The sequence below is a fragment of the Leuresthes tenuis genome, unplaced genomic scaffold (genome assembly GCF_036924035.1).
Source record: "Leuresthes tenuis unplaced genomic scaffold, fLeuTen1.0.hap1 SCAF_5, whole genome shotgun sequence".
NCBI lineage: Eukaryota > Metazoa > Chordata > Actinopteri > Atheriniformes > Atherinopsidae > Leuresthes > Leuresthes tenuis.
Genome location: NW_027325359.1, coordinates 23,976,420 through 24,047,073, shown reverse-complemented (window position 1 = coordinate 24,047,073; position 70,654 = coordinate 23,976,420). Strand labels below are relative to the sequence as shown.

The 70,654-nt window shown below is 45.7% G+C and overlaps 13 non-coding genes across 13 annotated transcripts in view; all 13 read right to left on the bottom strand.

Moving 5' to 3' along the window:
* LOC140307815 (U5 spliceosomal RNA) overlaps window positions 1–60 on the bottom strand; it is a 114-nt gene extending 54 nt beyond the window's left edge. Inside the window, exon 1 of the small nuclear RNA XR_011915845.1 lies at window positions 1–60. This exon is cut by the window's left edge and continues 54 nt beyond it. This is a non-coding gene — a small nuclear RNA (U5 spliceosomal RNA).
* A 411-nt stretch (window positions 61–471) lies between these two features.
* On the bottom strand, window positions 472–662 carry LOC140308252 (U2 spliceosomal RNA). The gene has a single exon (XR_011916216.1). It is a non-coding gene; the product is annotated as a U2 spliceosomal RNA (small nuclear RNA).
* Window positions 663–947: 285 nt separating this feature from the next.
* Window positions 948–1,061, bottom strand: LOC140308130 (U5 spliceosomal RNA). The gene has a single exon (XR_011916104.1). It is a non-coding gene; the product is annotated as a U5 spliceosomal RNA (small nuclear RNA).
* Window positions 1,062–25,588: 24,527 nt separating this feature from the next.
* On the bottom strand, window positions 25,589–25,702 carry LOC140308275 (U5 spliceosomal RNA). The gene has a single exon (XR_011916237.1). It is a non-coding gene; the product is annotated as a U5 spliceosomal RNA (small nuclear RNA).
* Window positions 25,703–26,113: 411 nt separating this feature from the next.
* LOC140307898 (U2 spliceosomal RNA) lies at window positions 26,114–26,304 on the bottom strand. The gene has a single exon (XR_011915921.1). It is a non-coding gene; the product is annotated as a U2 spliceosomal RNA (small nuclear RNA).
* A 285-nt stretch (window positions 26,305–26,589) lies between these two features.
* LOC140308379 (U5 spliceosomal RNA) lies at window positions 26,590–26,703 on the bottom strand. Its single transcript, XR_011916331.1, has one exon. It is a non-coding gene; the product is annotated as a U5 spliceosomal RNA (small nuclear RNA).
* A 411-nt stretch (window positions 26,704–27,114) lies between these two features.
* Window positions 27,115–27,305, bottom strand: LOC140308240 (U2 spliceosomal RNA). Its single transcript, XR_011916205.1, has one exon. It is a non-coding gene; the product is annotated as a U2 spliceosomal RNA (small nuclear RNA).
* Window positions 27,306–27,590: 285 nt separating this feature from the next.
* On the bottom strand, window positions 27,591–27,704 carry LOC140308128 (U5 spliceosomal RNA). The gene has a single exon (XR_011916102.1). It is a non-coding gene; the product is annotated as a U5 spliceosomal RNA (small nuclear RNA).
* A 25,896-nt stretch (window positions 27,705–53,600) lies between these two features.
* LOC140308274 (U5 spliceosomal RNA) lies at window positions 53,601–53,714 on the bottom strand. The gene has a single exon (XR_011916236.1). It is a non-coding gene; the product is annotated as a U5 spliceosomal RNA (small nuclear RNA).
* Window positions 53,715–54,125: 411 nt separating this feature from the next.
* Window positions 54,126–54,316, bottom strand: LOC140307897 (U2 spliceosomal RNA). Its single transcript, XR_011915920.1, has one exon. It is a non-coding gene; the product is annotated as a U2 spliceosomal RNA (small nuclear RNA).
* Window positions 54,317–54,624: 308 nt separating this feature from the next.
* Window positions 54,625–54,738, bottom strand: LOC140308127 (U5 spliceosomal RNA). The gene has a single exon (XR_011916101.1). It is a non-coding gene; the product is annotated as a U5 spliceosomal RNA (small nuclear RNA).
* A 388-nt stretch (window positions 54,739–55,126) lies between these two features.
* LOC140308228 (U2 spliceosomal RNA) lies at window positions 55,127–55,317 on the bottom strand. The gene has a single exon (XR_011916194.1). It is a non-coding gene; the product is annotated as a U2 spliceosomal RNA (small nuclear RNA).
* A 285-nt stretch (window positions 55,318–55,602) lies between these two features.
* LOC140308126 (U5 spliceosomal RNA) lies at window positions 55,603–55,716 on the bottom strand. The gene has a single exon (XR_011916100.1). It is a non-coding gene; the product is annotated as a U5 spliceosomal RNA (small nuclear RNA).
* Between the last annotated feature and the right edge of the window lie 14,938 nt (window positions 55,717–70,654).

Sequence of the window (70,654 nt, the reverse complement as noted above, 5' to 3'; positions counted from 1 at the left end):
CCACGGAAGTCTTTAGTAAAAGTCGAAAGACTTGTACGTTATGAAGAGAAACCAGAGTACGATTATCCGTCACTGCGGGAGCAGGGCATCAGGCTAGTTGGCATAGCCACCTTCCCCATGGTGAGCTTTGCTTGGTTGAGACGCTTGCTCCCCCTCCATGATCCTCGACTGACCAAGTAGGAAAAATCGGGCCCTATTCGATGGCTGCCTTGTCTTTTACTCTGTGCAAAAGACAAGGCAGCCACAAACACCACGGGAACACTGTATTGAGGCTTTGTTCTGACCGCTCATTCAGTGTCGCGTTTCTTTCAAGTAATTCTCCCGGTTAGCCCGCACTCGGCTTGCCCCCAGAGCTGTGTTAAAGTCTACTTCGCATTCACTCTCTTTTCTCAGCAGACTAAAAGAAAGTTTCATCTTGGGCTCCCTGAAACTTCCATCCTGCACCACTGTTTGCTTTTTCACAAGAGCAGAGAAGAGCGCACCGTTCCCAGCGGCACTGCAGTACCGGGTCGATGCTTGGAGTGAACGGAGCAAGCTCCTTTTTCAACTCCTATTGCTAAAAATCAATTTAATATGTAGTCCTCGTACAAAGGCCATATCAGATATTAAACTGATAAGAACAGGTACTACACTTGATCTTAGCCAAAAGGCCGAGAAGTGATATCTGTCCACTGGTTCACGTCCAAGGGCCCTTCCTGGCACAATGCGCACTTGTAGCGGTGTTCTTTTTATGGCCATAGGTGGCCAGAGTGTCACTTTGCACCTCCGCCCACCCGCTGCACTGAGCACTCTTCAGCCCTTTTAAATGGTATAACTTTGCACTCCCGCACGCTCCAGCAAGCACCATCCAAGCAACATCGGCACAGTTGCAACAAGTAAGGCGACTCTACTCAGAGAAGTCACTCTGCACAGTAACAAGATTTCTTTTGCACAGACGGAAAGGGCTTCACCCGCAAAGGTAAAGCCTGCCAAAAATAGAAACAACTCATTAGTGCTGCTTTCCACGGAAGTCTTTAGTAAAAGGCGAAAGACTTGTACGTTATGAAGAGAAACCAGAGTACGATTATCCATCACTGCGGGAGCAGGGCATCAGGCTAGTTGGCATAGCCACCTTCCCCATGGTGAGCTTTGCTTGGTTGAGACGCTTGCTCCCCCCCTTGCTCCTCGGCTGACCAAGTAGGAACAATCGGGCCCTATTCGATGGCTGCCTTGTCTTTTACTCTGTGCAAAAGACAAGGCAGCAACAAAAACACCACGGGAAAACCGTATTGAGGCTTTGTTCTGACCGCTCATTCGGTGTCGCGTTTCTTTCAAGCAATTCTCCCGGTTAGCCCACACTCGGCTCGCTCCTAGAGCCGTGTTAAAGTCTACTTCGCATTCATTCTTGTTTCTCAGCAGACTCTTGGGATTTTATCTATAAAATGAATTCCTTCACTCAAACTATGTTAAAACTGCTTTGTCCTTCATATTTACCATGTCTAGAAAGATTTAAACAAAAAAAACAACGTTGTACTTTGCAGTAAAAGACAGAGCAAATCTAAAGTTTCATGAATCCGAGAATAAGCTTACTTTCATGAGTTCTTCACGATTTGGGATTTTGCTATAAAATGAATTCCTTCACTCAAACTAAATCGCTAATCTGTTACATGTAAGGCAGATGTCAAATTCACCGAAATAGGATCTAAGGGTATTCGGCCAATCGAGCTGTAGCAGCTTCGGTAAAAGAGTATAAGTTGAAGAGTTTGTGAATAAAGGTGTGCGCACACATAGTGAGCTGTAGGAAAATAGGCAGGGAGCAATGCCGGCTGGGGTATATGTTCTTGTATGTTGTCTGACTGTTTGATTTGAATGTGTTGTGTAAGTGTCCCGTTGAATGTTACATGTTTGGGCTTTGACACGCTTCACTGTGGTTGTTAACTGTGTGGTGTGTCCTGAAATGTTATATGTTTGGGCTGTGTGACATGCTTAATGCTTGTCAGTAGCTACCCACTTATTCATATATAGCAACTGACAACATAAGAAGTCCGGACATACTTTGATAGTAGTTGTAGAAGTATCCTTATTGATAATAGATAAACTAATTCATAGTGATAGAACAGTAGATGAACAGGTGCCTGCACATGTCTCACGAAAATAAAATGGGTGTATGATTGCTGACGGCAGAGCAATACTGCCAAACTTATGAGTTCTTGTGGCAAACTTGATTCAGTGTCTTGACGTGTATACGCTGTTTCGCTGACTTGATTGTCACAAGAAACAAAGTGTGTTTGATAAGATCCGACCATTTTATTACGGGAGGATCAGTATCAGTATTCGGCTGCAAGTAGGTGTGAATGTCCAACCATAATTTGTAAAAAGCGGGTAAGAAAAGGTTCTCATGCCCGACTATACATTAACAAAAGCGGGAGGAGAGGTCTTCGGATGAGAGTGGGTGAGAATTTCCAACCATAATCTATAAAATGCGGTGAAGAAAAAGGTGTGAATGCTACATAGAACACTCAAAAGTGGAGCGGAAGTGTTCGGCTGCAAGAAGGTGTGAATGTCCGACTATATTTGGTGAAAAGTAGGTGAAGCAAGGTCTGAATGCCCAACCTTACATCATCAAAAGCGAGATCAGGTGTTTGGCTGCAAGAAGGCCATAGTTTGCCAAAAGCGGGTAAGGTGCGAATGACCGACTAAATATCAACAAAAGTGGGGGCGGAGGTCTTCGGATGCAAGTGGGTGTGAATATCCCACCATACAAGTATGGTGGAGAGGAAGCTGTGAATGGCCGACCATAGTAAAAAGCGGGTGAGAAAAGGTGCGAATGTCCACCATTATACACCATCAAAACAGGGAGCGGAGGTGTTTGGCTGCGACAAGGTGTGAATGTCCACCCATAATTAATGAAAAGCGGGCAACAAGTAGGTTTGAATGCCCAACCATACATCATCAAAATAAGGAGCGGAGGTGTTCCGTTGTAAGAAGTTATGAATGTCCGACCATAGTTGGTAAAAAGCGGGTAAGAAAAGGTTAAAATACCCGACTGTACACAATCAATAGCGGGAGCGGAGTTGTTCGGCTACTAAAAGGTGTGAAAGTCCGACCAAGTTTTGTAAAAAGCGGGTAAGAAAAGGTTCGAATGCCCGACAATTTATGATCAAAAGAGGGAGCGGAGTTGTTCAGCTGCAAGAAGGTCTGAATGTCCATCAATAATTGCTAGAAAAAATTAAAGTAAAAATTTTGAAAATCAAACCGCACATGATCATAAGTGGGAGAGGAGGTGTTCAGCTGCAAGAAGGTGTGAATGTCCACCCATAATTACTGAAAAATGGGTAAAAAAAAGGTGCGAATACCCAACCATACATCATCAAAAGCAGCTGTGGATGTGTTCGGCTACAAGAGGGTTTGAACGTCCAACCAAAGTTTGTAAAAAGCAGTTAAGAAAAGTTTCGAATATCCAACCAAACATAATCAAAAGCGGGAGCAGAACTGTTCGACTGCAAGTAAGTGTGAATGTCAGATCATAATTTGCAAAACAACAACTATACACCATCAAATGCGGGAGCGGAGTTGTTCGTCTGTTAGTAGGTGTGAATCTCCGACCATAATTGCTGAAAAATGTGTTAGAAAAGGTAAGAATGCCGGTCCATACATCATCAAAAGCGAGAGAGGTGGTGTTCTGCTGAAAGTAGGTGTGAATGTCCAGCCATAATTACTCACAAACAGGTAAGAAAATGTAGTATTGCCAGATCATACATGATCAAAACAGGGAGCGGAGGTGGTTCAGCTGCAAGAAGGTGTGAATGTCCGACTAAAGTTCAAATATATTCACAAAAGCGGGAGGAGAGGTCTTCGGATGAGAGTGGTTGAGAATTTCCAACCATAATCCATAAAATGCGGTGAAAAAAAGGTGTGATAGAACACTAAAAGGTGGAGCAGACGTGTTCCGCTGTAAGAAGGTGTGAATGTCCGACCATAGTTTGTAAAAAGCGGGTAAGAAAAGGTTAAAATACCCGACTGTACACCACCAATAGCGGGAGCAGGGTTGTTCGGGTACAAGAAGGTGTGAAAGTCCACCCATGGTTTGTAAAAAGCGGGTAACAAAAGGTTCGAATGCCCGAATATATACTATCAAAAGCGGAAGCGGAGGTGTTCGGCTGCAAGAAGGTGTGAACGTCCGACCAAAGTTTGTAAAAAGCAGTTAAGAAAAGGTTCGAATATCCAACCAAACAAAATCAAAAGCGGGAGCAGAGCTGTTCGACTGCAAGTAGGTGTGAATGTCCAGCCATAATTTGCAAAAAGCTGATGAGAAAGGGTGAGAATGCCCGACTATACACCATCAAATGCGGTAGCGGAGTTGTTCGGCTTTGAGTAGGTGTGAATGTCCAGCCAAAATTACTCACAAACGGGTAAGAAAAGGTAGTATTGCCAGACCATACATGATCAAAACAGGGAGCGGAGGTGGTTCAGCTGCAAGAAGGTCTGAATGTCCGACTAAAGTTTGTAAAAAGCGCGTAAGACAAGGTGCGAATGCCAGACAATGTATGATCAAAAGAGGGAGCGGAGGTGTTAGGTTGCAAGAAGGTCTGAATGTCCAACCATAATTTGTAAAAACCGGGAAGAAAAGGCTCGAAAGCCCTACTATACACCATCAAAAGCGCGAGCAGAGGGGTTCAGCTGCAAGAAGGTCTGAATGTCCATCAATAATTTCTTTAAAACATGAAAGAAAATTTTCGAATATCAAACCGCACATGATCATAAGCGGGAGAGGATGTTTTCAGCTGCAAGACGGTGTGAATGTCCACCCATAATTCCTGAAAAATGGGTAAAAAAAGGTGCGAATGCCCAACCATACATTATCAAAAGCAGCTGTGAATATCAGATCATAATTTGCAAAAAGCTGATGAGAAAGAGTGAGAATGCCCGACTATACACCATCAAATGCGGGAACGGAGGTGTTCGGCTCTGAGTAGGTGGGAATGTCCGACCATAATTGCTGAAAAATGTGTTAGAAAAGGTAAGAATGCCGGTCCATACATCATCAAAAGCGAGAGAGGTGGTGTTCTGCTGAAAGTAGGTGTGAATGTCCAGCCATAATTACTCACAAACGGGTAAGAAAAGGTAGTATTGCCAGACCATACATAATCAAAACAGGGAGCGGAGGTGATTCAGCTGCAAGAAGGTCTGAATGTCCGAGCATAGTTTGTAAAAAGCGGGTAAGAAAAGGTTTGAATGACCGAAAATACACCATCAAAAGAGGGAGCGGACGTGTTCCGCTGTAAGAAGGTGTGAATGTCCGACCAGAGCTGGTAAAAAGCGGGTAAGAAAAGGTTAAAAAACCCAACTGTACACAATCGATAGCGGGAGCAGATGTGTTCGGCTACAAGAAGTTGTGACAGTCCGACCATGGTTTTATAAAAAGCGGGTAAGAAAGGGTGCGAATGCCCGACAATGTATGATCAAAAGAGGCAGCGGAGGCTTTCGGCTACAAGAAGGTTTGAATGTCCGACCATAGTTTGTAAAAAGCGGGTAAGAAAAGGTTCGCATGCCCGACTATACACCATCAAAAGCGGAAGCGGAGGTGTTCCGCTGTAAGACGGTGTGAATGTCCGACCATAGTTGGTAAAAAGCGGGTTAGAAAAGGTTAAACTACCCGACTGTACACAATAAATAGCGGGAGTGGAGTTGTTCGGCTGCAAGAAGGTGTGAACGTCCGACCAAAGTTTGTAAAAAGCAGTTAAGAAAAGGTTCGAATATCCAACCAAACAAAATCAAAAGCGGGAGCAGAGCTGTTCGACTGCAAGTAGGTGTGAATGTCCAGCCATAATTACTCACAACCGGGTAAGAAAAGGTAGTATTGCCAGACCATACATAATCAAAACAGGGAGCAGAGGTGGTTCAGCTGCAACGTGTGAATGTCTGACTATAGTTTGTAAAAAGCGGGTAAGACAAGGTGCGAATAACCGACAATGTATGATCAAAAGAGGGAGCGGAGGTGTTCGGCTGCGAGGTCTGAATGTCCAACCATAATTTCTAAAAACCAGGTAAGAAAAGGCTCGAAAGCCCGACTATACACCATCAAAAGCGGAAGCGGAGGTGTTCGGCTTCAAGAAGACGTGTACCTCCGAACAAAGTTTGTAAAAAGCAGTGAAGAAAAGGTTCGAATATCCAACCAAACATAATCAAAAGCGGGAGCAGAGCTGTTCGACTGCAAGTAGGTGTGAATGTCAGATCATAATTTGCAAAAAGCTGATGAGAAAGGGTGAGAATGCCCGACTATACACCATCAAATGCGGTAGCGGAGTTGTTCGGCTTTGAGTAGGTGTGAATGTCCAGCCAAAATTACTCACAAACGGGTAAGAAAAGGTAGTATTGCCAGACCATACATGATCAAAACAGGGAGCGGAGGTGGTTCAGCTGCAAGAAGGTCTGAATGTCCGACTAAAGTTTGTAAAAAGCGCGTAAGACAAGGTGCGAATGCCAGACAATGTATGATCAAAAGAGGGAGCGGAGGTGTTAGGTTGCAAGAAGGTCTGAATGTCCAACCATAATTTGTAAAAACCGGGAAGAAAAGGCTCGAAAGCCCTACTATACACCATCAAAAGCGCGAGCAGAGGGGTTCAGCTGCAAGAAGGTCTGAATGTCCATCAATAATTTCTTTAAAACATGAAAGAAAATTTTCGAATATCAAACCGCACATGATCATAAGCGGGAGAGGATGTTTTCAGCTGCAAGACGGTGTGAATGTCCACCCATAATTCCTGAAAAATGGGTAAAAAAAGGTGCGAATGCCCAACCATACATTATCAAAAGCAGCTGTGAATATCAGATCATAATTTGCAAAAAGCTGATGAGAAAGAGTGAGAATGCCCGACTATACACCATCAAATGCGGGAGCGGAGGTGTTCGGCTCTGAGTAGGTGGGAATGTCCGACCATAATTGCTGAAAAATGTGTTAGAAAAGGTAAGAATGCCGGTCCATACATCATCAAAAGCGAGAGAGGTGGTGTTCTGCTGAAAGTAGGTGTGAATGTCCAGCCATAATTACTCACAAACGGGTAAGAAAAGGTAGTATTGCCAGACCATACATGATCAAAACAGGGAGCGGAGGTGGTTCAGCTGCAAGAAGGTGTGAATGTCCGACTAAAGTTCAAATATATTAACAAAAGCGGGAGGAGAGGTCTTCGGATGACAATGGTTGAGAATTTCCAACCATAATCTATAAAATGCGGTGAAAAAAAGGTGTGATAGAACACTAAAAGGTGGAGCGGAAGTGTTCGGCTGCAAGAAGGTGTGAATGTCCGACTATATTTGGTGAAAAGCAGGGGAAGCAAGGTCTGAATGCCCAACCTTACATCATCAAAAGCGAGATCAGAGGTGTTTGGCTGCAAGAAGGCCATAGTTTGCCAAAAGCGGGTAAGGTGCGAATGACCGACTAAATATCAACAAAAGTGGGGGCGGAGGTCTTCGGATGCAAGTGGGTGTGAATCTTCCACCATACAAGTATGGTGGAGAGGAAGCTGTGAATCGCTGACCATAGTTTGCAAAAAGCGGTTGAGAAAAGGTGCGAATGTCCAACCATACATGATCAAAACAGGGAGCGGAGGTGTTTGGCTGCGACAAGGTGTGAATGTCCACCCATAATTAATGAAAAGCGGGCAAGAAGTAGGTTCGAATGCCCAACCACACATCATCAAAAGCAGGAGTGGATGTGTTCGGCTACAAGAAGGTTTGAATGTCCGAGCATAGTTTGTAAAAAGCGGGTAAGAAAAGGTTCGAATGCCCAAACATACACCATCAAAAGAGGGAGCGGACGTGTTCCGCTTTAAGAAGGTGTGAATGTCCGACCAGAGTTGGTAAGAAGCGGGTAAGAAAACGTTAAAAAACCTGACTGTACACAATCAATAGTGGGAGCGGATGTGTTCAGCTACAAGAAGGTGTGACAGTCCGACCATGGTTTGTAAAAAGCGGGTAAGAAAAGTTGCAAATGCCCGACAATGTATGATCAAAAGAGGGAGCGGAGCTTTTCGGCTACAAGAAGGATTGAATGTCCGACCATAGTTTGTAAAAAGCGGGTAAGAAAATGTTCGAATGCCCGACTATACACCATCAAAAGCGGAAGCGGAGGTGTTCCGCTGTAAGACGGTGTGAATGTCCAACCATAGTTGGTAAAAAGCGGGTAAGAAAAGGTTAAACTACCCGACTGTACACAATCAATAGCGTGAGTGGAGTTGTTCGGCTACAAGAAGGTGTGAAAGTCCGACCATGGTTTGTAAAAAGCGGGTAAGAAAAGGTTCGAATTCCCGAATATATACCATCAAAAGCGGAAGCGGAGGTGTTCGGTTGCAAGAAGGTTTGAACGTCCGACCAAAGTTTGTAAAAAGCAGTTAAGAAAAGCGTCGAATATCCAACCAAACAAAATCAAAAGCGGGAGCAGAGCTGTTCGACTGCAAGTAGGTGTGAATGTCCAGCCATAATTACTCACAAACGGGTAAGAAAAGCTAGTATTGCCAGACCATACATGATCAAAACAGGGAGCGGAGGTGGTTCAGCTGCAACGTGTGAATGTCTGACTATAGTTTGTAACAAGCGGGTAAGACAAGGTGCGAATGCCCAACAATGTATGATCAAAAGAGGGAGCGGAGGTGTTCGGCTACAAGAAGGTGTGAAAGTCCGACCATGGTTTGTAAAAAGCAGGTAAGAAAAGGTTCGAATGCTCGAACATACACCATCAAAAGAGGGAGCGGACGTGTTCCGCTGTAAGAAGGTGTGAATGTCCGACCATAGTTGGTAAAAAGCGGGTAAGAAAAGGTTAAAATACCCGACTGTACACAATCAATAGCGGGAGCAGAGTTGTTCGGCTACAAGAAGGTGTGAAAGTCCACCCATGGTATGTAAAAAGCGGGTAAGAAAAGGTTCGAATGCCCGAATATATACTATCAAAAGCGGAAGCGGAGGTGTTCGACTGCAAGTAGGTGTGAATATCAGATCATATGCAAAAAGTTGATGAGAAAGGGTGAGAATGCCTGACTAAACACCATCAAATGCGGGAGCGGAAGTGTTTGGCTGTGAGTAGGTGTGAATGTCCGACCATAATTACTGAAAAATGTGTTAGAAAAGGTAAGAATGCTGGACCATACATCATCAAAAGCGGGAGAGGTGGTGTTCGGCTGCAAGAAGGTGTGAAAGTCCGACCATGGTTTGTAAAAAGCGGGTAAGAAAAGGTTTGAATGCCCGAATATACACCATCAAAAGTGGAAGCGGAATTGTTCGGCTGCAAGAAGGTGTGAACGTCCGACCAGTTTGTAAAAAGCAGTGAAAAGCGAGAAAAAGCTTTTCGTTAGTTTTGCATGATTTGGGATTTTGCTTATAAAATGCATTCCTTCACTCAAACTATGTTAAAACTGATTTGTCCTTCATATTTACCTTGTCTAGAAAGATTTAAACAAAAAAAAAACCCAACGTACTTTGCAGTAAAAGAAAGAGCAAATCTAAGATCTAAAATTTCAGGAATCCGAGTATAAGCTTGCTTTCATGAGTTCTTCACGATTTCGGATTTTGCTACAAAATGAATTGCTTTGCTCAAACCAAGTTAAACCTGCTTTGTCCTTCCATATTTATCAATGTCGAGATAGATTTAAACAAAACAAAGAAAACACGTTGTACTTTGCAATATAACAAATAGCAACACTGAAGGATCAGGAATCCGAGAATAAGCTTTTCATGTGTTGTGCATGTTTTGAGATTTTGTTTTAAAATGAATTCCTTCACTCAAACTATGTTAAAACTGCTTTGACATTGATAAATATGAAGACAAAGCAATTTTAACTTGGTTTGAGCAAAGCAATTCATTTTATAGGAAAATCCGAAATCATGCAGAACGTATGAAAATAAGCTTATTCTCGGATTCCTGTTCCTTCAGTGTTGCTCTCTCTTCTACTGCAATATACAATGTTGTTCTTTGTTGAAGTCGATCTAGACATTGATAAATATGAAGTTAAAAGCAGTTTTAACATAGTTTGAGTGAAGGAATTCATTTTATAGCAAAATCCCAAATCATGCAGAACGTATGAAAAGAAGCTTATTCTCGGATTCCTGTTCCTTCAGTGTCTCTCTTTCTTCTACTGCAATATACAATGTTGTTCTTTGTTGAAGTCGATCTAGACATTGATAAATATGAAGGACAAAGAAGTTTTCACTTGGTTTGAGTGAAGGAATTCATTTTATACATAAAATCCCAAATCATGCAGAACGTATGAAAGTAAGCTTATTCTCGGATTCCTGTTCCTTCAGTGTTGCTCTTTCTTCTACTGCAATATACAATGTTGTTCTTTGTTGAAGTCGATCTAGACATTGATAAATATGAAGGTAAAAGCAGTTTTAACATAGTTTGAGTGAAGGAATTCATTTTATAGCAAAATCCCAAATCATGCAGAACGTATGAAAATAAGCTTATTCTCGGATTCCTGATCCTTCAGTGTCTCTCTTTCTTCTACTGCAAAATCTAATGTTGTTCTTTGTTGAAGTCGATCTAGACATTGATAAATATGAAGGTAAAAGCCATTTTACCATAGTTTGATTGAAGGAATGCATTTTATAAGCAAAATCCCAAATCATGCAGAACTCATGAAAAGCTTTTTCTCGGATTTCTGAACCTTTCTTTCTTTTACTGCAAAATACTACGTTGTTTTTTGTTCAAATCTATCTAGACATTTATAAATACCAGCCGAACATCTCTGCTGCCGCTTTTGATAATTTATGGTTTGGTATTCTTACCTTTTCTTACCCGTTTGTGAGTAATTATGGCTGGATATTCACACCTTCTTGCAGCCGAACACCACCTCTCCCGCTTTTGATGATGTATGGGCTGGCATTCTTACCTTTTCTAACACATTTTTCAGCAACTAGGGTGGGACATTCACACCTACTCACAGACAAACACCTCCGCTCTCGCATTTGATGGTGTATAGTAGGGCATTCTCACCCTTTCTCATCAGCTTTTTGCAAATTATGATCTGACATTCACACCTACTGCTTTTTACAAACTATGGTCAGACATTCACACCGTCTTACAGTGCAACACCTCCGCTCCCGCTTTTGATGGTGTATAGTCGGGCATTCAAACCTTTCTTACCCACTTTTTACAAACTTTGGTCGGACATTCAGACCTTCTTGTAGCCGAAAACCTCCGCTCCCTCTTTTGATCATACATTGTCGGGCATTCGCACCTTTTCTTACCCGCTTTTTACAAACCATGGTGAGACTTTCACACCTTCTTGTAGCCGAACACATCCGCTCCCGCTATTGATTGTGTACAGTCGGATATTTGAACCTTTTCTTACCTTCTTTTTACCAACTATGGTTGGGCATTCACACCCTTACACCCTTACAGCGGAACACGTCCGGTCTGTCTTTTGATGGTGTATGTTCGGGCATTCGAAGCTTTTCTTACCCGCTTTTTACAAACTATGCTCGGACATTCAAACCTTCTTGTAGCCGAACACATCCACTCCTGCTTTTGATGATGTATGGTTGGGCATTGGAACCTACTTGTTGCCCGCTATTCATTAATTATGGGTGGACATTAAAACCTTGTCGCAGCCAAACACGTCCGCTCCCTGTTTTGATCATGTATGGTTGGACATTCGCACCTTTTCTCACCCGCTTTTTGCAAACAATGGTCAGCAATTCATAGCTTCCTCTCCACCATACTTGTATGGTGGAATATTCACACCCACTTGCATCCGAAGACCTCCGCCCCCACTTTTGTTGATATTTAGTCGGTCATTCGCACCTTACCCGCTTTTGGCAAACTATGGCCTTCTTGCAGCCAAACACCTCTGATCTCGCTTTTGATGATGTAAGGTTGGGCATTCAGACCTTGCTTCACATGCTTTTCACCAAATATAGTCGGACATTCACACCTTCTTGCAGCCGAACACTTCCGCTCCACCTTTTAGTGTTCTATACCACCTTTTTTTCACCGCATTTTATAGATTATGGTTGGAAATTCTCAAACACTCTCATCCGAAGACTTCTCCTCTCGCTTTTGTTAATATATTTGAACTTTAGTCGGACATTCACACCTTCTTGCAGCTGAACCACCTCCGCTCCCTGTTTTGATCATGTATGGTCTGGCAATACTACCTTTTCTTACCCGTTTGTGAGTAATTATGGCTGGACATTCACACCTACTTTCAGCAGAACACCACTTCTCTCGCTTTTGATGATGTATGGACCGGCATTCTTACCTTTTCTAACACATTTTTCAGCAATTATGGTCGGAGATTCACACCTACTCACAGACGAACAACTCCGCTCCCGCATTTGATGGTGTATAGTTGGGCATTCTCACCCTTTCTCATCAGCTTTTTGCAAATTATGATCTGACATCCCTCCCTCCTGAGCTGTCACCTTATCGTGGTGGGGGAGTTTGCGTGCCCCAATGAGTCCGGGAGCTATGTTGCTCGGGGCTTTAAGCCCCTGGTAGGGTCACCCAAGGCAAGCAGATCCTAGATGAGGGACCAGACAAAGAACAGCTCAAAAGACCCCTTATGATGAACAAAAAATTTGGACCTCGTGATCCCTTGCCCGGATATGGGACACCGGGGCCTCCCCCCGGAGCCAGGCCCGGGGGTGGGGCCCGGCAGCGGGCGCCTGGTGGCCGGGTCTGTGCCCATGGGGCTCGGTCGGGCATAGCCCGAAATGATGACGTGGGTCCCCCTTCCGACGGGCTCACCACCCGTGGGAGGGGCCAAGGGGGTCGGGTGCGATGTGAGCTGGGTAGCGGCCGAAGGCAGAGGCCTTGGCGGTCTGATCCTCGGCTACTGAAGCTAGCTCTTGGGACGTGGAATGTCACCTCTCTGTTGGGGAAGGAGCCGGAGCTGGTGCGCGAGGCTGAGCGGTTCCGGCTAGATATAGTCGGACTCACCTCGACGCACGGCTTGGGCTCTGGAACCAGTCCTCTTGAGAGGGGTTGGACTCTCTTCCACTCTGGAGTTGCCCGTGGTGAGAGGCGCAGAGCAGGTGTGGGCATACTTATTGCCCCCCGGCTGTGTGCCAGTACATTGGGGTTTACCCCAGTGAACGAGAGGGTAGCCTCCCTCCGCCTTCGGGTGGGGGGACGAGTCCTGACTGTTGTTTGTGCCTATGCGCCAAACAGCAGTTCAGAGTACCCACCCTTTTTGGAGTCTCTGGGGGAGGCACTGGAGAATGCTCCTACCGGAGACTCCCTCGTTCTGCTGGGGGACTTCAATGCTCACGTGGGCAATGACAGTGAGACCTGGAGGGGTGTGATTGGGAGGAACGGCCCCCCCGATCTGAACCAGAGTGGTGTTATGTTGTTGGACTTCTGTGCTGGTCATGGACTGTCCATAACGAACACCATGTTCAGACATAAGGGTGTCCATATGTGCACTTGGCACCAGGACACCCTTGGCCGCAGTTCGATGATCGACTTTGTGGTTGTATCATCGGACTTGCGGCCGTATGTCCTGGACACTCGGGTGAAGAGAGGGGCGGAGCTGTCAACTGATCACCACCTGGTGGTGAGTTGGCTCCGCTGGTGGGGGAGGATGCCGATCAGACCTGGCAGGCCCAAACGTATTGTGAGGGTCTGCTGGGAGCGTTTGTCAGAATCCCCCGTCAGAAGGAGCTTTAACTCCCACCTCCGGCAGAGCTTCAACCATATCCCGGGGGAGGTGGGGGACATTGAGTCCGAATGGGCCATGTTCCGTGACTCCATTGCCGAGGCAGCTGATCGGAGTTGTGGCCGTAAGGTGGTCGGTGCCTGTCGTGGCGGCAACCCTCGAACCTGCTGGTGGACACCAGTGGTGAGGGAAGCCGTCAAGCTGAAGAAGGAGTCCTATCGGGCCTTTTTGGCCAGTGGGACCCTGGAAGCAGCTGATAGGTACCGACAGGCCAGACGGGCTGCGGCTTCGGCGGTTGCTGAGAAAAAAACTCGGGCCTGGGAGGAGTTCGGTGAGACCATGGAGAACGATTTCCGGACGGCCTCGAAGAGATTCTGGTCCACCATCCGGCGTCTCAGGGGGGGGAAGCGGCTCACAGTCAACACTGTTTACAGTGGGGACGGGGCTTTGCTGACCTCAACTAGGGATGTTGTGAGTCGGTGGGGGGAGTACTTCGAGGAACTCCTCAATCCTACCAACACGTGCTCGGAAGAGGCAGAGTCGGAGAGCTCGGAGACGGGGCCTCCCATTTCTGGGGCTGAGGTTGCCGAGGTGGTCAAAAAGCTCCTCGGTGGCAAGGCCCCGGGGGTGGATGAGGTCCGTCCTGAGTTTCTCAAGGCTCTGGATGTTGTAGGGCTGTCTTGGCTGACACGCCTCTGCAGCATCGCGTGGACATCGGGGACAGTGCCTCTGGACTGGCAGATTGGGGTGGTGGTCCCCCTCTTTAAAAAGGGGGACCGGAGGGTGTGTTCCAACTATAGGGGTATCACACTCCTCAGCCTCCCTGGTAAGGTCTATTCGGGGGTATTGGAGAGGAGGATCCGTCGGATAATCGAGCCTCGGATTCAGGAGATGCAGTGTGGCTTTCGTCCTGGCCGTGGAACAGTGGACCAGCTCTATACCCTCGGCAGGATCCTGGAGGGTGCATGGGAGTTCGCCCAACCAGTCTACATGTGTTTTGTGGACTTGGAGAAAGCGTTCGACCGTGTCCCTCGTGGAGTCCTGTGGGGGGTGCTCCGGGAATATGGAGTGCCGGACCCCTTGATAGGGTCCGTTCGGTCTCTGTATGACCGGTGCCAGAGTTTGGTCCGCATTGCCGGCAGTAAGTCGGATACGTTTCCGGTGAGAGTTGGACTCCGTCAGCGCTGCCCTTTGTCACCGATTCTGTTCCTAACTTTTATGGACAGAATTTCTAGGCGCAGCCAGGGCGTTGAGGGTGTCCGATTTGGCGACCTCAGAATCGGGTCTCTGCTTTTTGCAGATGATGTGGTTCTGTTAGCATCGTCAGGCCGTGACCTTCAGCTCTCACTGGAGCGATTCGCAGCCGAGTGTGAAGCGGCTGGGATGAGAATCAGCACCTCCAAATCCGAGACTATGGTTCTCAGCCGGAAAAGGGTGGAATGCTCTCTCCGGGTCGGGAATGAGATCCTTCCCCAAGTGGAGGAGTTCAAGTATCTCGGGGTCTTGTTCACGAGTGAGGGACGAATGGAGCGGGAGATTGACGGGCGGATCGGTGCGGCGTCTGCAGTGTTGTGGGCTCTGCACCGACCCGTCGTTGTGAAGAGGGAGCTGAGCCAGAAGGCGAAGCTCTCTACTTACTGGTCAATCTACGTTCCCATCCTCACCTATGGTCACGAGTTGTGGGTAGTGACCGAAAGAACAAGATCGCGAATACAAGCGGCCGAAATGGGTTTCCTCCGCAGGGTGTCTGGGCTCTCCCTTAGAGATAGGGTGAGAAGCTCAGTCATCCGGGAGGGGCTCGGAGTAGAACCGCTGCTCCTCCGCATTGAGAGGAGTCAGATGAGGTGGCTCGGGCATCTGGTTAGGATGCCCCCTGGGCGCCTCCCTGGGGAGGTGTTCCGGGCACGTCCCACTGGGAGGAGACCCCGGGGAAGACCCAGGACACGCTGGAGAGACTATGTCTCTCGGCTGGCCTGGGAACGCCTCGGGGTCCCCCCGGAAGAGCTGGAGGAAGTGGCCGGGGACAGAGACGTCTGGGTTTCTCTGCTCAAGCTGCTGCCCCCGCGACCCGACCCCCGGATAAGCGGCAGATGATGGATGGATGGATGGATCTGACATCCACACCTACTTGCAGTCGAACAGTTCTGCTCCCGCTTTTGATTATGTTTGGTTGGATATTCGAACCTTTTCTTAACTGCTTTTTACAAACTTTGGTTGGACGTTCACACCTTCTTGTAGCCGAACACATCTACAGCTGCTTTTGATGATGTATGGTTGGGCATTCGCACCATTTTTTTCCCCTTTTTTCAGGAATTATGGGTGGATATTCACATCTTCTTGCAGCGGAACACCTCCTCTCCCACTTATGATCATGTGCGGTTTGATTTTCGAAATTTTTACTTTCATGTTTTCTAGCAATTATTGATGGACATTCAGACCTTCTTGCAGCTGAACACCTCCGCTCCCGCTTTTGATCATACATTGTTGGGCATTCGCACCTTGTCTTACCAGATTTTTACAAACTTTAGTCGAACATTCACACCTTCTTGCAGCTGAACACCTCCGCTCCCGCTTTTGATGGTGTAAAGTCGGGCTTTCGAGCCTTTTCTTACCCGGTTTTTAGAAATTATGGCTGGACATTCAGACCTTGCAGCCAAACACCTCCGCTCCCTCTTTTGATCATACATGGCAAATGGATTTAATTTTAACAAGTCAGGGGTGAAACTGTTCACCTCCAACATATTTTATTTCCTACGTCATCCATCTGTGCTCGGGGCCAAGGCTGAGATAAACAAGGAGTTATCTCATAGAGAGGAACAAACAAATCCCAGCAGAAACCTTGAGGAGGAACTCCATCTGCCCCCACCCAAGAGGAACTTTGGAAAGGAGAGACATCAGAGGCAAGAAGAGAGGTCTTTATTTGCCCCAAACCCTCTCAACAGCACTAATGACCAGGACCAGGGACCAGGACCAGGACCTTCCCCAGCCCCCCAAACCCCTGACAGGTCATTGTGCTCCTCACCCTCCCTTTCTCCCTCCTCCTCCCCTCACCTGAAATTCACTGAGGAGATGATGGAACGGGTCAATGCTGGGCTTAGATCTACCCCCCAGCCCAATCCCTTTTTATCCCCCATAAACCCCCCACCAAAGCGGCCAAAGGTTCCCCGCCGAGCCCCGCCCCTATTAGAGCAGCCGAAGCGACGGAGCCCAGCCCCACCCCCTTCTCTCCCTTCACGCTGCCACCATGTACTGTCTCCGCAGTCTGATGTGTGATGTGTGAGGGGTCCAGGCTGTGTGAATTCTGACAGTCGTGACTTTTCCCAGGACAAGCTGGGACCCTGTTTATTAGAAGATCTTAAAATTTCTGTACTTTTAGGTGACAGAAGGAGAAATGTGACCCAGTCAAAACACAGAGAGTTGCACTCAAAAAGATCTTTAAATAAAGTAAACATACCTTGTGTGCCACAGACTGCACCCAAACACGAGGGGGCAAATAATACCTCTAAAACACTTAAGTTGGCTTTATTAAATGTTAGGTCTTTAGCTGGGAAAACATTCTTAATTGATGATTTTATCACTGAGCACACCCTGGATTTTATGTTTTTAACTGAAACTTGGTTGGAACAAAATAACAGTGCTGCTGTTCTTATTGAGTCAACCCCTCCTGGTTACAGTTTTATCAGCGAGGCCAGAGTGAGCAGGAGAGGAGGAGGGGTCGCAGTCTTATTCAATGAATCCTTTCAATGTAAGCAGTTATCTCCTGGAAGTTTTCAGTCCTTTGAATATATGGCTATACAGGTGAAGGCCTCACCCAGTGTCCTGTTTCTGAATATTTACAGGCCCCCTAAATACTGTTCAGATTTTTCTGAAGACCTCAGTGAACTGCTGTCTATGATCTGTGTTGATTTTGACTGTATAATTATTGTTGGTGATTTTAACATCCATATGGACAATCCTCAGGACAGAGGGACTAAAGACCTGAGTAACACTCTGGACAACTTTGGGCTGACTCAGCATATAACAGAGCCTACGCACAATAGGGGGCACACTCTAGACTTAGTGATCTCCAAGGGTCTAAGCATTTCAAAGATTACTGTGTCTGATGTGGGCCTGTCTGACCATTCCTGTGTTTTCTTTGAGAGTACGATTTCAGTGCACACAAATGTCTCAACAGCAGTGATCTCAAAACTGAAAACAGTAGTAAGATCTTTAACCAGGTTTTCTCCTTAGCACCTGCCCTGTCCGGGGGTTCAGTCAGTGAGCTCGTCAGTAGCTTTAATACTAAAATGTTAAATGTTATGGATACTATTGCTCCCATTAAGGTGAAGGTTATCTCTGGAAGGAAGAAGTCTCCATGGCGAAATTCCACACTGGTGAAAAATGGGAAAAGAGTGTGTCGGAAAGCTGAGCGCCGATGGAGAAAAACAAATCTCCAGGTTCATTATGACATCTATAAAGAGAAACTTCACTCTTATAATTTACAACTGAGGAATGCAAGGAAATCCTACTTCCCTGACATCATCACCAAAAACAGTCATAATGCTCGGGCCTTATTTGCTACAGTTGACAGGCTAACAAACCCTCCTGTGTCAGTGGCAAATGAACTCCATTCCACCATGGCCTGCAATGACTTTGCCAAATTCTTCATAGACAAAGTCCAAAATATTAGACAAGCAGTTGGTACATCAGCAGCAGGTTCAGCATATGTACTGTGTCCACCGAAAACCGGTTTAAACACCATGACACTATTTCAACCCATTAACAGTAAAGACCTGGAGGACATCTTACGTCACCTGAAGTCCTCCTCTTGCTGTTTAGACATCCTACCAACAGGTTTTTTCAAAGGGGTCTCAAAGACTTTGGAGTCAGACCTGTTACTGATTGTGAACCTGTCCTTAACGTCAGGTGTGTTTCCAGAGCCACTAAAAACAGCTGTAATTAAACCTCTGCTGAAAAAGGACAATCTTGATAAGACGCAAATGAACAACTACAGGCCCATCTCAAATCTCCCATTTTTAAGTAAGATCATTGAAAAAGCGGTTTTTCAACAGCTTAATTACTTTTTAACACAAAATAACTGCTATGATACCTTCCAGTCAGGCTTTAGACAGCACCACAGCACTGAGACTGCTCTGACCAAAGTGTTTAATGACATATGTCTGAATACAGACAGTGGAAAAATGTCAGTCTTAGTTTTACTGGATCTCAGTGCTGCCTTTGATACAGTTGACCACAATATATTACTCAAACAACTGGAGAACTGGGCTGGTCTTTCCGGAACTGTACTAAACTGGTTCAAAACATACTTAGAGAACAGGAAGTACTTTGTGTCAATAGGTAACTTTACATCTGAGCAGACAAGAATCACAAGTTCCCCAAGGTTCCATCCTGGGACCTCTTCTGTTTAACATCTACATGCTCCCACTGGCACAGATTATAAAAAACAACCAAATAAACTACCATAGCTATGCAGATGACACACAGATGTATATAACAATGTCACCAGGAGACAGAGGGCCTGTACAGGCCCTTGGAAAATGCATTGAGGAGATTAATGACTGGATGTGCCACAACTTCCTCCAGCTAAACATAAACAAAACTGAGGTAATTGTCTTTGGAGCCAAAGATAAACGATTGAAAGTCACCACAGAGCTTCAATCTATAAATCTAAAAACGACCAACCAGGCCAGAAATCTGGGTGTAGTGATGGACTCAGACCTAAATTTGGACAAACACATTAAGGCATTAACAAAGTCAGCCTACTATCACCTTAAGAATATATCAAGGCTAAAAGATCTGATGTCTCAGCAGGACCTGGAAAAACTAGTCCATGCATTCATCTTTAGTAGGCTTGATTATTGTAATAGCATCTTTACAGATCTGCCTAAAAAGTCAGTTAGACAACTGCAGCTCATCCAGAACTCAGCTGCTCGAGTCCTCACTAAGACCAAAAAAGTGGAGCACATCACAGTCCAGCTCTCAAGTCTTTACACTGGCTGCCTGTCCATCAGAGGATAGACTTTAAAGTTCTGATGCTGGTCTATAAAGCTCTGAATGGTCAAGGACCAAAATACATCAGTGACCTCCTGACCCACTATGAACCTTCCAGACCCCTCAGGTCATCTGGATCCGGTATTTTATCAGTTCCCAGAGTCAAAACCAGACATGGAGAAGCTGCATTCAGCTTCTATGCTCCACATGTCTGGAACAAAGTCCCAGAAAGCCTCAGATCAGCTGAAACACTCAGTGTATTTCAGTCCAGGTTGAAGACACATCTATTTTCAGCTGCATTTGAATAAGCTTGAGTTTCAAAACGGAATCATGTTTTAACTATTGATTTTATCTTTCATATATATAATTTTTTCTGATTTTATCTATTGTTCTTATTTCCTTCTTTTGTTTAAATTTTAAATCATGCTTTTTATTTCTTCTGTTTTAATGTCTCTGTGAAGCACTTTGAATCACCTTGTTGTTGAATTGTGCTATACAAATATACTTGCCTTGTCTTGCCTTGCCTTACATTGTCGGGCATTCGCACCTTGTCTTACCCGCTTTTTACAAACTATAGTCAGACATCCACACCTTCTTGCAGCTGAACCACCTCCGCTTACTGTTTTGATCATGTATGGTCTGGCAATACTACCTTTTCTTACCCGTTTGTGAGTAATTATGGCTGGACATTCACACCTACTTTCAGCAGAACACCACCTCTCTCGCTTTTGATGATGTATGGACCGGCATTCTTACCTTTTCTAACACATTTTTCAGCAATTATGTTCGGAGATTCACACCTACTCACAGACGAACAACTCCGCTCCCGCATTTGATGGTGTATAGTCGGGCATTCTCACCCTTTCTCATCAGCTTTTTGCAAATTATGATCTGACATCCACACCTACTTGCAGTCGAACAGTTCTGCTCCCGCTTTTGATTATGTTTGGTTGGATATTCGAACCTTTTCTTAACTGCTTTTTACAAACTTTGGTTGGACGTTCACACCTTCTTGTAGCCGAACACATCCACAGCTGCTTTTGATGATGTATGGTTGGGCATTCGCACCTTTTTTTTACCCATTTTTCAGGAATTATGGGTGGATATTCACACCTTCTTGCAGCTGAACACCTCCTCTCCCACTTATGATCATGTGCGGTTTGATTTTAGAAATTTTTACTTTCATGTTTTCTAGCAATTATTGATGGACATTCACACCTTCTTGCAGCTGAACACCTCCTCTCCCACTTATGATCATGCGCGGTTTGATATTAGAAATTTTTACTTTCATGTTTTCTAGCAATTATTGATGGACATTCAGACCTTCTTTGCAGCTGAACACCTCCGCTCCCGCTTTTGATCATACATTGTCGGGCATTCATAACTTGTCTTACCAGATTTTTACAAACTTTAGTCGAACATTCACACCTTCTTGCAGCTGAACACCTCCGCTCCCGCTTTTGATGGTGTAAAGTCGGGCTTTCGAGCCTTTTCTTACCCGGTTTTTAGAAATTATGGTTGGATATTCAGACCTTGCAGCCGAACACCTCCGCTCCCTCTTTTGATCATACATTGTCGGGCATTCGCACCTTGTCTTACCCGCTTTTTACAAACTATAGTCAGACATTCACACGTTGCAGCTGAACCACCTCCGCTCCCTGTTTTGATCATGTATGGAGTGGCAATACTACCTTTTCTTACCCATTTGTGAGTAATTATGGCTGGACATTCACACCTACTTGCAGTCGAACAGCTCTGCTCCTGCTTTTGATTTTGTTTGGTTGGATATTCGAACCTTTTCTTAACTGCTTTTTACAAACTTTGGTCGGACGTTCACACCTTCTTGCAACCGAACACCTCCGCTTCCGCTTTTGATGGTATATATTCGGGAATTCGAACATTATCTTACCCGTTTTTTACAAACCATGGTCGGACTTTCACACCTTCTTGTAGCCGAACAACTCCACTCCCGCTATTGATTGTGTACAGTCGTGTAGTTTAACCTTTTCTTACCCGCTTTTTACCAACTATGGTCGGACATTCACACCGTCTACAGCGGAACACCTCCGCTTCCGCTTTTGATGGTGTATAGTCGGGCATTCGAACCTTTTCTTACCCGCTTTTTACAAACTATGGTCGGACATTCAAACCTTCTTGTAGCCGAAAAGCTCCGCTCCCTCTTTTGATCATACATTGTCGGGCATTTGCACCTTTTCTTACCCGCTTTTTACAAACCATGGTCGGACTGTCACACCTTCTTGTAGCCGAACACATCTGCTCCCGCTATTGATTGTGTACAGTCGGGTTTTTTTAACCTTTTCTTACCCGCTTTTTACCAACTCTGGTCGGACATTCACACCTTCTTACAGCGGAACACCTCCGCTCCCTCTTTTGATGGTGTATGTTCGGGCATTCGAACCTTTTCTTACCCGCTTTTTACAAACTATGCTCGGACATTCAAACCTTCTTATAGCCGAACACATCCACTCCTGCTTTTGATGATGTGTGGTTGGGCATTCGAACCCACTTCTTGCCCGCTTTTCATTAATTATGGGTGGACATTCACACCTTGTCGCAGCCAAACACCTCCGCTCCCTGTTTTGATGGTGTATGGTTGGACATTCGCACCTTTTCTCACCCGCTTTTTGCAAACTATGGTCAGCAATTCACAGCTTCCTCTCCACCATACTTGTATGGTGGGATATTCACACCCACTTGCATCCGAAGACCTCCGCCCCCACTTTTGTTGATATTTAGTCGGTCATTCGCACCTTACCCGCTTTTGGCAAACTATGGCCTTCTTGCAGCCAAACACCTCTGATCTCGCTTTTGATGATGTAAGGTTGGGCATTCAGACCTTGCTTCCCCTGCTTTTCACCAAATATAGTCGGACATTCACACCTTCTTGCAGCCGAACACTTCCGCTCCACCTTTTAGTGTTCTATCACACCTTTTTTTCACCGCATTTTATAGATTATGGTTGGAAATTCTCAACCACTCTCATCCGAAGACCTCTCCTCCCGCTTTTGTTAATATATTTGAACTTTAGTCGGACATTCACACCTTCTTGCAGCTGAACCACCTCCGCTCCCTGTTTTGATCATGTATGGTCTGGCAATACTACTTTTTCTTACCCGTTTGTGAGTAATTATGGCTGGACATTCACACCTACTTTCAGCAGAACACCACCTCTCTCGCTTTTGATGATGTATGGACCGGCATTCTTACCTTTTCTAACACATTTTTCAGCAATTATGGTCGGAGATTCACACCTACTCACAGACAAACAACTCCGCTCCCGCATTTGATGGTGTATAGTCGGGCATTCTCACCCTTTCTCATCAGCTTTTTGCAAATTATGATCTGACATTAACACCTGCTTTTGATGATGTATGGTTGGGTATTCGCACCTTTTTTTTACCCATTTTTAAGGAATTATGGGTGGACATTCACACCTTCTTGCAGCTGAACACCTCCTCTCCCACTTATGATCATGTGCGGTTTGATTTTCGAAATTTTTACTTTAATTTTTTCTAGCAATTATTGATGGATATTCAGACCTTCTTGCAGCTGAACATCTCCGCTCCCGCTTTTGATCATACATTGTCGGACATTCATACCTTGTCTTACCAGATTTTTACAAACTTTAGTCGAACATTCACACCTTCTTGCAGCTGAACACCTCCGCTCCCGCTTTTGATGGTGTAAAGTCGGGCTTTTGAGCCTTTTCTTACCCGGTTTTTAGAAATTATGGTTGGACATTCAGACCTTGCAGCCGAACACCTCCGCTCCCTCTTTTGATTATACATTGTCGGGCATTCGCACCTTGTCTTACCCGCTTTTTACAAACTATAGTCAGACATTCACACGTTGCAGCTGAACCACCTCCGCTCCCTGTTTTGATCATGTATGGTCTGGCAATACTACCTTTTCTTACCCGTTTGTGAGTAATTATGGCTGGACATTCACACCTACTTTCAGCAGAACACCACCTCTCTCGCTTTTGATGATGTATGGACCGGCATTCTTACCTTTTCTAACACATTTTTCAGCAATTATGGTCGCAGATTCACACCTACTCACAGACAAACAACTCCGCTCCCGCATTTGATGGTGTATAGTCGGGCATTCTCACCCTTTCTCATCAGCTTTTTGCAAATCATGATCTGACATTCACACCTACTTGCAGTCGAACAGCTCTGCTCCCGCTTTTGATTATGTTTGGTTGGATATTCGAACCTTTTCTTAACTGCTTTTTACAAACTTTGTTCGGAGGTTCACGTCTTCTTGAAGCCGAACACCTCCGCTTCCGCTTTTGATGGTGTACAGTCGGGCATTTTAACCTTTTCTTACCCGCTTTTTACCAACTATGGTCGGACATTCACACCTTCTTGCAGCTGAACACCTCCGCTCCCGCTTTTGATGGTGTATAGTCGGGCTTTCGAGCCTTTTCTTCCCCGGTTTTTACAAATTATGGTTGGACATTCAGACCTTGCAGCCGAAAACCTCCGCTCCCTCTTTTGATCATACATTGTTGGGCATTCGCACCTTGTCTTACGCGCTTTTTACAAACTTTAGTCAGAAATTCACACCTTGCAGCTGAACCACCTCCGCTCCCTGTTTTGATCACGTATTGTCTGGCAATACTACCATTTCTTACCCGTTTGTGAGTAATCTTCTAAAAGGTCATACCTGTCATTTTTTCCATTGAAACCATAAATATTTAAGAGGTTAAAGTCTTGCCCCATAAAATTCAAGTGTGCTAAAAGTGCCCGTCCGTCTCGCACCAGAACATGCGGATTTTTAATTAGAATGGCCACACCATCATTTTTAATTTGATTTGAGACACTCCATATCGATAAATTGGGCCACATTTCCTCCCATTGTCTATGGTTTTTCAAAAAAGGTAGTCCACATTCTTGTATTAAAAACACATCTGATTTTATGGAGTCTAAGAAGGATATAATACTCTGGGCTCTTGTCTTTGATTTCACACTTCTCACATTTAGTGTTGAGAAGGTGAGAACCATTAAAAGGATAAAGGAAAGTAGGTATGTCATTTTCGTTTTTCTAAGTTATCAAAACAAATTACACACTCAGGTTATTTCTTGGGAAACTAGCTCTCCTTTTCGGACTCTCGTGTTGGCCTCTGATGCAATGTTGCATTTAACTTTGAGTCCCTGGGGGTTGATTGCAGAGCTAAAGGGAATCAGAGGACAACTCAGATGCCGTCCTCCTCGGCTGTTGACCTTCGGGGAGGTGAGTACCTTCACTAGACTCACCTGTCTGCTCTTCCTCCTCATTTAGCTTAGCTCCACCCTCTGCCTGTGAATTCTCACAGACTTCAGCACTGAGTGGTGAGGCCTCTACAGGCCCCTCTCCTTTTTGCTCCTCACTTCCAATCCAAGCTTTTAGCGGGAAGTTTGAATTTATTGGGTCAACCTCTTCACTTTGTTCACCAACTGCCACCTCTGGTCCTTCTCTTTGTTGGCTTGACTGTGGCTTTACCGTCTTTAATTTGTTGGCAAAAGATTTAGGGCAATCTCAGAAGAGGTGATTTAATTCTCCACAGAGATTACATTTCCTGCCATTTGGACACTCTCCAAAAGTGTCCCCAATTTCTCTGCACTTCCCACATATCACCTTGGTACAAGCCTCAACCAGGTGCCCATGCTCACCACACTTGCGGCAGAGCTTGGGCTGCCCCTGGTACTGGATGTAACCTCGGTTTTCGAGGTGGCCAGAGTGTCACTTTGCATCTCCGCCCACCCGCTGCACTGAGCACTCTTCAGCCCTTTTAAATGGTATAACTTTGCACTCCCGCACGCTCCAGCGAGCACCATTCAAGCAACAACTTTGCACTCCAGCTTCAAACATCGGCACAGTCGCAACAAGTAAGGCAACTCTACTCAGAGAAGTCACTCTGCACAGTAACAAGATTTCTTTTGCACAGACAGAAAGGGCTTCACCCGCAAAGGTAAAGCCTGCCAAAAATAGCAACAACTCATTAGTGCTGCTCTCCACGGAAGTCTTTAGTAAAAGGCGAAAGACTTGTACATTATGAAGAGAAACCAGAGTACGATTATCTGTCACTGCGGGAGCAGGGCATCAGGCTAGTTGGCATAGCCACCTTCCCCATGGTGAGCTTTGCTTGGTTGAGACGCTTGCTCCCCCTCCTTGCTCCTCGGCTGACCAAGTAGGAAAAATCGGGCCCTATTCGATGGCTGCCTTGTCTTTTACTCTGTGCAAAAGACAAGGCAGCCACAAACACCACGGGAACACCGTATTGAGGCTTTGTTCTGACCGCTCATTCAGTGTCGCGTTTCTTTCAAGCAATTCTCCCGGTTAGCCCGCACTCGGCTCGCCCCCAGAGCTGTGTTAAAGTCTACTTCGCATTCACTCTCTTTTCTCAGCAGACTAAAAGAAAGTTTCATCTTGGGCTCCCTGAAACTTCCATCCTGCACCACTGTTTGCTTTTTCACAAGAGCAGAGAAGAGCGCACCGTTCCCAGCGGCACTGCAGTACCGGGTCGATGCTTGGAGTGAACGGAGCAAGCTCCTTTTTCAACTCCTATTGCTAAAAATCCATTTAATATGTAGTCCTCGTACAAAGGCCATATCAGATATTAAACTGATAAGAACAGGTACTACACTTGATCTTAGCCAAAAGGCCGAGAAGCGATAACTGTCCACTGGTTCACGTCCGAGGGCCCTTCCTGGCACAATGCACACTTGTAGCGGTGTTCTTTTTATGGCCATAGGTGGCCAGAGTGTCACTTTGCACCTCCGCCCACCCGCTGCACTGAGCACTCTTCAGCCCTTTTAAATGGTATAACTTTGCACTCCCGCACGCTCCAGCAAGCACCATCCAAGCAACATCGGCACAGTCGCAACAAGTAAGGCGACTCTACTCAGAGAAGTCACTCTGCACAGTAACAAGATTTCTTTTGCACAGACGGAAAGGTCTTCACCCGCAAAGGTAAAGCCTGCCAAAAATAGAAACAACTCATTAGTGCTGCTTTCCACGGAAGTCTTTAGTAAAAGGCGAAAGACTTGTACATTATGAAGAGAAACCAGAGTACGATTATCCGTCACTGCGGGAGCAGGGCATCAGGCTAGTTGGCATAGCCACCTTCCCCATGGTGAGCTTTGCTTGGTTGAGACGCTTGCTCCCCCTCCATGATCCTCGGCTGACCAAGTAGGAAAAATCGGGCCCTATTCGATGGCTGCCTTGTCTTTTACTCTGTGCAAAAGACAAGGCAGCCACAAACACCACGGGAACACTGTATTGAGGCTTTGTTCTGACCGCTCATTCAGTGTCGCGTTTCTTTCAAGTAATTCTCCCGGTTAGCCCGCACTCGGCTTGCCCCCAGAGCTGTGTTAAAGTCTACTTCGCATTCACTCTCTTTTCTCAGCAGACTAAAAGAAAGTTTCATCTTGGGCTCCCTGAAACTTCCATCCTGCACCACTGTTTGCTTTTTCACAAGAGCAGAGAAGAGCGCACCGTTCCCAGCGGCACTGCAGTACCGGGTCGATGCTTGGAGTGAACGGAGCAAGCTCCTTTTTCAACTCCTATTGCTAAAAATCAATTTAATATGTAGTCCTCGTACAAAGGCCATATCAGATATTAAACTGATAAGAACAGGTACTACACTTGATCTTAGCCAAAAGGCCGAGAAGTGATATCTGTCCACTGGTTCACGTCCAAGGGCCCTTCCTGGCACAATGCGCACTTGTAGCGGTGTTCTTTTTATGGCCATAGGTGGCCAGAGTGTCACTTTGCACCTCCGCCCACCCGCTGCACTGAGCACTCTTCAGCCCTTTTAAATGGTATAACTTTGCACTCCCGCACGCTCCAGCAAGCACCATCCAAGCAACATCGGCACAGTTGCAACAAGTAAGGCGACTCTACTCAGAGAAGTCACTCTGCACAGTAACAAGATTTCTTTTGCACAGACGGAAAGGGCTTCACCCGCAAAGGTAAAGCCTGCCAAAAATAGAAACAACTCATTAGTGCTGCTTTCCACGGAAGTCTTTAGTAAAAGGCGAAAGACTTGTACGTTATGAAGAGAAACCAGAGTACGATTATCCATCACTGCGGGAGCAGGGCATCAGGCTAGTTGGCATAGCCACCTTCCCCATGGTGAGCTTTGCTTGGTTGAGACGCTTGCTCCCCCCCTTGCTCCTCGGCTGACCAAGTAGGAACAATCGGGCCCTATTCGATGGCTGCCTTGTCTTTTACTCTGTGCAAAAGACAAGGCAGCAACAAAAACACCACGGGAAAACCGTATTGAGGCTTTGTTCTGACCGCTCATTCGGTGTCGCGTTTCTTTCAAGCAATTCTCCCGGTTAGCCCACACTCGGCTCGCTCCTAGAGCCGTGTTAAAGTCTACTTCGCATTCATTCTTGTTTCTCAGCAGACTCTTGGGATTTTATCTATAAAATGAATTCCTTCACTCAAACTATGTTAAAACTGCTTTGTCCTTCATATTTACCATGTCTAGAAAGATTTAAACAAAAAAAACAACGTTGTACTTTGCAGTAAAAGACAGAGCAAATCTAAAGTTTCATGAATCCGAGAATAAGCTTACTTTCATGAGTTCTTCACGATTTGGGATTTTGCTATAAAATGAATTCCTTCACTCAAACTAAATCGCTAATCTGTTACATGTAAGGCAGATGTCAAATTCACCGAAATAGGATCTAAGGGTATTCGGCCAATCGAGCTGTAGCAGCTTCGGTAAAAGAGTATAAGTTGAAGAGTTTGTGAATAAAGGTGTGCGCACACATAGTGAGCTGTAGGAAAATAGGCAGGGAGCAATGCCGGCTGGGGTATATGTTCTTGTATGTTGTCTGACTGTTTGATTTGAATGTGTTGTGTAAGTGTCCCGTTGAATGTTACATGTTTGGGCTTTGACACGCTTCACTGTGGTTGTTAACTGTGTGGTGTGTCCTGAAATGTTATATGTTTGGGCTGTGTGACATGCTTAATGCTTGTCAGTAGCTACCCACTTATTCATATATAGCAACTGACAACATAAGAAGTCCGGACATACTTTGATAGTAGTTGTAGAAGTATCCTTATTGATAATAGATAAACTAATTCATAGTGATAGAACAGTAGATGAACAGGTGCCTGCACATGTCTCACGAAAATAAAATGGGTGTATGATTGCTGACGGCAGAGCAATACTGCCAAACTTATGAGTTCTTGTGGCAAACTTGATTCAGTGTCTTGACGTGTATACGCTGTTTCGCTGACTTGATTGTCACAAGAAACAAAGTGTGTTTGATAAGATCCGACCATTTTATTACGGGAGGATCAGTATCAGTATTCGGCTGCAAGTAGGTGTGAATGTCCAACCATAATTTGTAAAAAGCGGGTAAGAAAAGGTTCTCATGCCCGACTATACATTAACAAAAGCGGGAGGAGAGGTCTTCGGATGAGAGTGGGTGAGAATTTCCAACCATAATCTATAAAATGCGGTGAAGAAAAAGGTGTGAATGCTACATAGAACACTCAAAAGTGGAGCGGAAGTGTTCGGCTGCAAGAAGGTGTGAATGTCCGACTATATTTGGTGAAAAGTAGGTGAAGCAAGGTCTGAATGCCCAACCTTACATCATCAAAAGCGAGATCAGGTGTTTGGCTGCAAGAAGGCCATAGTTTGCCAAAAGCGGGTAAGGTGCGAATGACCGACTAAATATCAACAAAAGTGGGGGCGGAGGTCTTCGGATGCAAGTGGGTGTGAATATCCCACCATACAAGTATGGTGGAGAGGAAGCTGTGAATGGCCGACCATAGTAAAAAGCGGGTGAGAAAAGGTGCGAATGTCCACCATTATACACCATCAAAACAGGGAGCGGAGGTGTTTGGCTGCGACAAGGTGTGAATGTCCACCCATAATTAATGAAAAGCGGGCAACAAGTAGGTTTGAATGCCCAACCATACATCATCAAAATAAGGAGCGGAGGTGTTCCGTTGTAAGAAGTTATGAATGTCCGACCATAGTTGGTAAAAAGCGGGTAAGAAAAGGTTAAAATACCCGACTGTACACAATCAATAGCGGGAGCGGAGTTGTTCGGCTACTAAAAGGTGTGAAAGTCCGACCAAGTTTTGTAAAAAGCGGGTAAGAAAAGGTTCGAATGCCCGACAATTTATGATCAAAAGAGGGAGCGGAGTTGTTCAGCTGCAAGAAGGTCTGAATGTCCATCAATAATTGCTAGAAAAAATTAAAGTAAAAATTTTGAAAATCAAACCGCACATGATCATAAGTGGGAGAGGAGGTGTTCAGCTGCAAGAAGGTGTGAATGTCCACCCATAATTACTGAAAAATGGGTAAAAAAAAGGTGCGAATACCCAACCATACATCATCAAAAGCAGCTGTGGATGTGTTCGGCTACAAGAGGGTTTGAACGTCCAACCAAAGTTTGTAAAAAGCAGTTAAGAAAAGTTTCGAATATCCAACCAAACATAATCAAAAGCGGGAGCAGAACTGTTCGACTGCAAGTAAGTGTGAATGTCAGATCATAATTTGCAAAACAACAACTATACACCATCAAATGCGGGAGCGGAGTTGTTCGTCTGTTAGTAGGTGTGAATCTCCGACCATAATTGCTGAAAAATGTGTTAGAAAAGGTAAGAATGCCGGTCCATACATCATCAAAAGCGAGAGAGGTGGTGTTCTGCTGAAAGTAGGTGTGAATGTCCAGCCATAATTACTCACAAACAGGTAAGAAAATGTAGTATTGCCAGATCATACATGATCAAAACAGGGAGCGGAGGTGGTTCAGCTGCAAGAAGGTGTGAATGTCCGACTAAAGTTCAAATATATTCACAAAAGCGGGAGGAGAGGTCTTCGGATGAGAGTGGTTGAGAATTTCCAACCATAATCCATAAAATGCGGTGAAAAAAAGGTGTGATAGAACACTAAAAGGTGGAGCAGACGTGTTCCGCTGTAAGAAGGTGTGAATGTCCGACCATAGTTTGTAAAAAGCGGGTAAGAAAAGGTTAAAATACCCGACTGTACACCACCAATAGCGGGAGCAGGGTTGTTCGGGTACAAGAAGGTGTGAAAGTCCACCCATGGTTTGTAAAAAGCGGGTAACAAAAGGTTCGAATGCCCGAATATATACTATCAAAAGCGGAAGCGGAGGTGTTCGGCTGCAAGAAGGTGTGAACGTCCGACCAAAGTTTGTAAAAAGCAGTTAAGAAAAGGTTCGAATATCCAACCAAACAAAATCAAAAGCGGGAGCAGAGCTGTTCGACTGCAAGTAGGTGTGAATGTCCAGCCATAATTACTCACAACCGGGTAAGAAAAGGTAGTATTGCCAGACCATACATAATCAAAACAGGGAGCAGAGGTGGTTCAGCTGCAACGTGTGAATGTCTGACTATAGTTTGCAAAAAGCGGGTAAGACAAGGTGCGAATAACCGACAATGTATGATCAAAAGAGGGAGCGGAGGTGTTCGGCTGCAAGGTCTGAATGTCCAACCATAATTTCTAAAAACCAGGTAAGAAAAGGCTCGAAAGCCCGACTATACACCATCAAAAGCGGAAGCGGAGGTGTTCGGCTTCAAGAAGACGTGTACCTCCGAACAAAGTTTGTAAAAAGCAGTTAAGAAAAGGTTCGAATATCCAACCAAACATAATCAAAAGCGGGAGCAGAGCTGTTCGACTGCAAGTAGGTGTGAATGTCAGATCATAATTTGCAAAAAGCTGATGAGAAAGGGTGAGAATGCCCGACTATACACCATCAAATGCGGTAGCGGAGTTGTTCGGCTTTGAGTAGGTGTGAATGTCCAGCCAAAATTACTCACAAACGGGTAAGAAAAGGTAGTATTGCCAGACCATACATGATCAAAACAGGGAGCGGAGGTGGTTCAGCTGCAAGAAGGTCTGAATGTCCGACTAAAGTTTGTAAAAAGCGCGTAAGACAAGGTGCGAATGCCAGACAATGTATGATCAAAAGAGGGAGCGGAGGTGTTAGGTTGCAAGAAGGTCTGAATGTCCAACCATAATTTGTAAAAACCGGGAAGAAAAGGCTCGAAAGCCCTACTATACACCATCAAAAGCGCGAGCAGAGGGGTTCAGCTGCAAGAAGGTCTGAATGTCCATCAATAATTTCTTTAAAACATGAAAGAAAATTTTCGAATATCAAACCGCACATGATCATAAGCGGGAGAGGATGTTTTCAGCTGCAAGACGGTGTGAATGTCCACCCATAATTCCTGAAAAATGGGTAAAAAAAGGTGCGAATGCCCAACCATACATTATCAAAAGCAGCTGTGAATATCAGATCATAATTTGCAAAAAGCTGATGAGAAAGAGTGAGAATGCCCGACTATACACCATCAAATGCGGGAACGGAGGTGTTCGGCTCTGAGTAGGTGGGAATGTCCGACCATAATTGCTGAAAAATGTGTTAGAAAAGGTAAGAATGCCGGTCCATACATCATCAAAAGCGAGAGAGGTGGTGTTCTGCTGAAAGTAGGTGTGAATGTCCAGCCATAATTACTCACAAACGGGTAAGAAAAGGTAGTATTGCCAGACCATACATAATCAAAACAGGGAGCGGAGGTGATTCAGCTGCAAGAAGGTCTGAATGTCCGAGCATAGTTTGTAAAAAGCGGGTAAGAAAAGGTTTGAATGACCGAAAATACACCATCAAAAGAGGGAGCGGACGTGTTCCGCTGTAAGAAGGTGTGAATGTCCGACCAGAGCTGGTAAAAAGCGGGTAAGAAAAGGTTAAAAAACCCAACTGTACACAATCGATAGCGGGAGCAGATGTGTTCGGCTACAAGAAGTTGTGACAGTCCGACCATGGTTTTATAAAAAGCGGGTAAGAAAGGGTGCGAATGCCCGACAATATATGATCAAAAGAGGCAGCGGAGGCTTTCGGCTACAAGAAGGTTTGAATGTCCGACCATAGTTTGTAAAAAGCGGGTAAGAAAAGGTTCGCATGCCCGACTATACACCATCAAAAGCGGAAGCGGAGGTGTTCCGCTGTAAGACGGTGTGAATGTCCGACCATAGTTGGTAAAAAGCGGGTAAGAAAAGGTTAAACTACCCGACTGTACACAATAAATAGCGGTAGTGGAGTTGTTCGGCTGCAAGAAGGTGTGAACGTCCGACCAAAGTTTGTAAAAAGCAGTTAAGAAAAGGTTCGAATATCCAACCAAACAAAATCAAAAGCGGGAGCAGAGCTGTTCGACTGCAAGTAGGTGTGAATGTCCAGCCATAATTACTCACAACCGGGTAAGAAAAGGTAGTATTGCCAGACCATACATAATCAAAACAGGGAGCAGAGGTGGTTCAGCTGCAACGTGTGAATGTCTGACTATAGTTTGTAAAAAGCGGGTAAGACAAGGTGCGAATAACCGACAATGTATGATCAAAAGAGGGAGCGGAGGTGTTCGGCTGCGAGGTCTGAATGTCCAACCATAATTTCTAAAAACCAGGTAAGAAAAGGCTCGAAAGCCCGACTATACACCATCAAAAGCGGAAGCGGAGGTGTTCGGCTTCAAGAAGACGTGTACCTCCGAACAAAGTTTGTAAAAAGCAGTGAAGAAAAGGTTCGAATATCCAACCAAACATAATCAAAAGCGGGAGCAGAGCTGTTCGACTGCAAGTAGGTGTGAATGTCAGATCATAATTTGCAAAAAGCTGATGAGAAAGGGTGAGAATGCCCGACTATACACCATCAAATGCGGTAGCGGAGTTGTTCGGCTATGAGTAGGTGTGAATGTCCAGCCAAAATTACTCACAAACGGGTAAGAAAAGGTAGTATTGCCAGACCATACATGATCAAAACAGGGAGCGGAGGTGGTTCAGCTGCAAGAAGGTCTGAATGTCCGACTAAAGTTTGTAAAAAGCGCGTAAGACAAGGTGCGAATGCCAGACAATGTATGATCAAAAGAGGGAGCGGAGGTGTTAGGTTGCAAGAAGGTCTGAATGTCCAACCATAATTTGTAAAAACCGGGAAGAAAAGGCTCGAAAGCCCTACTATACACCATCAAAAGCGCGAGCAGAGGGGTTCAGCTGCAAGAAGGTCTGAATGTCCATCAATAATTTCTTTAAAACATGAAAGAAAATTTTCGAATATCAAACCGCACATGATCATAAGCGGGAGAGGATGTTTTCAGCTGCAAGACGGTGTGAATGTCCACCCATAATTCCTGAAAAATGGGTAAAAAAAGGTGCGAATGCCCAACCATACATTATCAAAAGCAGCTGTGAATATCAGATCATAATTTGCAAAAAGCTGATGAGAAAGAGTGAGAATGCCCGACTATACACCATCAAATGCGGGAGCGGAGGTGTTCGGCTCTGAGTAGGTGGGAATGTCCGACCATAATTGCTGAAAAATGTGTTAGAAAAGGTAAGAATGCCGGTCCATACATCATCAAAAGCGAGAGAGGTGGTGTTCTGCTGAAAGTAGGTGTGAATGTCCAGCCATAATTACTCACAAACGGGTAAGAAAAGGTAGTATTGCCAGACCATACATGATCAAAACAGGGAGCGGAGGTGGTTCAGCTGCAAGAAGGTGTGAATGTCCGACTAAAGTTCAAATATATTAACAAAAGCGGGAGGAGAGGTCTTCGGATGACAATGGTTGAGAATTTCCAATCATAATCTATAAAATGCGGTGAAAAAAAGGTGTGATAGAACACTAAAAGGTGGAGCGGAAGTGTTCGGCTGCAAGAAGGTGTGAATGTCCGACTATATTTGGTGAAAAGCAGGTGAAGCAAGGTCTGATTGTCCAACCTTACATCATCAAAAATGAGATCAGTGGTGTTTGGCTGCAAGAAGGCCATAGTTTGCCAAAAGCGGGTAAGGTGCGAATGACCGACTAAATATCAACAAAAGTGGGGGCGGAGGTCTTCGGATGCAAGTGGGTGTGAATCTTCCACCATACAAGTATGGTGGAGAGGAAGCTGTGAATCGCTGACCATAGTTTGCAAAAAGCGGTTGAGAAAAGGTGCGAATGTCCAACCATACATGATCAAAACAGGGAGCGGAGGTGTTTGGCTGCGACAAGGTGTGAATGTCCACCCATAATTAATGAAAAGCGGGCAAGAAGTAGGTTCGAATGCCCAACCACACATCATCAAAAGCAGGAGTGGATGTGTTCGGCTACAAGAAGGTTTGAATGTCCGAGCATAGTTTGTAAAAAGCGGGTAAGAAAAGGTTCGAATGCCCAAACATACACCATCAAAAGAGGGAGCGGACGTGTTCCGCTTTAAGAAGGTGTGAATGTCCGACCAGAGTTGGTAAGAAGCGGGTAAGAAAACGTTAAAAAACCTGACTGTACACAATCAATAGTGGGAGCGGATGTGTTCAGCTACAAGAAGGTGTGACAGTCCGACCATGGTTTGTAAAAAGCGGGTAAGAAAAGTTGCAAATGCCCGACAATGTATGATCAAAAGAGGGATCGGAGCTTTTCGGCTACAAGAAGGATTGAATGTCCGACCATAGTTTGTAAAAAGCGGGTAAGAAAATGTTCGAATGCCCGACTATACACCATCAAAAGCGGAAGCGGAGGTGTTCCGCTGTAAGACGGTGTGAATGTCCAACCATAGTTGGTAAAAAGCGGGTAAGAAAAGGTTAAACTACCCGACTGTACACAATCAATAGCGTGAGTGGAGTTGTTCGGCTACAAGAAGGTGTGAAAGTTCGACCATGGTTTGTAAAAAGAGGGTAAGAAAAGGTTCGAATTCCCGAATATATACCATCAAAAGCGGAAGCGGAGGTGTTCGGTTGCAAGAAGGTTTGAACGTCCGACCAAAGTTTGTAAAAAGCAGTTAAGAAAAGCGTCGAATATCCAACCAAACAAAATCAAAAGCGGGAGCAGAGCTGTTCGACTGCAAGTAGGTGTGAATGTCCAGCCATAATTACTCACAAACGGGTAAGAAAAGCTAGTATTGCCAGACCATACATGATCAAAACAGGGAGCGGAGGTGGTTCAGCTGCAACGTGTGAATGTCTGACTATAGTTTGTAACAAGCGGGTAAGACAAGGTGCGAATGCCCAACAATGTATGATCAAAAGAGGGAGCGGAGGTGTTCGGCTACAAGAAGGTGTGAAAGTCCGACCATGGTTTGTAAAAAGCAGGTAAGAAAAGGTTCGAATGCCCGAACATACACCATCAAAAGAGGGAGCGGACGTGTTCCGCTGTAAGAAGGTGTGAATGTCCGACCATAGTTGGTAAAAAGCGGGTAAGAAAAGGTTAAAATACCCGACTGTACACAATCAATAGCGGGAGCAGAGTTGTTCGGCTACAAGAAGGTGTGAAAGTCCACCCATGGTATGTAAAAAGCGGGTAAGAAAAGGTTCGAATGCCCGAATATATACTATCAAAAGCGGAAGCGGAGGTGTTCGACTGCAAGTAGGTGTGAATATCAGATCATATGCAAAAAGTTGATGAGAAAGGGTGAGAATGCCTGACTAAACACCATCAAATGCGGGAGCGGAAGTGTTTGGCTGTGAGTAGGTGTGAATGTCCGACCATAATTGCTGAAAAATGTGTTAGAAAAGGTAAGAATGCTGGACCATACATCATCAAAAGCGGGAGAGGTGGTGTTCGGCTGCAAGAAGGTGTGAAAGTCCGACCATGGTTTGTAAAAAGCGGGTAAGAAAAGGTTTGAATGCCCGAATATACACCATCAAAAGTGGAAGCGGAATTGTTCGGCTGCAAGAAGGTGTGAACGTCCGACCAGTTTGTAAAAAGCAGTGAAAAGCGAGAAAAAGCTTTTCGTTAGTTTTGCATGATTTGGGATTTTGCTTATAAAATGCATTCCTTCACTCAAACTATGTTAAAACTGATTTGTCCTTCATATTTACCTTGTCTAGAAAGATTTAAACAAAAAAAAAACCCCAACGTACTTTGCAGTAAAAGAAAGAGCAAATCTAAGATCTAAAAGTTTCAGGAATCCGAGTATAAGCTTGCTTTCATGAGTTCTTCACGATTTCGGATTTTGCTACAAAATGAATTGCTTTGCTCAAACCAAGTTAAACCTGCTTTGTCCTTCCATATTTATCAATGTCGAGATAGATTTAAACAAAACAAAGAAAACACGTTGTACTTTGCAATATAACAAATAGCAACACTGAAGGATCAGGAATCCGAGAATAAGCTTTTCATGTGTTGTGCATGTTTTGAGATTTTGTTTTAAAATGAATTCCTTCACTCAAACTATGTTAAAACTGCTTTGATATTGATAAATATGAAGACAAAGCAATTTTAACTTGGTTTGAGCAAAGCAATTCATTTTATAGGAAAATCCGAAATCATGCAGAACGTATGAAAATAAGCTTATTCTCGGATTCCTGTTCCTTCAGTGTTGCTCTCTCTTCTACTGCAATATACAATGTTGTTCTTTGTTGAAGTCGATCTAGACATTGATAAATATGAAGTTAAAAGCAGTTTTAACATAGTTTTAGTGAAGGAATTCATTTTATAGCAAAATCCCAAATCATGCAGAACGTATGAAAAGAAGCTTATTCTCGGATTCCTGTTCCTTCAGTGTCTCTCTTTCTTCTACTGCAATATACAATGTTGTTCTTTGTTGAAGTCGATCTAGACATTGATAAATATGAAGGACAAAGAAGTTTTCACTTGGTTTGAGTGAAGGAATTCATTTTATACATAAAATCCCAAATCATGCAGAACGTATGAAAGTAAGCTTATTCTCGGATTCCTGTTCCTTCAGTGTTGCTCTTTCTACTACTGCAATATACAATGTTGTTCTTTGTTGAAGTCGATCTAGACATTGATAAATATGAAGGTAAAAGCAGTTTTAACATAGTTTGAGTGAAGGAATTCATTTTATAGCAAAATCCCAAATCATGCAGAACGTATGAAAATAAGCTTATTCTCGGATTCCTGATCCTTCAGTGTCTCTCTTTCTTCTACTGCAAAATCTAATGTTGTTCTTTGTTGAAGTCGATCTAGACATTGATAAATATGAAGGTAAAAGCCGTTTTACCATAGTTTGATTGAAGGAATGCATTTTATAAGCAAAATCCCAAATCATGCAGAACTCATGAAAAGCTTTTTCTCGGATTTCTGAACCTTTCTTTCTTTTACTGCAAAATACTACGTTGTTTTTTGTTCAAATCTATCTAGACATTTATAAATACCAGCCAAACATCTCTGCTGCCGCTTTTGATAATTTATGGTTTGGTATTCTTACCTTTTCTTACCCGTTTGTGAGTAATTATGGCTGGATATTCACACCTTCTTGCAGCCGAACACCACCTCTCCCGCTTTTGATGATGTATGGGCTGGCATTCTTACCTTTTCTAACACATTTTTCAGCAACTAGGGTGGGACATTCACACCTACTCACAGACAAACACCTCCGCTCTCGCATTTGATGGTGTATAGTAGGGCATTCTCACCCTTTCTCATCAGCTTTTTGCAAATTATGATCTGACATTCACACCTACTGCTTTTTACAAACTATGGTCAGACATTCACACCGTCTTACAGTGCAACACCTCCGCTCCCGCTTTTGATGGTGTATAGTCGGGCATTCAAACCTTTCTTACCCGCTTTTTACAAACTTTGGTCGGACATTCAGACCTTCTTGTAGCCGAAAACCTCCGCTCCCTCTTTTGATCATACATTGTCGGGCATTCGCACCTTTTCTTACCCGCTTTTTACAAACCATGGTGAGACTTTCACACCTTCTTGTAGCCGAACACATCCGCTCCCGCTATTGATTGTGTACAGTCGGATATTTGAACCTTTTCTTACCTTCTTTTTACCAACTATGGTTGGGCATTCACACCTACTTACAGCGGAACACGTCCGGTCTGTCTTTTGATGGTGTATGTTCGGGCATTCGAAGCTTTTCTTACCCGCTTTTTACAAACTATGCTCGGACATTCAAACCTTCTTGTAGCCGAACACATCCACTCCTGCTTTTGATGATGTATGGTCTGGCAATACTACCTTTTCTTACCCGTTTGTGAGTAATTATGGCTGGACATTCACACCTACTTTCAGCAGAACACCACCTCTCTCGCTTTTGATGATGTATGGACCGGCATTCTTACCTTTTCTAACACATTTTTCAGCAATTATGGTCGGAGATTCACACCTACTCACAGACGAACAACTCCGCTCCCGCATTTGATGGTGTATAGTTGGGCATTCTCACCCTTTCTCATCAGCTTTTTGCAAATTATGATCTGACATCCCTCCCTCCTGAGCTGTCACCTTATCGTGGTGGGGGAGTTTGCGTGCCCCAATGAGTCCGGGAGCTATGTTGCTCGGGGCTTTAAGCCCCTGGTAGGGTCACCCAAGGCAAGCAGATCCTAGATGAGGGACCAGACAAAGAACAGCTCAAAAGACCCCTTATGATGAACAAAAAATTTGGACCTCGTGATCCCTTGCCCGGATATGGGACACCGGGGCCTCCCCCCGGAGCCAGGCCCGGGGGTGGGGCCCGGCAGCGGGCGCCTGGTGGCCGGGTCTGTGCCCATGGGGCTCGGTCGGGCATAGCCCGAAATGATGACGTGGGTCCCCCTTCCGACGGGCTCACCACCCGTGGGAGGGGCCAAGGGGGTCGGGTGCGATGTGAGCTGGGTAGCGGCCGAAGGCAGAGGCCTTGGCGGTCTGATCCTCGGCTACTGAAGCTAGCTCTTGGGACGTGGAATGTCACCTCTCTGTTGGGGAAGGAGCCGGAGCTGGTGCGCGAGGCTGAGCGGTTCCGGCTAGATATAGTCGGACTCACCTCGACGCACGGCTTGGGCTCTGGAACCAGTCCTCTTGAGAGGGGTTGGACTCTCTTCCACTCTGGAGTTGCCCGTGGTGAGAGGCGCAGAGCAGGTGTGGGCATACTTATTGCCCCCCGGCTGTGTGCCAGTACATTGGGGTTTACCCCAGTGAACGAGAGGGTAGCCTCCCTCCGCCTTCGGGTGGGGGGACGAGTCCTGACTGTTGTTTGTGCCTATGCGCCAAACAGCAGTTCAGAGTACCCACCCTTTTTGGAGTCTCTGGGGGAGGCACTGGAGAATGCTCCTACCGGAGACTCCCTCGTTCTGCTGGGGGACTTCAATGCTCACGTGGGCAATGACAGTGAGACCTGGAGGGGTGTGATTGGGAGGAACGGCCCCCCCGATCTGAACCAGAGTGGTGTTATGTTGTTGGACTTCTGTGCTGGTCATGGACTGTCCATAACGAACACCATGTTCAGACATAAGGGTGTCCATATGTGCACTTGGCACCAGGACATCCTTGGCCGCAGTTCGATGATCGACTTTGTGGTTGTATCATCGGACTTGCGGCCGTATGTCCTGGACACTCGGGTGAAGAGAGGGGCGGAGCTGTCAACTGATCACCACCTGGTGGTGAGTTGGCTCCGCTGGTGGGGGAGGATGCCGATCAGACCTGGCAGGCCCAAACGTATTGTGAGGGTCTGCTGGGAGCGTTTGTCAGAATCCCCCGTCAGAAGGAGCTTTAACTCCCACCTCCGGCAGAGCTTCAACCATATCCCGGGGGAGGTGGGGGACATTGAGTCCGAATGGGCCATGTTCCGTGACTCCATTGCCGAGGCAGCTGATCGGAGTTGTGGCCGTAAGGTGGTCGGTGCCTGTCGTGGCGGCAACCCTCGAACCTGCTGGTGGACACCAGTGGTGAGGGAAGCCGTCAAGCTGAAGAAGGAGTCCTATCGGGCCTTTTTGGCCAGTGGGACCCTGGAAGCAGCTGATAGGTACCGACAGGCCAGACGGGCTGCGGCTTCGGCGGTTGCTGAGAAAAAAACTCGGGCCTGGGAGGAGTTCGGTGAGACCATGGAGAACGATTTCCGGACGGCCTCGAAGAGATTCTGGTCCACCATCCGGCGTCTCAGGGGGGGGAAGCGGCTCACAGTCAACACTGTTTACAGTGGGGACGGGGCTTTGCTGACCTCAACTAGGGATGTTGTGAGTCGGTGGGGGGAGTACTTCGAGGAACTCCTCAATCCTACCAACACGTGCTCGGAAGAGGCAGAGTCGGAGAGCTCGGAGACGGGGCCTCCCATTTCTGGGGCTGAGGTTGCCGAGGTGGTCAAAAAGCTCCTCGGTGGCAAGGCCCCGGGGGTGGATGAGGTCCGTCCTGAGTTTCTCAAGGCTCTGGATGTTGTAGGGCTGTCTTGGCTGACACGCCTCTGCAGCATCGCGTGGACATCGGGGACAGTGCCTCTGGACTGGCAGATTGGGGTGGTGGTCCCCCTCTTTAAAAAGGGGGACCGGAGGGTGTGTTCCAACTATAGGGGTATCACACTCCTCAGCCTCCCTGGTAAGGTCTATTCGGGGGTATTGGAGAGGAGGATCCGTCGGATAATCGAGCCTCGGATTCAGGAGATGCAGTGTGGCTTTCGTCCTGGCCGTGGAACAGTGGACCAGCTCTATACCCTCGGCAGGATTCTGGAGGGTGCATGGGAGTTCGCCCAACCAGTCTACATGTGTTTTGTGGACTTGGAGAAAGCGTTCGACCGTGTCCCTCGTGGAGTCCTGTGGGGGGTGCTCCGGGAATATGGAGTGCCGGACCCCTTGATAGGGTCCGTTCGGTCTCTGTATGACCGGTGCCAGAGTTTGGTCCGCATTGCCGGCAGTAAGTCGGATACGTTTCCGGTGAGAGTTGGACTCCGTCAGGGCTGCCCTTTGTCACCGATTCTGTTCCTAACTTTTATGGACAGAATTTCTAGGCGCAGCCAGGGCGTTGAGGGTGTCCGATTTGGCGACCTCAGAATCGGGTCTCTGCTTTTTGCAGATGATGTGGTTCTGTTAGCGTCGTCAGGCCGTGACCTTCAGCTCTCACTGGAGCGATTCGCAGCCGAGTGTGAAGCGGCTGGGATGAGAATCAGCACCTCCAAATCCGAGACTATGGTTCTCAGCCGGAAAAGGGTGGAATGCTCTCTCCGGGTCGGGAATGAGATCCTTCCCCAAGTGGAGGAGTTCAAGTATCTCGGGGTCTTGTTCACGAGTGAGGGACGAATGGAGCGGGAGATTGACGGGCGGATCGGTGCGGCGTCTGCAGTGTTGCGGGCTCTGCACCGACCCGTCGTTGTGAAGAGGGAGCTGAGCCAGAAGGCGAAGCTCTCTACTTACTGGTCAATCTACGTTCCCATCCTCACCTATGGTCACGAGTTGTGGGTAGTGACCGAAAGAACAAGATCGCGAATACAAGCGGCCGAAATGGGTTTCCTCCGCAGGGTGTCTGGGCTCTCCCTTAGAGATAGGGTGAGAAGCTCAGTCATCCGGGAGGGGCTCGGAGTAGAACCGCTGCTCCTCCGCATTGAGAGGAGTCAGATGAGGTGGCTCGGGCATCTGGTTAGGATGCCCCCTGGGCGCCTCCCTGGGGAGGTGTTCCGGGCACGTCCCACTGGGAGGAGACCCCGGGGAAGACCCAGGACACGCTGGAGAGACTATGTCTCTCGGCTGGCCTGGGAACGCCTCGGGGTCCCCCCGGAAGAGCTGGAGGAAGTGGCCGGGGACAGAGACGTCTGGGTTTCTCTGCTCAAGCTGCTGCCCCCGCGACCCGACCCCCGGATAAGCGGCAGATGATGGATGGATGGATGGATCTGACATCCACACCTACTTGCAGTCGAACAGTTCTGCTCCCGCTTTTGATTATGTTTGGTTGGATATTCGAACCTTTTCTTAACTGCTTTTTACAAACTTTGGTTGGACGTTCACACCTTCTTGTAGCCGAACACATCTACAGCTGCTTTTGATGATGTATGGTTGGGCATTCGCACCATTTTTTTCCCCTTTTTTCAGGAATTATGGGTGGATATTCACATCTTCTTGCAGCTGAACACCTCCTCTCCCACTTATGATCATGTGCGGTTTGATTTTAGAAATTTTTACTTTCATGTTTTCTAGCAATTATTGATGGACATTCACACCTTCTTGCAGCTGAACACCTCCTCTCCCACTTATGATCATGCGCGGTTTGATATTAGAAATTTTTACTTTCATGTTTTCTAGCAATTATTGATGGACATTCAGACCTTCTTTGCAGCTGAACACCTCCGCTCCCGCTTTTGATCATACATTGTCGGGCATTCATAACTTGTCTTACCAGATTTTTACAAACTTTAGTCGAACATTCACACCTTCTTGCAGCTGAACACCTCCGCTCCCGCTTTTGATGGTGTAAAGTCGGGCTTTCGAGCCTTTTCTTACCCGGTTTTTAGAAATTATGGTTGGATATTCAGACCTTGCAGCCGAACACCTCCGCTCCCTCTTTTGATCATACATTGTCGGGCATTCGCACCTTGTCTTACCCGCTTTTTACAAACTATAGTCAGACATTCACACGTTGCAGCTGAACCACCTCCGCTCCCTGTTTTGATCATGTATGGAGTGGCAATACTACCTTTTCTTACCCATTTGTGAGTAATTATGGCTGGACATTCACACCTACTTGCAGTCGAACAGCTCTGCTCCTGCTTTTGATTTTGTTTGGTTGGATATTCGAATCTTTTCTTAACTGCTTTTTACAAACTTTGGTCGGACGTTCACACCTTCTTGCAACCGAACACCTCCACTTCCGCTTTTGATGGTATATATTCGGGAATTCGAACATTATCTTACCCGTTTTTTACAAACCATGGTCGGACTTTCACACCTTCTTGTAGCCGAACAACTCCACTCCCGCTATTGATTGTGTACAGTCGTGTAGTTTAACCTTTTCTTACCCGCTTTTTACCAACTATGGTCGGACATTCACACCGTCTACAGCGGAACACCTCCGCTTCCGCTTTTGATGGTGTATAGTCGGGCATTCGAACCTTTTCTTACCCGCTTTTTACAAACTATGGTCGGACATTCAAACCTTCTTGTAGCCGAAAAGCTCCGCTCCCTCTTTTGATCATACATTGTCGGGCATTTGCACCTTTTCTTACCCGCTTTTTACAAACCATGGTCGGACTGTCACACCTTCTTGTAGCCGAACACATCTGCTCCCGCTATTGATTGTGTACAGTCGGGTTTTTTTAACCTTTTCTTACCCGCTTTTTACCAACTCTGGTCGGACATTCACACCTTCTTACAGCGGAACACCTCCGCTCCCTCTTTTGATGGTGTATGTTCGGGCATTCGAACCTTTTCTTACCCGCTTTTTACAAACTATGCTCGGACATTCAAACCTTCTTATAGCCGAACACATCCACTCCTGCTTTTGATGATGTGTGGTTGGGCATTCGAACCCACTTCTTGCCCGCTTTTCATTAATTATGGGTGGACATTCACACCTTGTCGCAGCCAAACACCTCCGCTCCCTGTTTTGATCATGTATGGTTGGACATTCGCACCTTTTCTCACCCGCTTTTTGCAAACTATGGTCAGCAATTCACAGCTTCCTCTCCACCATACTTGTATGGTGGGATATTCACACCCACTTGCATCCGAAGACCTCCGCCCCCACTTTTGTTGATATTTAGTCGGTCATTCGCACCTTACCCGCTTTTGGCAAACTATGGCCTTCTTGCAGCCAAACACCTCTGATCTCGCTTTTGATGATGTAAGGTTGGGCATTCAGACCTTGCTTCCCCTGCTTTTCACCAAATATAGTCGGACATTCACACCTTCTTGCAGCCGAACACTTCCGCTCCACCTTTTAGTGTTCTATCACACCTTTTTTTCACCGCATTTTATAGATTATGGTTGGAAATTCTCAACCACTCTCATCCGAAGACCTCTCCTCCCGCTTTTGTTAATATATTTGAACTTTAGTCGGACATTCACACCTTCTTGCAGCTGAACCACCTCCGCTCCCTGTTTTGATCATGTATGGTCTGGCAATACTACTTTTTTTTACCCGTTTGTGAGTAATTATGGCTGGACATTCACACCTACTTTCAGCAGAACACCACCTCTCTCGCTTTTGATGATGTATGGACCGGCATTCTTACCTTTTCTAACACATTTTTCAGCAATTATGGTCGGAGATTCACACCTACTCACAGACAAACAACTCCGCTCCCGCATTTGATGGTGTATAGTCGGGCATTCTCACCCTTTCTCATCAGCTTTTTGCAAATTATGATCTGACATTAACACCTGCTTTTGATGATGTATGGTTGGGTATTCGCACCTTTTTTTTACCCATTTTTCAGCAATTATGGGTGGACATTCACACCTTCTTGCAGCTGAACACCTCCTCTCCCACTTATGATCATGTGCGGTTTGATTTTCGAAATTTTTACTTTATTTTTTTCTAGCAATTATTGATGGACATTCAGACCTTCTTGCAGCTGAACACCTCCGCTCCCGCTTTTGATCATACATTGTCGGGCATTCGCACCTTGTCTTACCAGATTTTTACAAACTTTAGTCGAACATTCACACCTTCTTGCAGCTGAACACCTCCGCTCCCTCTTTTGATTATACATTGTCGGGCATTCGCACCTTGTCTTACCCGCTTTTTACAAACTATAGTCAGACATTCACACGTTGCAGCTGAACCACCTCCGCTCCCTGTTTTGATCATGTATGGTCTGGCAATACTACCTTTTCTTACCCGTTTGTGAGTAATTATGGCTGGACATTCACACCTACTTTCAGCAGAACACCACCTCTCTCGCTTTTGATGATGTATGGACCGGCATTCTTACCTTTTCTAACACATTTTTCAGCAATTATGGTCGCAGATTCACACCTACTCACAGACAAACAACTCCGCTCCCGCATTTGATGGTGTATAGTCGGGCATTCTCACCCTTTCTCATCAGCTTTTTGCAAATTATGATCTGACATCCACACCTACTTGCAGTCGAAGAGTTCTGCTCCCGCTTTTGATTATGTTTGGTTGGATATTCGAACCTTTTCTTAACTGCTTTTTACAAACTTTGGTTGGACGTTCACACCTTCTTGTAGCCGAACACATCCACAGCTGCTTTTGATGATGTATGGTTGGGCATTCGCACCTTTTTTTTACCCATTTTTCAGGAATTATGGGTGGATATTCACACCTTCTTGCAGCTGAACACCTCCTCTCCCACTTATGATCATGTGTGGTTTGATTTTAGAAATTTTTACTTTCATGTTTTCTAGCAATTATTGATGGACATTCAGACCTGCTTGCAGATGAACACCTCCGCTCTCGCTTTTGATCATACATTGTCGGACATTCATAACTTGTCTTACCAGATTTTTACAAACTTTAGTCGAACATTCACACCTTCTTGCAGCTGAACACCTCCGCTCCCGCTTTTGATGGTGTAAAGTCGGGCTTTCGAGCCTTTTCTTACCCGGTTTTTAGAAATTATGGTTGGATATTCAGACCTTGCAGCCGAACACCTCCGCTCCCACTTTTGATCATACATTGTCGGGCATTCGCACCTTGTCTTACCCGCTTTTTACAAACTATAGTCAGACATTCACACGTTGCAGCTGAACCACCTCCGCTCCCTGTTTTGATCATGTATGGAGTGGCAATACTACCTTTTCTTACCCGTTTGTGAGTAATTATGGCTGGACATTCACACCTACTTGCAGTCGAACAGCTCTGCTCCTGCTTTTGATTTTGTTTGGTTGGATATTCGAACCTTTTCTTAACTGCTTTTTACAAACTTTGGTCGGACGTTCACACCTTCTTGCAACCGAACACCTCCGCTTCCGCTTTTGATGGTATATATTCGGGAATTCGAACCTTTTCTTACCCGTTTTTTACAAACCATGGTCGGACTTTCACACCTTCTTGTAGCCGAACAACTCCACTCCCGCTATTGATTGTGTACAGTCGTGTAGTTTAACCTTTTCTTACCCGCTTTTTAACAACTATGGTCGGACATTCACACCGTCTACAGCGGAACACCTCCGCTTCCGCTTTTGATGGTGTATAGTCGGGCATTCGAACCTTTTCTTACCCGCTTTTTACAAACTATGGTCGGACATTCAAACCTTCTTGTAGCCGAAAAGCTCCGCTCCCTCTTTTGATCATACATTGTCGGGCATTTGCACCTTTTCTTACCCGCTTTTTACAAACCATGGTCGGACTGTCACACCTTCTTGTAGCCGAACACATCTGCTCCCGCTATTGATTGTGTACAGTCGGGTTTTTTAACCTTTTCTTACCCGCTTTTTACCAACTCTGGTCGGACATTCACACCTTCTTACAGCGGAACACCTCCGCTCCCTCTTTTGATGGTGTATGTTCGGGCATTCGAACCTTTTCTTACCCGCTTTTTACAAATTATGCTCGGACATTCAAACCTTTTTATAGCCGAACACATCCACTCCTGCTTTTGATGATGAGTGGTTGGGCATTCGAACCTACTTCTTGCCCGCTTTTCATTAATTATGGGTGGACATTCACACCTTGTCGCAGCCAAACACCTCCGCTCCCTGTTTTGATGGTGTATGGTTGGACATTCGCACCTTTTCTCACCCGCTTTTTGCAAACTATGGTCAGCAATTCACAGCTTCCTCTCCACCATACTTGTATGGTGGGATATTCACACCCACTTGCATCCGAAGACCTCCGCCCCCACTTTTGTTGATATTTAGTCGGTCATTCGCACCTTACCCGCTTTTGGCAAACTATGGCCTTCTTGCAGCCAAACACCTCTGATCTCACTTTTGATGATGTAAGGTTGGGCATTCAGACCTTGCTTCACCTGCTTTTCACCAAATATAGTCGGACATTCACACCTTCTTGCAGCCGAACACTTCCGCTCCACCTTTTAGGGTTCTATCACACCTTTTTTTCACCGCATTTTATAGATTATGGTTGGAAATTCTCAACCAATCTATCCGAAGACCTCTCCTCCCGCTTTTGTTAATATATTTGAACTTTAGTCAGACATTCACACCTTCTTGCAGCTGAACCACCTCCGCTCCCTGTTTTGATCATGTATGGTCTGGCAATACTACTTTTTTTTACCCGTTTGTGAGTAATTATGGCTGGACATTCACACCTACTTTCAGCAGAACACCACCTCTCTCGCTTTTGATGATGTATGGACCGGCATTCTTACCTTTTCTAACACATTTTTCAGCAATTATGGTCGGAGATTCACACCTACTCACAGACAAACAACTCCGCTCCCGCATTTGATGGTGTATAGTCGGGCATTCTCACCCTTTCTCATCAGCTTTTTGCAAATTATGATCTGACATTAACACCTGCTTTTGATGATGTATGGTTGGGTATTCGCACCTTTTTTTTACCCATTTTTCAGCAATTATGGGTGGACATTCACACCTTCTTGCAGCTGAACACCTCCTCTCCCACTTATGATCATGTGCGGTTTGATTTTCGAAATTTTTACTTTATTTTTTTCTAGCAATTATTGATGGACATTCAGACCTTCTTGCAGCTGAACACCTCCGCTCCCGCTTTTGATCATACATTGTCGGGCATTCGCACCTTGTCTTACCAGATTTTTACAAACTTTAGTCGAACATTCACACCTTCTTGCAGCTGAACACCTCCGCTCCCTCTTTTGATTATACATTGTCGGGCATTCGCACCTTGTCTTACCCGCTTTTTACAAACTATAGTCAGACATTCACACGTTGCAGCTGAACCACCTCCGCTCCCTGTTTTGATCATGTATGGTCTGGCAATACTACCTTTTCTTACCCGTTTGTGAGTAATTATGGCTGGACATTCACACCTACTTTCAGCAGAACACCACCTCTCTCGCTTTTGATGATGTATGGACCGGCATTCTTACCTTTTCTAACACATTTTTCAGCAATTATGGTCGCAGATTCACACCTACTCACAGACAAACAACTCCGCTCCCGCATTTGATGGTGTATAGTCGGGCATTCTCACCCTTTCTCATCAGCTTTTTGCAAATTATGATCTGACATCCACACCTACTTGCAGTCGAAGAGTTCTGCTCCCGCTTTTGATTATGTTTGGTTGGATATTCGAACCTTTTCTTAACTGCTTTTTACAAACTTTGGTTGGACGTTCACACCTTCTTGTAGCCGAACACATCCACAGCTGCTTTTGATGATGTATGGTTGGGCATTCGCACCTTTTTTTTACCCATTTTTCAGGAATTATGGGTGGATATTCACACCTTCTTGCAGCTGAACACCTCCTCTCCCACTTATGATCATGTGTGGTTTGATTTTAGAAATTTTTACTTTCATGTTTTCTAGCAATTATTGATGGACATTCAGACCTGCTTGCAGATGAACACCTCCGCTCCCGCTTTTGATCATACATTGTCGGACATTCATACCTTGTCTTACCAGATTTTTACAATCTTTAGTCGAACATTCACACCTTCTTGCAGCTGAACACCTCCGCTCCCGCTTTTGATGGTGTAAAGTCGGGCTTTCGAGCCTTTTCTTACCCGGTTTTTAGAAATTATGGTTGGATATTCAGACCTTGCAGCCGAACACCTCCGCTCCCACTTTTGATCATACATTGTCGGGCATTCGCACCTTGTCTTACCCGCTTTTTACAAACTATAGTCAGACATTCACACGTTGCAGCTGAACCACCTCCGCTCCCTGTTTTGATCATGTATGGAGTGGCAATACTACCTTTTCTTACCCGTTTGTGAGTAATTATGGCTGGACATTCACACCTACTTGCAGTCGAACAGCTCTGCTCCTGCTTTTGATTTTGTTTGGTTGGATATTCGAACCTTTTCTTAACTGCTTTTTACAAACTTTGGTCGGACGTTCACACCTTCTTGCAACCGAACACCTCCGCTTCCGCTTTTGATGGTATATATTCGGGAATTCGAACCTTTTCTTACCCGTTTTTTACAAACCATGGTCGGACTTTCACACCTTCTTGTAGCCGAACAACTCCACTCCCGCTATTGATTGTGTACAGTCGTGTAGTTTAACCTTTTCTTACCCGCTTTTTAACAACTATGGTCGGACATTCACACCGTCTACAGCGGAACACCTCCGCTTCCGCTTTTGATGGTGTATAGTCGGGCATTCGAACCTTTTCTTACCCGCTTTTTACAAACTATGGTCGGACATTCAAACCTTCTTGTAGCCGAAAAGCTCCGCTCCCTCTTTTGATCATACATTGTCGGGCATTTGCACCTTTTCTTACCCGCTTTTTACAAACCATGGTCGGACTGTCACACCTTCTTGTAGCCGAACACATCTGCTCCCGCTATTGATTGTGTACAGTCGGGTTTTTTAACCTTTTCTTACCCGCTTTTTACCAACTCTGGTCGGACATTCACACCTTCTTACAGCGGAACACCTCCGCTCCCTCTTTTGATGGTGTATGTTCGGGCATTCGAACCTTTTCTTACCCGCTTTTTACAAATTATGCTCGGACATTCAAACCTTTTTATAGCCGAACACATCCACTCCTGCTTTTGATGATGAGTGGTTGGGCATTCGAACCTACTTCTTGCCCGCTTTTCATTAATTATGGGTGGACATTCACACCTTGTCGCAGCCAAACACCTCCGCTCCCTGTTTTGATGGTGTATGGTTGGACATTCGCACCTTTTCTCACCCGCTTTTTGCAAACTATGGTCAGCAATTCACAGCTTCCTCTCCACCATACTTGTATGGTGGGATATTCACACCCACTTGCATCCGAAGACCTCCGCCCCCACTTTTGTTGATATTTAGTCGGTCATTCGCACCTTACCCGCTTTTGGCAAACTATGGCCTTCTTGCAGCCAAACACCTCTGATCTCACTTTTGATGATGTAAGGTTGGGCATTCAGACCTTGCTTCACCTGCTTTTCACCAAATATAGTCGGACATTCACACCTTCTTGCAGCCGAACACTTCCGCTCCACCTTTTAGGGTTCTATCACACCTTTTTTTCACCGCATTTTATAGATTATGGTTGGAAATTCTCAACCAATCTATCCGAAGACCTCTCCTCCCGCTTTTGTTAATATATTTGAACTTTAGTCAGACATTCACACCTTCTTGCAGCTGAACCACCTCCGCTCCCTGTTTTGATCATGTATGGTCTGGCAATACTACTTTTTTTTACCCGTTTGTGAGTAATTATGGCTGGACATTCACACCTACTTTCAGCAGAACACCACCTCTCTCGCTTTTGATGATGTATGGACCGGCATTCTTACCTTTTCTAACACATTTTTCAGCAATTATGGTCGGAGATTCACACCTACTCACAGACAAACAACTCCGCTCCCGCATTTGATGGTGTATAGTCGGGCATTCTCACCCTTTCTCATCAGCTTTTTGCAAATTATGATCTGACATTAACACCTGCTTTTGATGATGTATGGTTGGGTATTCGCACCTTTTTTTTACCCATTTTTAAGGAATTATGGGTGGACATTCACACCTTCTTGCAGCTGAACACCTCCTCTCCCACTTATGATCATGTGCGGTTTGATTTTCGAAATTTTTACTTTAATTTTTTCTAGCAATTATTGATGGACATTCAGACCTTCTTGCAGCTGAACATCTCCGCTCCCGCTTTTGATCATACATTGTCGGACATTCATACCTTGTCTTACCAGATTTTTACAAACTTTAGTCGAACATTCACACCTTCTTGCAGCTGAACACCTCCGCTCCCGCTTTTGATGGTGTAAAGTCGGGCTTTTGAGCCTTTTCTTACCCGGTTTTTAGAAATTATGGTTGGACATTCAGACCTTGCAGCCGAACACCTCCGCTCCCTCTTTTGATTATACATTGTCGGGCATTCGCACCTTGTCTTACCCGCTTTTTACAAACTATAGTCAGACATTCACACGTTGCAGCTGAACACCTCCGCTCCCGCTTTTGATGGTGTAAAGTCGGGCTTTTGAGCCTTTTCTTACCTGGTTTTTAGAAATTATGGTTGGACATTCAGACCTTGCAGCCGAACACCTCCGCTCCCTCTTTTGATTATACATTGTCGGGCATTCGCACCTTGTCTTACCCGCTTTTTACAAACTATAGTCAGACATTCACACGTTGCAGCTGAACCACCTCCGCTCCCTGTTTTGATCATGTATGGTCTGGCAATACTACCTTTTCTTACCCGTTTGTGAGTAATTATGGCTGGACATTCACACCTACTTTCAGCAGAACACCACCTCTCTCGCTTTTGATGATGTATGGACCGGCATTCTTACCTTTTCTAACACATTTTTCAGCAATTATGGTCGCAGATTCACACCTACTCACAGACAAACAACTCCGCTACCGCATTTGATGGTGTATAGTCGGGCATTCTCACCCTTTCTCATCAGCTTTTTGCAAATCATGATCTGACATTCACACCTACTTGCAGTCGAAAAGCTCTGCTCCCGCTTTTGATTATGTTTGGTTGGATATTCGAACCTTTTCTTAACTGCTTTTTACAAACTTTGTTCGGAGGTTCACGTCTTCTTGAAGCCGAACACCTCCGCTTCCGCTTTTGATGGTGTACAGTCGGGCATTTTAACCTTTTCTTACCCGCTTTTTACCAACTATGGTCGGACATTCACACCTTCTTGCAGCTGAACACCTCCGCTCCCGCTTTTGATGGTGTATAGTCGGGCTTTCGAGCCTTTTCTTCCCCGGTTTTTACAAATTATGGTTGGACATTCAGACCTTGCAGCCAAAAACCTCCGCTCCCTCTTTTGATCATACATTGTTGGGCATTCGCACCTTGTCTTACGCGCTTTTTACAAACTTTAGTCAGAAATTCACACCTTGCAGCTGAACCACCTCCGCTCCCTGTTTTGATCATGTATTGTCTGGCAATACTACCATTTCTTACCCGTTTGTGAGTAATCTTCTAAAAGGTCATACCTGTCATTTTTTCCATTGAAACCATAAATATTTAAGAGGTTAAAGTCTTGCCCCATAAAATTCAAGTGTGCTAAAAGTGCCCGTCCGTCTCGCACCAGAACATGCGGATTTTTAATTAGAATGGCCACACCATCATTTTTAATTTGATTTGAGCCACTCCATATCGATAAATTGGGCCACATTTCCTCCCATTGTCTATGGTTTTTCAAAAAAGGTAGTCCACATTCTTGTATTAAAAACACATCTGATTTTATGGAGTCTAAGAAGGATATAATACTCTGGGCTCTTGTCTTTGATTTCACACTTCTCACATTTAGTGTTGAGAAGGTGAGAACCATTAAAAGGATAAAGGAAAGTAGGTATGTCATTTTCGTTTTTCTAAGTTATCAAAACAAATTACACACTCAGGTTATTTCTTGGGAAAATAGCTCTCCTTTTCGGACTCTCGTGTTGGCCTCTGATGCAATGTTGCATTTAACTTTGAGTCCCTGGGGGTTGATTGCAGAGCTAAAGGGAATCAGAGGACAACTCAGATGCCGTCCTCCTCGGCTGTTGACCTTTGGGGAGGTGAGTACCTTCACTAGACTCACCTGTCTGCTCTTCCTCCTCATTTAGCTTAGCTCCACCCTCTGCCTGTGAATTCTCACAGACTTCAGCACTGAGTGGTGAGGCCTCTACAGGCCCCTCTCCTTTTTGCTCCTCACTTCCAATCCAAGCTTTTAGCGGGAAGTTTGAATTTATTGGGTCAACCTCTTCACTTTGTTCACCAACTGCCACCTCTGGTCCTTCTCTTTGTTGGCTTGACTGTGGCTTTACCGTCTTTAATTTGTTGGCAAAAGATTTAGGGCAATCTCAGAAGAGGTGATTTAATTCTCCACAGAGATTACATTTCCTGCCATTTGGACACTCTCCAAAAGTGTCCCCAATTTCTCTGCACTTCCCACATATCACCTTGGTACAAGCCTCAACCAGGTGCCCATGCTCACCACACTTGCGGCAGAGCTTGGGCTGCCCCTGGTACTGGATGTAACCTCGGTTTTCGAGGTGGCCAGAGTGTCACTTTGCATCTCCGCCCACCCGCTGCACTGAGCACTCTTCAGCCCTTTTAAATGGTATAACTTTGCACTCCCGCACGCTCCAGCGAGCACCATTCAAGCAACAACTTTGCACTCCAGCTTCAAACATCGGCACAGTCGCAACAAGTAAGGCAACTCTACTCAGAGAAGTCACTCTGCACAGTGACAAGATTTCTTTTGCACAGACAGAAAGGGCTTCACCCGCAAAGGTAAAGCCTGCCAAAAATAGCAACAACTCATTAGTGCTGCTCTCCACGGAAGTCTTTAGTAAAAGGCGAAAGACTTGTACATTATGAAGAGAAACCAGAGTACGATTATCTGTCACTGCGGGAGCAGGGCATCAGGCTAGTTGGCATAGCCACCTTCCCCATGGTGAGCTTTGCTTGGTTGAGACGCTTGCTCCCCCTCCTTGCTCCTCGGCTGACCAAGTAGGAAAAATCGGGCCCTATTCGATGGCTGCCTTGTCTTTTACTCTGTGCAAAAGACAAGGCAGCCACAAACACCACGGGAACACTGTATTGAGGCTTTGTTCTGACCGCTCATTCAGTGTCGCGTTTCTTTCAAGCAATTCTCCCGGTTAGCCCGCACTCGGCTCGCCCCCAGAGCTGTGTTAAAGTCTACTTCGCATTCACTCTCTTTTCTCAGCAGACTAAAAGAAAGTTTCATCTTGGGCTCCCTGAAACTTCCATCCTGCACCACTGTTTGCTTTTTCACAAGAGCAGAGAAGAGCGCACCGTTCCCAGCGGCACTGCAGTACCGGGTCGATGCTTGGAGTGAACGGAGCAAGCTCCTTTTTCAACTCCTATTGCTAAAAATCCATTTAATATGTAGTCCTCGTACAAAGGCCATATCAGATATTAAACTGATAAGAACAGGTACTACACTTGATCTTAGCCAAAAGGCCGAGAAGCGATAACTGTCCACTGGTTCACGTCCGAGGGCCCTTCCTGGCACAATGCACACTTGTAGCGGTGTTCTTTTTATGGCCATAGGTGGCCAGAGTGTCACTTTGCACCTCCGCCCACCCGCTGCACTGAGCACTCTTCAGCCCTTTTAAATGGTATAACTTTGCACTCCCGCACGCTCAAGCAAGCACCATCCAAGCAACAACGTTGCACTCCAGCTTCAAACATCGGCACAGTCGCAACAAGTAAGGCAACTCTACTCAGAGAAGTCACTCTGCACAGTAACAAGATTTCTTTTGCACAGACGGAAAGGGCTTCACCCGCAAAGGTAAAGCCTGCCAAAAATAGAAACAACTCATTAGTGCTGCTTTCCACGGAAGTCTTTAGTAAAAGGCGAAAGACTTGTACGTTATGAAGAGAAACCAGAGTACGATTATCCGTCACTGCGGGAGCAGGGCATCAGGCTAGTTGGCATAGCCACCTTCCCCATGGTGAGCTTTGCTTGGTTGAGACGCTTGCTCCCCCTCCATGATCCTCGGCTGACCAAGTAGGAAAAATCGGGCCCTATTCGATGGCTGCCTTGTCTTTTACTCTGTGCAAAAGACAAGGCAGCCACAAACACCACGGGAACACTGTATTGAGGCTTTGTTCTGACCGCTCATTCAGTGTCGCGTTTCTTTCAAGTAATTCTCCCGGTTAGCCCGCACTCGGCTTGCCCCCAGAGCTGTGTTAAAGTCTACTTCGCATTCACTCTCTTTTCTCAGCAGACTAAAAGAAACTTCCATCCTGCACCACTGTTTGCTTTTTCACAAGAGCAGAGAAGAGCGCACCGTTCCCAGCGGCACTGCAGTACCGGGTCGATGCTTGGAGTGAACGGAGCAAGCTCCTTTTTCAACTCCTATTGCTAAAAATCAATTTAATATGTAGTCCTCGTACAAAGGCCATATCAGATATTAAACTGATAAGAACAGGTACTACACTTGATCTTAGCCAAAAGGCCGAGAAGTGATATCTGTCCACTGGTTCACGTCCAAGGGCCCTTCCTGGCACAATGCGCACTTGTAGCGGTGTTCTTTTTATGGCCATAGGTGGCCAGAGTGTCACTTTGCACCTCCGCCCACCCGCTGCACTGAGCACTCTTCAGCCCTTTTAAATGGTATAACTTTGCACTCCCGCACGCTCCAGCAAGCACCATCCAAGCAACATCGGCACAGTTGCAACAAGTAAGGCGACTCTACTCAGAGAAGTCACTCTGCACAGTAACAAGATTTCTTTTGCACAGACGGAAAGGGCTTCACCCGCAAAGGTAAAGCCTGCCAAAAATAGAAACAACTCATTAGTGCTGCTTTCCACGGAAGTCTTTAGTAAAAGGCGAAAGACTTGTACGTTATGAAGAGAAACCAGAGTACGATTATCCATCACTGCGGGAGCAGGGCATCAGGCTAGTTGGCATAGCCACCTTCCCCATGGTGAGCTTTGCTTGGTTGAGACGCTTGCTCCCCCCCTTGCTCCTCGGCTGACCAAGTAGGAACAATCGGGCCCTATTCGATGGCTGCCTTGTCTTTTACTCTGTGCAAAAGACAAGGCAGCAACAAAAACACCACGGGAAAACCGTATTGAGGCTTTGTTCTGACCGCTCATTCGGTGTCGCGTTTCTTTCAAGCAATTCTCCCGGTTAGCCCACACTCGGCTCGCTCCTAGAGCCGTGTTAAAGTCTACTTCGCATTCATTCTTGATTCTCAGCAGACTCTTGGGATTTTATCTATAAAATGAATTCCTTCACTCAAACTATGTTAAAACTGCTTTGTCCTTCATATTTACCATGTCTAGAAAGATTTAAACAAAAAAAACAACGTTGTACTTTGCAGTAAAAGACAGAGCAAATCTAAAGTTTCATGAATCCGAGAATAAGCTTACTTTCATGAGTTCTTCACGATTTGGGATTTTGCTATAAAATGAATTCCTTCACTCAAACTAAATCGCTAATCTGTTACATGTAAGGCAGATGTCAAATTCACCGAAATAGGATCTAAGGGTATTCGGCCAATCGAGCTGTAGCAGCTTCGGTAAAAGAGTATAAGTTGAAGAGTTTGTGAATAAAGGTGTGCGCACACATAGTGAGCTGTAGGAAAATAGGCAGGGAGCAATGCCGGCTGGGGTATATGTTCTTGTATGTTGTCTGACTGTTTGATTTGAATGTGTTGTGTAAGTGTCCCGTTGAATGTTACATGTTTGGGCTTTGACACGCTTCACTGTGGTTGTTAACTGTGTGGTGTGTCCTGAAATGTTATATGTTTGGGCTGTGTGACATGCTTAATGCTTGTCAGTAGCTACCCACTTATTCATATATAGCAACTGACAACATAAGAAGTCCGGACATACTTTGATAGTAGTTGTAGAAGTATCCTTATTGATAATAGATAAACTAATTCATAGTGATAGAACAGTAGATGAACAGGTGCCTGCACATGTCTCACGAAAATAAAATGGGTGTATGATTGCTGACGGCAGAGCAATACTGCCAAACTTATGAGTTCTTGTGGCAAACTTGATTCAGTGTCTTGACGTGTATACGCTGTTTCGCTGACTTGATTGTCACAAGAAACAAAGTGTGTTTGATAAGATCCGACCATTTTATTACGGGAGGATCAGTATCAGTATTCGGCTGCAAGTAGGTGTGAATGTCCAACCATAATTTGTAAAAAGCGGGTAAGAAAAGGTTCTCATGCCCGACTATACATTAACAAAAGCGGGAGGAGAGGTCTTCGGATGAGAGTGGGTGAGAATTTCCAACCATAATCTATAAAATGCGGTGAAGAAAAAGGTGTGAATGCTACATAGAACACTCAAAAGTGGAGCGGAAGTGTTCGGCTGCAAGAAGGTGTGAATGTCCGACTATATTTGGTGAAAAGTAGGTGAAGCAAGGTCTGAATGCCCAACCTTACATCATCAAAAGCGAGATCAGGTGTTTGGCTGCAAGAAGGCCATAGTTTGCCAAAAGCGGGTAAGGTGCGAATGACCGACTAAATATCAACAAAAGTGGGGGCGGAGGTCTTCGGATGCAAGTGGGTGTGAATATCCCACCATACAAGTATGGTGGAGAGGAAGCTGTGAATGGCCGACCATAGTAAAAAGCGGGTGAGAAAAGGTGCGAATGTCCACCATTATACACCATCAAAACAGGGAGCGGAGGTGTTTGGCTGCGACAAGGTGTGAATGTCCACCCATAATTAATGAAAAGCGGGCAACAAGTAGGTTTGAATGCCCAACCATACATCATCAAAATAAGGAGCGGAGGTGTTCCGTTGTAAGAAGTTATGAATGTCCGACCATAGTTGGTAAAAAGCGGGTAAGAAAAGGTTAAAATACCCGACTGTACACAATCAATAGCGGGAGCGGAGTTGTTCGGCTACTAAAAGGTGTGAAAGTCCGACCAAGTTTTGTAAAAAGCGGGTAAGAAAAGGTTCGAATGCCCGACAATTTATGATCAAAAGAGGGAGCGGAGTTGTTCAGCTGCAAGAAGGTCTGAATGTCCATCAATAATTGCTAGAAAAAATTAAAGTAAAAATTTTGAAAATCAAACCGCACATGATCATAAGTGGGAGAGGAGGTGTTCAGCTGCAAGAAGGTGTGAATGTCCACCCATAATTACTGAAAAATGGGTAAAAAAAAGGTGCGAATACCCAACCATACATCATCAAAAGCAGCTGTGGATGTGTTCGGCTACAAGAAGGTTTGAACGTCCAACCAAAGTTTGTAAAAAGCAGTTAAGAAAAGTTTCGAATATCCAACCAAACATAATCAAAGGCGGGAGCAGAACTGTTCGACTGCAAGTAAGTGTGAATGTCAGATCATAATTTGCAAAACAACAACTATACACCATCAAATGCGGGAGCGGAGTTGTTCGTCTGTTAGTAGGTGTGAATCTCCGACCATAATTGCTGAAAAATGTGTTAGAAAAGGTAAGAATGCCGGTCCATACATCATCAAAAGCGAGAGAGGTGGTGTTCTGCTGAAAGTAGGTGTGAATGTCCAGCCATAATTACTCACAAACAGGTAAGAAAATGTAGTATTGCCAGATCATACATGATCAAAACAGGGAGCGGAGGTGGTTCAGCTGCAAGAAGGTGTGAATGTCCGACTAAAGTTCAAATATATTCACAAAAGCGGGAGGAGAGGTCTTCGAATGAGAGTGGTTGAGAATTTCCAACCATAATCCATAAAATGCGGTGAAAAAAAGGTGTGATAGAACACTAAAAGGTGGAGCAGACGTGTTCCGCTGTAAGAAGGTGTGAATGTCCGACCATAGTTTGTAAAAAGCGGGTAAGAAAAGGTTAAAATACCCGACTGTACACCACCAATAGCGGGAGCAGGGTTGTTCGGGTACAAGAAGGTGTGAAAGTCCACCCATGGTTTGTAAAAAGCGGGTAACAAAAGGTTCGAATGCCCGAATATATACTATCAAAAGCGGAAGCGGAGGTGTTCGGCTGCAAGAAGGTGTGAACGTCCGACCAAAGTTTGTAAAAAGCAGTTAAGAAAAGGTTCGAATATCCAACCAAACAAAATCAAAAGCGGGAGCAGAGCTGTTCGACTGCAAGTAGGTGTGAATGTCCAGCCATAATTACTCACAACCGGGTAAGAAAAGGTAGTATTGCCAGACCATACATAATCAAAACAGGGAGCAGAGGTGGTTCAGCTGCAACGTGTGAATGTCTGACTATAGTTTGTAAAAAGCGGGTAAGACAAGGTGCGAATAACCGAAAATGTATGATCAAAAGAGGGAGCGGAGGTGTTCGGCTGCAAGGTCTGAATGTCCAACCATAATTTCTAAAAACCAGGTAAGAAAAGGCTCGAAAGCCCGACTATACACCATCAAAAGCGGAAGCGGAGGTGTTCGGCTTCAAGAAGACGTGTACCTCCGAACAAAGTTTGTAAAAAGCAGTGAAGAAAAGGTTCGAATATCCAACCAAACATAATCAAAAGCGGGAGCAGAGCTGTTCGACTGCAAGTAGGTGTGAATGTCAGATCATAATTTGCAAAAAGCTGATGAGAAAGGGTGAGAATGCCCGACTATACACCATCAAATGCGGTAGCGGAGTTGTTCGGCTTTGAGTAGGTGTGAATGTCAAGCCAAAATTACTCACAAACGGGTAAGAAAAGGTAGTATTGCCAGACCATACATGATCAAAACAGGGAGCGGAGGTGGTTCAGCTGCAAGAAGGTCTGAATGTCCGACTAAAGTTTGTAAAAAGCGCGTAAGACAAGGTGCGAATGCCAGACAATGTATGATCAAAAGAGGGAGCGGAGGTGTTAGGTTGCAAGAAGGTCTGAATGTCCAACCATAATTTGTAAAAACCGGGAAGAAAAGGCTCGAAAGCCCTACTATACACCATCAAAAGCGCGAGCAGAGGGGTTCAGCTGCAAGAAGGTCTGAATGTCCATCAATAATTTCTTTAAAACATGAAAGAAAATTTTCGAATATCAAACCGCACATGATCATTAGCGGGAGAGGATGTTTTCAGCTGCAAGACGGTGTGAATGTCCACCCATAATTCCTGAAAAATGGGTAAAAAACGGTGTGAATGCCCAACCATACATTATCAAAAGCAGCTGTGAATATCAGATCATAATTTGCAAAAAGCTGATGAGAAAGAGTGAGAATGCCCGACTATACACCATCAAATGCGGGAGCGGAGGTGTTCGGCTCTGAGTAGGTGGGAATGTCCGACCATAATTGCTGGAAAATGTGTTAGAAAAGGTAAGAATGCCGGTCCATACATCATCAAAAGCGAGAGAGGTGGTGTTCTGCTGAAAGTAGGTGTGAATGTCCAGCCATAATTACTCACAAACGGGTAAGAAAAGGTAGTATTGCCAGACCATACATGATCAAAACAGGGAGCGGAGGTGGTTCAGCTGCAAGAAGGTGTGAATGTCCGACTAAAGTTCAAATATATTAACAAAAGCGGGAGGAGAGGTCTTCGGATGACAATGGTTGAGAATTTCCAACCATAATCTATAAAATGCGGTGAAAAAAAGGTGTTATAGAACACTAAAAGGTGGAGCGGAAGTGTTCGGCTGCAAGAAGGTGTGAATGTCCGACTATATTTGGTGAAAAGCAGGGGAAGCAAGGTCTGAATGCCCAACCTTACATCATCAAAAGCGAGATCAGAGGTGTTTGGCTGCAAGAAGGCCATAGTTTGCCAAAAGCGGGTAAGGTGCGAATGACCGACTAAATATCAACAAAAGTGGGGGCGGAGGTCTTCGGATGCAAGTGGGTGTGAATCTTCCACCATACAAGTATGGTGGAGAGGAAGCTGTGAATTGCTGACCATAGTTTGCAAAAAGCGGGTGAGAAAAGGTGCGAATGTCCAACCATACATGATCAAAACAGGGAGCGGAGGTGTTTGGCTGCGACAAGGTGTGAATGTCCACCCATAATTAATGAAAAGCGGGCAAGAAGTAGGTTCGAATGCCCAACCACACATCATCAAAAGCAGGAGTGGATGTGTTCGGCTACAAGAAGGTTTGAATGTCCGAGCATAGTTTGTAAAAAGCGGGTAAGAAAAGGTTCGAATGCCCAAACATACACCATCAAAAGAGGGAGCGGACGTGTTCCGCTTTAAGAAGGTGTGAATGTCCGACCAGAGTTGGTAAGAAGCGGGTAAGAAAACGTTAAAAAACCTGACTGTACACAATCAATAGTGGGAGCGGATGTGTTCAGCTACAAGAAGGTGTGACAGTCCGACCATGGTTTGTAAAAAGCGGGTAAGAAAAGTTGCAAATGCCCGACAATGTATGATCAAAAGAGGGAGCGGAGCTTTTCGGCTACAAGAAGGATTGAATGTCCGACCATAGTTTGTAAAAAGCGGGTAAGAAAAGGTTCGAATGCCCGACTATACACCATCAAAAGCGGAAGCGGAGGTGTTCCGCTGTAAGACGGTGTGAATGTCCAACCATAGTTGGTAAAAAGCGGGTAAGAAAAGGTTAAACTACCCGACTGTACACAATCAATAGCGTGAGTGGAGTTGTTCGGCTACAAGAAGGTGTGAAAGTCCGACCATGGTTTGTAAAAAGCGGGTAAGAAAAGGTTCGAATTCCCGAATATATACCATCAAAAGCGGAAGCGGAGGTGTTCGGTTGCAAGAAGGTTTGAACGTCCGACCAAAGTTTGTAAAAAGCAGTTAAGAAAAGCGTCGAATATCCAACCAAACAAAATCAAAAGCGGGAGCAGAGCTGTTCGACTGCAAGTAGGTGTGAATGTCCAGCCATAATTACTCACAAACGGGTAAGAAAAGCTAGTATTGCCAGACCATACATGATCAAAACAGGGAGCGGAGGTGGTTCAGCTGCAACGTGTGAATTTCTGACTATAGTTTGTAAAAAGCGGGTAAGACAAGGTGCGAATGCCCAACAATGTATGATCAAAAGAGGGAGCAGAGGTGTTCGGCTACAAGAAGGTGTGAAAGTCCGACCATGGTTTGTAAAAAGCAGGTAAGAAAAGGTTCGAATGCCCGAACATACACCATCAAAAGAGGGAGCGGACGTGTTCCGCTGTAAGAAGGTGTGAATGTCCGACCATAGTTGATAAAAAGCGGGTAAGAAAAGGTTAAAATACCCGACTGTACACAATCAATAGCGGGAGCAGAGTTGTTCGGCTACAAGAAGGTGTGAAAGTCCACCCATGGTATGTAAAAAGCGGGTAACAAAAGGTTCGAATGCCCAAATATGTACCATCAAAAGCGGAAGCAGAGGTGTTCGACTGCAAGTAGGTGTGAATATCAGATCATATGCAAAAAGTTGATGAGAAAGGGTGAGAATGCCTGACTAAACACCATCAAATGCGGGAGCGGAAGTGTTTGGCTGTGAGTAGGTGTGAATGTCCGACCATAATTGCTTAAAAATGTGTTAGAAAAGGTAAGAATGCTGGACCATACATCATCAAAAGCGGGAGAGGTGGTGTTCGGCTGCAAGAAGGTGTGAAAGTCCGACCATGGTTTGTAAAAAGCGGGTAAGAAAAAGTTTGAATGCCCGAATATACACCATCAAAAGTGGAAGCGGAATTGTTCGGCTGCAAGAAGGTGTGAACGTCCGACCAGTTTGTAAAAAGCAGTGAAAAGCGAGAAAAAGCTTTTCGTTAGTTTTGCATGATTTGGGATTTTGCTTATAAAATGCATTCCTTCACTCAAACTATGTTAAAACTGATTTGTCCTTCATATTTACCTTGTCTAGAAAGATTTAAACAAAAAAAAACCCCAACGTACTTTGCAGTAAAAGAAAGAGCAAATCTAAGATCTAAAAGTTTCAGGAATCCGAGTATAAGCTTGCTTTCATGAGTTCTTCACGATTTCGGATTTTGCTACAAAATGAATTGCTTTGCTCAAACCAAGTTAAACCTGCTTTGTCCTTCCATATTTATCAATGTCGAGATAGATTTAAACAAAACAAAGAAAACACGTTGTACTTTGCAATATAACAAATAGCAACACTGAAGGATCAGGAATCCGAGAATAAGCTTTTCATGTGTTGTGCATGTTTTGAGATTTTGTTTTAAAATGAATTCCTTCACTCAAACTATGTTAAAACTGCTTTGACATTGATAAATATGAAGACAAAGCAATTTTAACTTGGTTTGAGCAAAGCAATTCATTTTATAGGAAAATCCGAAATCATGCAGAACGTATGAAAATAAGCTTATTCTCGGATTCCTGTTCCTTCAGTGTCTCTCTTTCTTCTACTGCAATATACAATGTTGTTCTTTGTTGAAGTCGATCTAGACATTGATAAATATGAAGGACAAAGAAGTTTTCACTTGGTTTGAGTGAAGGAATTCATTTTATACATAAAATCCCAAATCATGCAGAACGTATGAAAGTAAGCTTATTCTCGGATTCCTGTTCCTTCAGTGTTGCTCTTTCTTCTACTGCAATATACAATGTTGTTCTTTGTTGAAGTCGATCTAGACATTGATAAATATGAAGGTAAAAGCAGTTTTAACATAGTTTGAGTGAAGGAATTCATTTTATAGCAAAATCCCAAATCATGCAGAACGTATGAAAATAAGCTTATTCTCGGATTCCTGATCCTTCAGTGTCTCTCTTTCTTCTACTGCAAAATCTAATGTTGTTCTTTGTTGAAGTCGATCTAGACATTGATAAATATGAAGGTAAAAGCCGTTTTACCATAGTTTGATTGAAGGAATGCATTTTATAAGCAAAATCCCAAATCATGCAGAACTCATGAAAAGCTTTTTCTCGGATTTCTGAACCTGTCTTTCTTTTACTGCAAAATACTACGTTGTTTTTTGTTCAAATCTATCTAGACATTTATAAATACCAGCCGAACATCTCTGCTGCCGCTTTTGATAATTTATGGTTTGGTATTCTTACCTTTTCTTACCCGTTTGTGAGTAATTATGGCTGGATATTCACACCTTCTTGCAGCCGAACACCACCTCTCCCGCTTTTGATGATGTATGGGCTGGCATTCTTACCTTTTCTAACACATTTTTCAGCAACTAGGGTGGGACATTCACACCTACTCACAGACAAACACCTCCGCTCTCGCATTTGATGGTGTATAGTAGGGCATTCTCACCCTTTCTCATCAGCTTTTTGCAAATTATGATCTGACATTCACACCTACTGCTTTTTACAAACTATGGTCAGACATTCACACCGTCTTACAGTGCAACACCTCCGCTCCCGCTTTTGATGGTGTATAGTCGGGCATTCAAACCTTTCTTACCCGCTTTTTACAAACTTTGGTCGGACATTCAGACCTTCTTGTAGCCGAAAACCTCCGCTCCCTCTTTTGATCATACATTGTCGGGCATTCGCACCTTTTCTTACCCGCTTTTTACAAACCATGGTGAGACTTTCACACCTTCTTGTAGCCGAACACATCCGCTCCCGCTATTGATTGTGTACAGTCGGATATTTGAACCTTTTCTTACCTTCTTTTTACCAACTATGGTTGGGCATTCACACCTACTTACAGCGGAACACGTCCGGTCTGTCTTTTGATGGTGTATGTTCGGGCATTCGAAGCTTTTCTTACCCGCTTTTTACAAACTATGCTCGGACATTCAAACCTTCTTGTAGCCGAACACATCCACTCCTGCTTTTGATGATGTATGGTTGGGCATTGGAACCTACTTGTTGCCCGCTATTCATTAATTATGGGTGGATATTAAAACCTTGTCGCAGCCAAACACGTCCGCTCCCTGTTTTGATCATGTATGGTTGGACATTCGCACCTTTTCTCACCCGCTTTTTGCAAACAATGGTCAGCAATTTATAGCTTCCTCTCCACCATACTTGTATGGTGGAATATTCACACCCACTTGCATCCGAAGACCTCCGCCCCCACTTTTGTTGATATTTAGTCGGTCATTCGCACCTTACCCGCTTTTGGCAAACTATGGCCTTCTTGCAGCCAAACACCTCTGATCTCGCTTTTGATGATGTAAGGTTGGGCATTCAGACCTTGCTTCACATGCTTTTCACCAAATATAGTCGGACATTCACACCTTCTTGCAGCCGAACACTTCCGCTCCACCTTTTGTGTTCTATAACACCTTTTTTTCACCGCATTTTATAGATTATGGTTGGAAATTCTCAAACACTCTCATCCGAAGACTTCTCCTCTCGCTTTTGTTAATATATTTGAACTTTAGTCGGACATTCACACCTTCTTGCACCTGTTTTGATCATGTATGGTCTGGCAATACTACCTTTTCTTACCCGTTTGTGAGTAATTATGGCTGGACATTCACACCTACTTTCAGCAGAACACCACTTCTCTCGCTTTTGATGATGTATGGACCGGCATTCTTACCTTTTCTAACACATTTTTCAGCAATTATGGTCGGAGATTCACACCTACTCACAGACGAACAACTCCGCTCCCGCATTTGATGGTGTATAGTTGGGCATTCTCACCCTTTCTCATCAGCTTTTTGCAAATTATGATCTGACATCCCTCCCTCCTGAGCTGTCACCTTATCGTGGTGGGGGAGTTTGCGTGCCCCAATGAGTCCGGGAGCTATGTTGCTCGGGGCTTTAAGCCCCTGGTAGGGTCACCCAAGGCAAGCAGATCCTAGATGAGGGACCAGACAAAGAACAGCTCAAAAGACCCCTTATGATGAACAAAAAATTTGGACCTCGTGATCCCTTGCCCGGATATGGGACACCGGGGCCTCCCCCCGGAGCCAGGAATGATGACGTGGGTCCCCCTTCCGACGGGCTCACCACCCGTGGGAGGGGCCAAGGGGGTCGGGTGCGATGTGAGCTGGGTAGCGGCCGAAGGCAGAGGCCTTGGCAGTCTGATCCTCGGCTACTGAAGCTAGCTCTTGGGACGTGGAATGTCACCTCTCTGTTGGGGAAGGAGCCGGAGCTGGTGCGCGAGGCTGAGCGGTTCCGGCTAGATATAGTCGGACTCACCTCGACGCACGGCTTGGGCTCTGGAACCAGTCCTCTTGAGAGGGGTTGGACTCTCTTCCACTCTGGAGTTGCCCGTGGTGAGAGGCGCAGAGCAGGTGTGGGCATACTTATTGCCCCCCGGCTGTGTGCCAGTACATTGGGGTTTACCCCAGTGAACGAGAGGGTAGCCTCCCTCCGCCTTCGGGTGGGGAGACGAGTCCTGACTGTTGTTTGTGCCTATGCGCCAAACAGCAGTTCAGAGTACCCACCCTTTTTGGAGTCTCTGGGGGAGGCACTGGAGAATGCTCCTACCGGAGACTCCCTCGTTCTGCTGGGGGACTTCAATGCTCACGTGGGCAATGACAGTGAGACCTGGAGGGGTGTGATTGGGAGGAACGGCCCCCCCGATCTGAACCAGAGTGGTGTTATGTTGTTGGACTTCTGTGCTGGTCATGGACTGTCCATAACGAACACCATGTTCAGACATAAGGGTGTCCATATGTGCACTTGGCACCAGGACACCCTTGGCCGCAGTTCGATGATCGACTTTGTGGTTGTATCATCGGACTTGCGGCCGTATGTCCTGGACACTCGGGTGAAGAGAGGGGCGGAGCTGTCAACTGATCACCACCTGGTGGTGAGTTGGCTCCGCTGGTGGGGGAGGATGCCGATCAGACCTGGCAGGCCCAAACGTATTGTGAGGGTCTGCTGGGAGCGTTTGTCAGAATCCCCCGTCAGAAGGAGCTTTAACTCCCACCTCCGGCAGAGCTTCAACCATATCCCGGGGGAGGTGGGGGACATTGAGTCCGAATGGGCCATGTTCCGTGACTCCATTGCCGAGGCAGTTGATCGGAGTTGTGGCCGTAAGGTGGTCGGTGCCTGTCGTGGCGGCAACCCTCGAACCTGCTGGTGGACACCAGTGGTGAGGGAAGCCGTCAAGCTGAAGAAGGAGTCCTATCGGGCCTTTTTGGCCAGTGGGACCCTGGAAGCAGCTGATAGGTACCGACAGGCCAGACGGGCTGCGGCTTCGGCGGTTGCTGAGAAAAAAACTCGGGCCTGGGAGGAGTTCGGTGAGACCATGGAGAACGATTTCCGGACGGCCTCGAAGAGATTCTGGTCCACCATCCGGCGTCTCAGGGGGGGGAAGCGGCTCACAGTCAACACTGTTTACAGTGGGGACGGGGCTTTGCTGACCTCAACTAGGGATGTTGTGAGTCGGTGGGGGGAGTACTTCGAGGAACTCCTCAATCCTACCAACACGTGCTCGGAAGAGGCAGAGTCGGAGAGCTCGGAGACGGGGCCTCCCATTTCTGGGGCTGAGGTTGCCGAGGTGGTCAAAAAGCTCCTCGGTGGCAAGGGCCCGGGGGTGGATGAGGTCCGTCCTGAGTTTCTCAAGGCTCTGGATGTTGTAGGGCTGTCTTGGCTGACACGCCTCTGCAGCATCGCGTGGACATCGGGGACAGTGCCTCTGGACTGGCAGATTGGGGTGGTGGTCCCCCTCTTTAAAAAGGGGGACCGGAGGGTGTGTTCCAACTATAGGGGTATCACACTCCTCAGCCTCCCTGGTAAGGTCTATTCGGGGGTATTGGAGAGGAGGATCCGTCGGATAATCGAGCCTCGGATTCAGGAGATGCAGTGTGGCTTTCGTCCTGGCCGTGGAACAGTGGACCAGCTCTATACCCTCGGCAGGATCCTGGAGGGTGCATGGGAGTTCGCCCAACCAGTCTACATGTGTTTTGTGGACTTGGAGAAAGCGTTCGACCGTGTCCCTCGTGGAGTCCTGTGGGGGGTGCTCTGGGAATATGGAGTGCCGGACCCCTTGATAGGGTCCGTTCGGTCTCTGTATGACCGGTGCCAGAGTTTGGTCCGCATTGCCGGCAGTAAGTCGGATACGTTTCCGGTGAGAGTTGGACTCCGTCAGGGCTGCCCTTTGTCACCGATTCTGTTCCTAACTTTTATGGACAGAATTTCTAGGCGCAGCCAGGGCGTTGAGGGTGTCCGATTTGGCGACCTCAGAATCGGGTCTCTGCTTTTTGCAGATGATGTGGTTCTGTTAGCGTCGTCAGGCCGTGACCTTCAGCTCTCACTGGAGCGATTCGCAGCCGAGTGTGAAGCGGCTGGGATGAGAATCAGCACCTCCAAATCCGAGACTATGGTTCTCAGCCGGAAAAGGGTGGAATGCTCTCTCCGGGTCGGGAATGAGATCCTTCCCCAAGTGGAGGAGTTCAAGTATCTCGGGGTCTTGTTCACGAGTGAGGGACGAATGGAGCGGGAGATTGACGGGCGGATCGGTGCGGCGTCTGCAGTGTTGCGGGCTCTGCACCGACCCGTCGTTGTGAAGAGGGAGCTGAGCCAGAAGGCGAAGCTCTCTACTTACTGGTCAATCTACGTTCCCATCCTCACCTATGGTCACGAGTTGTGGGTAGTGACCGAAAGAACAAGATCGCGAATACAAGCGGCCGAAATGGGTTTCCTCCGCAGGGTGTCTGGGCTCTCCCTTAGAGATAGGGTGAGAAGCTCAGTCATCCGGGAGGGGCTCGGAGTAGAACCGCTGCTCCTCCGCATTGAGAGGAGTCAGATGAGGTGGCTCGGGCATCTGGTTAGGATACCCCCTGGGCGCCTCCCTGGGGAGGTGTTCCGGGCACGTCCCACTGGGAGGAGACCCCGGGGAAGACCCAGGACACGCTGGAGAGACTATGTCTCTCGGCTGGCCTGGGAACGCCTCGGGGTCCCCCCGGAAGAGCTGGAGGAAGTGGCCGGGGACAGAGACGTCTGGGTTTCTCTGCTCAAGCTGCTGCCCCCGCGACCCGACCCCCGGATAAGCGGCAGATGATGGATGGATGGATGGATCTGACATCCACACCTACTTGCAGTCGAACAGTTCTGCTCCCGCTTTTGATTATGTTTGGTTGGATATTCGAACCTTTTCTTAACTGCTTTTTACAAACTTTGGTTGGACGTTCACACCTTCTTGTAGCCGAACACATCTACAGCTGCTTTTGATGATGTATGGTTGGGCATTCGCACCATTTTTTTCCCCTTTTTTCAGGAATTATGGGTGGATATTCACATCTTCTTGCAGCGGAACACCTCCTCTCCCACTTATGATCATGTGCGGTTTGATTTTCGAAATTTTTACTTTCATGTTTTCTAGCAATTATTGATGGACATTCAGACCTTCTTGCAGCTGAACACCTCCGCTCCCGCTTTTGATCATACATTGTTGGGCATTCGCACCTTGTCTTACCAGATTTTTACAAACTTTAGTCGAACATTCACACCTTCTTGCAGCTGAACACCTCCGCTCCCGCTTTTGATGGTGTAAAGTCGGGCTTTCGAGCCTTTTCTTACCCGGTTTTTAGAAATTATGGCTGGACATTCAGACCTTGCAGCCAAACACCTCCGCTCCCTCTTTTGATCATACATGGCAAATGGATTTAATTTTAACAAGTCAGGGGTGAAACTGTTCACCTCCAACATATTTTATTTCCTACGTCATCCATCTGTGCTCGGGGCCAAGGCTGAGATAAACAAGGAGTTATCTCATAGAGAGGAACAAACAAATCCCAGCAGAAACCTTGAGGAGGAACTCCATCTGCCCCCACCCAAGAGGAACTTTGGAAAGGAGAGACATCAGAGGCAAGAAGAGAGGTCTTTATTTGCCCCAAACCCTCTCAACAGCACTAATGACCAGGACCAGGGACCAGGACCAGGACCTTCCCCAGCCCCCCAAACCCCTGACAGGTCATTGTGCTCCTCACCCTCCCTTTCTCCCTCCTCCTCCCCTCACCTGAAATTCACTGAGGAGATGATGGAACGGGTCAATGCTGGGCTTAGATCTACCCCCCAGCCCAATCCCTTTTTATCCCCCATAAACCCCCCACCAAAGCGGCCAAAGGTTCCCCGCCGAGCCCCGCCCCTACTAGAGCAGCCGAAGCGACGGAGCCCAGCCCCACCCCCTTCTGTCCCTTCACGCTGCCACCATGTACTGTCTCCGCAGTCTGATGTGTGATGTGTGAGGGGTCCAGGCTGTGTGAATTCTGACAGTCGTGACTTTTCCCAGGACAAGCTGGGACCCTGTTTATTAGAAGATCTTAAAATTTCTGTACTTTTAGGTGACAGAAGGAGAAATGTGACCCAGTCAAAACACAGAGAGTTGCACTCAAAAAGATCTTTAAATAAAGTAAACATACCTTGTGTGCCACAGACTGCACCCAAACACGAGGGGGCAAATAATACCTCTAAAACACTTAAGTTGGCTTTATTAAATGTTAGGTCTTTAGCTGGGAAAACATTCTTAATTGATGATTTTATCACTGAGCACACCCTGGATTTTATGTTTTTAACTGAAACTTGGTTGGAACAAAATAACAGTGCTGCTGTTCTTATTGAGTCAACCCCTCCTGGTTACAGTTTTATCAGCGAGGCCAGAGTGAGCAGGAGAGGAGGAGGGGTCGCAGTCTTATTCAATGAATCCTTTCAATGTAAGCAGTTATCTCCTGGAAGTTTTCAGTCCTTTGAATATATGGCTATACAGGTGAAGGCCTCACCCAGTGTCCTGTTTCTGAATATTTACAGGCCCCCTAAATACTGTTCAGATTTTTCTGAAGACCTCAGTGAACTGCTGTCTATGATCTGTGTTGATTTTGACTGTATAATTATTGTTGGTGATTTTAACATCCATATGGACAATCCTCAGGACAGAGGGACTAAAGACCTGAGTAACACTCTGGACAACTTTGGGCTGACTCAGCATATAACAGAGCCTACGCACAATAGGGGGCACACTCTAGACTTAGTGATCTCCAAGGGTCTAAGCATTTCAAAGATTACTGTGTCTGATGTGGGCCTGTCTGACCATTCCTGTGTTTTCTTTGAGAGTACGATTTCAGTGCACACAAATGTCTCAACAGCAGTGATCTCAAAA